General features: G+C 35.5%; 1 protein-coding gene across 1 annotated transcript; it reads right to left on the bottom strand.

Annotated features, from left to right (window-relative positions):
* Positions 1-33,958: 33,958 nt before the first annotated feature.
* Positions 33,959-55,105, bottom strand: LOC149570675 (uncharacterized). Its single transcript, XM_089817242.1, has 2 exons — positions 54,742-55,105; positions 33,959-34,032 (listed from the first exon to the last, which is right to left on the bottom strand). Exons 1-2 carry the CDS (start codon positions 55,103-55,105, stop codon positions 33,959-33,961), a joined length of 438 nt encoding a protein of 145 aa, XP_089673368.1.
* Positions 55,106-72,089: the final 16,984 nt, after the last annotated feature.

Raw genomic sequence — 72,089 nt, 5'->3', positions numbered from 1 at the left:
ATGCATCCAATCAAAAAAAAGGAAAGGATCAAGCAACAATATGGTGAATCACTACCATTGATTCATACCTAATCCTAAGTCACCTAGGTCTTCTGAAGGAGGACAAACCCTAAACTTTATAAGAATGCTTAAGGAGAATTGAAGAGAGTATGCATGCGTAAACAAAAAATTCATGGTGATTAAGGTGTTATAATTTGAGTTACATTACATAATCAGTTTAAGGAGAACAGAGGAAAGGAATTAGAAGACAACAGAGATACATCTGATCATAAAGGATCAAGTACACATCAATATAGAGGTGATCTGACATAGCACAATAGAGTGCTAATCGAAGGATCATTGTTGAGACATTCTAATAGGTGAATCAATTAAATCTCTTAACATAGTAGTCTTTGCAGGCTGTTGTAAATCCTTTAACAAGGTGCTTACTTCATTATAATTTAAAGTCCTTTTACCAAGCACACTTCTAATAGGGTGTTGAAATCTTTTAACAGGGTAAGATCTAACAATCTTGTAAGCCTTTAACAGGGAAAACCTTTCATAGGGTAGATCATGTATGATGAAGGGTGTTCCCCTTAATACCATAGACTCATAATAGAAACAAAGAAACAAAAACAAATGCGAGAACAAAATAAGGACTTCTTATTTGCATTGCAAATGCAATATTAGAGAATTCACAAGTACAATAAATAAAGACTTCTTATTTGCATTGCAAATGCAATATTAGAGAATTCACAAGTACAATATGCTAACCCACATGGGCACCATCATTACAATATTCTACAAGACAAGCTATGAACTATCACCCAAATTTTTCCTAGCTAATGTTTGGACCTTTCTTAAATAGACAATTTTATGCTGCCCGAAAAGGTTCTAGATGCTCAAACCTAATACCTAGGGCTGACAAACCCTAACAATACATATAGATTCAGCTAAATACATCTTTGACAAATTATTTTAGAAATTTTGGTAGCCCAAGTTTGGAAGGCCATAACTCTCAAACCGTTGCTCCAATTGGCTATTATAACCACTTTTCAAAAATTCTAGCTCTTGATATATAGACTCAAAATAGTGCTAGTCCCTTTTGTTGAGTTTTTAGACCTCATCTGGGCAATCTAAGGCTTCCAACAGTTAGCCTAAAGATTTTTATGCAATTTTTTCCATCGAAAATCTACAATAACTTCTCTAATACTTAAGCTGGAGCAATGGGATTTTTATGGTCGACTTATAAATCCAAAATGAACCTTCATGTATAAAATGAGAACATTCTGAGTTCGTATGAAAAACTTACTAAAATAGCAAGTTCCCATAAAAAGTAACCACCCTGTCTACTAGACCTTACTAAAATAGAAATGACTAAAATGAAAATATTTTTGGTGATGCAAGATTGCTCTTACACCTAAGATGCTCCTAAATCAGACACCCAGGGTAATTTGAGAAGTGACTCTGTCACCTCTCTGGTGTTCAGAGGAAAACCAAGATGGTTAACCTCCTCCCTTGCTAACCATGATGGATCCTCTACTGGTCTCTATTTCCATTTGAGCTGGTATTCCTCATAAGTTCTGTTCCTTGTGTAGACACCTAAAAATCCTTTAGAAAATAAAGTATTTTTATTTTCTGAAAAATTGCCGATGACATCATCATTAATTAATTAATTAATTAATTAATTAATTAATTAATTAATTTTTATGCCATTAAATCCTTTTATCTTAATTAAAAATATTTAATTAAGGAATCCCTCCCAAAAATGTTTAAATCTTATTTAAACATTATTTCCTTATTTATTAATTATTTAATTAATAAATTGACCAAAAATCCTAAAATAAATAAAAAATTTATTTTTTGCCCAAAACTTGGCCAATTTCCTTATGACCAATAACCTCTTCCAAAATCTTCTAATCCTTCTTTAATTTTGATTAAAGGCTAATCCCATCATTTCCTACCCCTAATCCCAACTCAAAATATTTAATTAAAATTAAATATTAATCCTCATGTTTATTAAAAAAGTTTTAATAAATATCTCCTCAACCCAAACCCTTGAAATAAATAAAACTTTATTTATTTCCTAAAAATCTAATTTATCCTCATCCTAAGAAGTTCTAGACTCTTCTAGAAAGTCTTCATCCTCATCCTAGGAAATTCTAGACTATTCTAGAAAGTCTTTATCCTCATCCAAAATCTAGACTCTTCTAGAAGATGTCTTTAAACCTAATCCTAATCCCCTCCTAACCTTGTCACATTCCCTAAACATGGGTTAAAACTTACTAACCCAAGCCAAAGTTAACAAATATCTCTTCCTTCACCCACCCTCATTAAATGCCATCCACTTGCCTATCCTTAAGCTAATCCTAAACCATCCTAATCCATCCTCTAATCATTTGCACAAGCCTAAACAAGCTTAAAACATTTCTAATCAAGTCCAAGTCGAATTTGCTCTCATCACCCTCAAAATATCTCAACCATAAAACTTTATGAAGTCCACTAGGTCATAAATGACTCTTACAAGCCCTTTTATTGCTCTTACAAGTCATTATGAGGGTCTTTATGAAGATTTTATCTCTTGAGCCTCCTTTGTTGACTCATCCTTGCCCTTTCCTCCATCCTCTCACCATGTGACATGTGTCACTCCTTGATTGGCTATAAGGAAGCACAATCCATGTGCTCTCCTCTCATGCAATCTGAGCCTTCCATAAGCTTTTTCCCATCCTTGCATCCTAGCCCTTGATCCCTCAAGCCTCTTGCCTATAAATTGGATCCTTCCCCTTTGCAAAATAACACAATCCATGAAGTAAAGTTATAATGCTATTTTGAGAGCCAAATCCCTACTAAAGCCATCTATCCACACCAAAAATCTACAATCATCCATTGAAGCCCTTTTTGAAGCATAAAGCTTGAGCATACATCCTATCTATTTAAACAAAGCTACTCAACAAGAGAGCTTCTTATTGAGAGAGCCCATTAATGGTTCATATTCTCAATTAAGAGCTCATCTTAGTCTATCTTGAATTTTATGAATTTTGTTTAGTTTGTAGAAGCTTTATTTAAATTTGGTTTCTATTAGCATACTAACATTGCTCATATACACCTTGTACTTTGTCTAACACAACTATCCAGTATCTCCTTAATCTCCTTTATAGTCCAACTAGCTACTGGAATACTCCACTGCGCTTCTACAACTTCATCTCCATCACCTCCTTCATAATACTCTATCATATCTAAAATGATAAATACTAATAAAATATTCAATTCAGTAGGCAACTCCACTTCATACACATTTCTATATGCCTTTTCACTATCTTGCATAGTCCAAACTTCTTCATCTTCAACTTATTATATGTACCCATTGAAAATTGCTCCTTTCTCAAATAAACCATGACTTCATCTCCAATACGAAATTCCTTATACCTCCTTTTCACATCTCCCTTAGCCTTATACTATGTATTCATCTTTATGATGGGCCTCCTCACCTCCTCATGGATGTTCTTCAAATGTTCAACAAAATCTTCTGCTTCAGCACTACTTCTCTCCTTTATCCAACTGTCTCAATTCAGAAGCATTTCTAGGACTGCTCTGATATACAATTTGGAATGGTGATTTACTAGTACTCCTATTGATAGAATTATTATATGAAAAATCTGCCAGTGGTAAAATTATATCCCATCCTTTTGGTTTATCTCCAACCAAGCATCTCAACAAGTTTCCCAAACTATGATTCACAACTTCTTTCTGTCCATCAGTCTTTGGATGATGTAATGAACATTCCCCCAAGCATCCCCCAAAATCCAAGAGTTATTCCAAACTATCTAGTCATGCCATCTGATATTCCAGCTTCCCCTCCATCACCCAATCAACCAAGCTTCCAATCTTCCACCCCCATCACACTAGCTATTCCTGTCAATCCACCTCCACCTTCGACACATGAGTCTCCAAGGAATCTCCTAGAGGAAATACAAGAAAAGTTTCCTCCAACAGTCGATAATCCATGTCATCTAATCCAACCATGTGAAGTAGTCAGTGATGAAGCTTCCCCATCTATAATATCACCTCCATCTCCCATAGCTATCATCCCCATACCATCCGTCAAATTGCTTAAAATCCTTCCACTTCCCGCAAGCATCAAAATCCCACCACCTGTCAAATCCCTCCAAATCTTATCCACATCGCCTCCATGCATTTCCCAAATCTATCGTAATGACCCTTATGCATCCATCTTCTACTCACCCATCTCCACTACTGAATCTCCCATCTATCCATCCGCTGCCTTTGAAGAATCCATCCCTTCACCTCCTATCACACCATCCACTCCAAACCAATCCTATCAAGATCTTGCCCAAAAGCATGTTGACATCCCCCAAAGCATAAATGAAGATATCATCGTACCATGTCTTCCATCCATAGTGCAGTCACCATCTCCTCCATCTCCAAAACCTCGAGCCATATCTCCTCCACTACAAAATATCTTGTCATCCCACCAGCTACATCAAGATCCTATCCTTCCATATCCCCCGCTCCATGCTTCCATCTTACCACCTATCCAAGATATTCCACCATCTATAATCTACCCTCTTGGTTCACTTACATTCATCCATGGTGGCCCTCTCTCAGCAGAAGAATTAAGAACAGTATCTCCCCATTGCAATACACCTAATAAATCACTTCTACCATTTTCTGCAAGCAAAAAGTTTCCTCAGCTTGTTCAAATGCTGAATCGATGGCATTATCAAGGTCAAGGTTTAGGACCACAAGAGCAAGGAATCAGAGAGCCTATTATTGCACAAAAAAATCTAGGATTTCATGGTCTTGGATATGTATCCAAAGGCTCACCATCTAAAGGTGTTGGTACACCACACCCCCAAACCAAGCCTATCTCCAAGCCCACCATGCCAGCCTCTCATCACCGCTTCAAGAAATCTTATGTCAACCCCCCTCCACCATCTTTGCAACCCAAAACAACCTACCATATCCCCCCTTCATCCGCTAAATCCATTTTGGGTCCCTATGTCCCAAAATCTACCATCCTCCATCCTCCTATTAGCCATCATAAAAATCCTATTCCATCCATTTCTATGCAAGATCAACAAAGGCACATATCAGGGCACATCATCCATCATCATCCCCCTACATGCTCTTTCATATCCTCTCCATCTCACAAAGCTTCTCCTAACCATCTTCCCAAAGCTTACCACAACAATGTAAATGCCAACTTCAAAATGCATAAAGCTAAAAATCCACATCCTAGGCAATCATATGTCTATTCTAAAAGACATACTCCAAAAATGCAAAATCCAATCAAAGAATGCAAAACAATGCAAAAGCCTATGAAAAGAAAATCCAAAACCATGTGGATCCCCAAGAAAAAAGTTGAAACCCAATGCATAATGGCATCCACCATTGCTAATCCCCCATCTAGTGACTCATGTCCCCCATCTCCTAACTCCATCTTGGGTGCCTATATCCCCAAGCACGCTTCCAAAAATCCTCCATCACGCCCGCATCTACCATATATCCCCCATATGCTCTTTTCACACCCGTCCCAACATGTGCCAATGTTGCTCTTGCAAGCATCCCCATATCATGCTCCTTTCCAACCTTTTCATCCCTCCATCTCCTACCATCAATCCCATCTAATCCAATCTATTGCATAAATCACACATCCGGTGTACCAACAACTAGCAACAAAATTGAACATTCCAACAGCCAATGAAAAATCCCAAAAAAGCCAAAATAGCTGAAGAAAGCCAAAATCATTCCAGCTAAGTCCAAAGTCAAAAAGTCAAAAAAGAAAAGAAAAATAAAGCGTCCACTGGTGAAAACTTGGCAATTCAAGCGCCTTGGACAAGTACCATGATGAAAACTTGGCAAACAAGCATCATGCGTAATCCCACCATCCCCAGCTTAGCCTATCACCCTCATGCTTTTGGTCATCTCTTGACATCCAACTCCATCTTCCAATCTATCCACCTATCCTCCATCCTCCGGCTTCCATCTCACACCATCCACTAATCTTATGTAGCTTCAGCCAATCATCTCAGCTATCATCCATCTCCCTAGCCCCTTCAGCTTTTTCCATCCTAGCTTCAATCCTATCACATCCATCATAAGACCTCCTTCTGCATGTTATCTTCTGATTGGGGGCACTATATTCCTTGGAGATCTTGTCTTTTCCATCCTCCCTTGTCATTGGTATCTAGCTCTAGGCTATCCTCATGCAAACCCAATGTCATCTCTTTATATCCATCATAATCCTAGCTATCTACCATCCTATCCAGCCATCTCATCTTGCTCCTCTAGCTATCCTTGGTCATGAAATCTCTCATCATCATTGGATGCATCCTTCCAAATCCATATCTTTTGCTATCACCCCACCCTTAGCTTTCGCATCTTGCACAACATCGAACCATCCCGCTATCCTCTCATCCTGAGCTTTTTATCCATCTATATCATACCTATCATTAGTTTTTTAGCTTGTACCATATCTTGGTTAGCTCACTTGTATATATCTTGGTTAGTCAGCTTGTACATCCTCTTTAGCTTAGTACCATTGTATCTATCCAGTGTTCGTGTCAGTTTCTCCTTGATCAGCATCTTGCACCCATCACACATCTTGGTTAGCTATTCCAATGCATCCTTTAGCTAGATTTCCTATCACCAAAGTGTTATCTTTCTTAGTTCAGCTTGCTAGACGCATCACTCATCCAAATCCACCAGCTTAGGTGCTCTCCGATAGGTCCTTGCAGGATATAGCTTTCCTCATGTCTGATCTTGGTCCGTTAGTACCTCGTCCTACTCATCTCGTTGGCAAACGGTTCTCTTTTGGATTTTCGCTTTCTTTTGATTTGGGATCTTCCCTTTTGGGTCTTGAAGTATCTTTTCCAAGCAATCTCCTTGTTCCCTCCTCAAGGTTGCCACGATCTTCCATATCATGGTATGCTGCGAATGGGGAAATTAGAGCGTAAGGTCTTGATCAGGTCCTTCGTTTGTTTTTCTTTTCTGCTTGTGGGTTCTCCAGTGTCGTTTCCACGCTGCTTCCTCTAGGATTCATGTGTGATGCTGGGGCAATCCTTGTGTGTTTGTTTTGAGTTAGTTTGTCAGTCCTTTGGACGGTTGGTGAAAAGGCCTTGATGTTCTTGGTAACCTTGGCAATTAACCAATAGTCCTATAGCAAATCTAGTGCTCAACTACATGGTGGTACTTCTCTTTGAAGTATCCCCCCGCTCAAAAAGCTTCAATGGTTTTCCTTCATCTCCATTATCCCCCATCCATATCCAACATCCGTCTCTCCTACCCTAGCTGATGCATCAGTATCTCTTTGAATCACTCATCACTCTTAGCTTTATTGATCCACAATCCTAGTCTTAGGGATCCACCAATCCAAATCAACCCACCAAGCCTCATCTTTCGAGATCCACAATCCTAGTCCTAGGGATCTCCGAAACCCATCTTCCGCCAATCTAACTCTTTGAAATCCTGTTGCATCATCCTTATAATCCCCTCATCCATCTCCCTATCCTAGATTCTTTTTTATAGCGCTCCGCTCCTTCATCCTCTGCAATCCCTGAGATCTTAAGCTTGCTTCCTCTTGTGCCTCTGATTCTCCCTTTATCATTCTCCCATAGTAAGAGTTTGAGCTAACTAAACCTCTTCTCTTAATCCAATTTGAGTCTCCTTGCTCATCCCAGATTCTTGTATTTTTCAAGAAGCCACCAAGCCTCGCTTTCTCTCCCCACTACCTTCTTGAGGGGGCATCTCATAGTCCATTCTCTCCTCTTCTGCTCTAGCCTTGGGCATCTTATTTTCTTATCTTTGATGTCATGCCACTTGCGGCATCACATCAAAGAGGGGCAAAATGTAGACACCTAAAAATCCTTTAGAAAATAAAGTATTTTTATTTTCTGAAAAATTGCCGATGACATCATCATTTATTAATTAATTAATTAATTAATTAATTAATTAATTAATTTTTATGCCATTAAATCCTTTTATCTTAATTAAAAATATTTAATTAAGAAATCCCTCCCAAAAATGTTTAAATCTTATTTAAACATTATTTCCTTATTTATTAATTATTTAATTAATAAATTGACCAAAAATCCTAAAATAAATAAAAAATTTATTTTTTGCCCAAAACTTGGCCAATTTCCTTATGACCAATAACCTCTTCCAAAATCTTCTAATCCTTCTTTAATTTTGATTAAAGGCTAATCCCATCATTTCCTACCCCTAATCCCAACTCAAAATATTTAATTAAAATTAAATATTAATCCTCATGTTTATTAAAAAAGTTTTAATAAATATCTCCTCAACCCAAACCCTTGAAATAAATAAAACTTTATTTATTTTCTAAAAATCTAATTTATCCTCATCCTAAGAAGTTCTAGACTCTTCTAGAAAGTCTTCATCCTCATCCTAGGAAATTCTAGACTATTCTAGAAAGTCTTTATCCTCATCCAAAATCTAGACTCTTCTAGAAGATGTCTTTAAACCTAATCCTAATCCCCTCCTAACCTTGTCACATTCCCTAAACATGGGTTAAAACTTACTAACCCAAGCCAAAGTTAACAAATATCTCTTCCTTCACCCACCCTCATTAAATGCCATCCACTTGCCTATCCTTAAGCTAATCCTAAACCATCCTAATCCATCCTCTAATCATTTGCACAAGCCTAAACAAGCTTAAAACATTTCTAATCAAGTCCAAGTCGAATTTTCTCTCATCACCCTCAAAATATCTCAACCATAAAACTTTATGAAGTCCACTAGGTCATAAATGACTCTTACAAGCCCTTTTATTGCTCTTACAAGTCATTATGAGGGTCTTTATGAAGATTTTATCTCTTGAGCCTCCTTTGTTGACTCATCCTTGCCCTTTCCTCCATCCTCTCACCATGTGACATGTGTCACTCCTTGATTGGCTATAAGGAAGCACAATCCATGTGCTCTCCTCTCATGCAATCTGAGCCTTCCATAAGCTTTTTCCCATCCTTGCATCCTAGCCCTTGATCCCTCAAGCCTCTTGCCTATAAATTGGATCCTTCCCCTTTGCAAAATAACACAATCCATGAAGTAAAGTTATAATGCTATTTTGAGAGCCAAATCCCTACTAAAGCCATCTATCCACACCAAAAATCTACAATCATCCATTGAAGCCCTTTTTGAAGCATAAAGCTTGAGCATACATCCTATCTATTTAGACAAAGCTACTCAACAAGAGAGCTTCTTATTGAGAGAGCCCATTAATGGTTCATATTCTCAATTAAGAGCTCATCTTAGTCTATCTTGAATTTTATGAATTTTGTTTAGTTTGTAGAAGCTTTATTTAAATTTGGTTTCTATTAGCATACTAACATTGCTCATATACACCTTGTACTTTGTCTAACACAACTATCCAGTATCTCCTTAATCTCCTTTATAGTCCAACTAGCTACTGGAATACTCCACTGCGCTTCTACAACTTCATCTCCATCACCTCCTTCATAATACTCTATCATATCTAAAATGATAAATACTAATAAAATATTCAATTCAGTAGGCAACTCCACTTCATACACATTTCTATATGCCTTTTCACTATCTTGCATAGTCCAAACTTCTTCATCTTCAACTTATTATATGTACCCATTGAAAATTGCTCCTTTCTCAAATAAACCATGACTTCATCTCCAATACGAAATTCCTTATACCTCCTTTTCACATCTCCCTTAGCCTTATACTATGTATTCATCTTTATGATGGGCCTCCTCACCTCCTCATGGATGTTCTTCAAATGTTCAACAAAATCTTCTGCTTCAGCACTACTTCTCTCCTTTATCCAACTGTCTCAATTCAGAAGCATTTCTAGGACTGCTCCGATATACAATTTGGAATGGTGATTTACTAGTACTCCTATTGATAGAATTATTATATGAAAAATCTGCCAGTGGTAAAATTATATCCCATCCTTTTGGTTTATCTCCAACCAAGCATCTCAACAAGTTTCCCAAACTATGATTCACAACTTCTTTCTGTCCATCAGTCTTTGGATGATGTAATGAACTGAACTTCAAATCTATCTTTAACTTCTTCCACAATGTACACCAAAAATACCCAACAAATTTGGTATCTTGATCTGAAACTATACTCTTGGGCAGACCATGTAGTCTCACCACTTCTCTAAAAAATAACTCTACCACATGAACAAAATCACTAGTCTTCTTGTAAGTAATAAAATGTGCCATCTTTGAAAACTTTTCAACCACCACAAAAATAGAATCATGCCCATGTTGTGTCCTCAGTAATCCAAGAGCAAAATTCATGTTGACATCCTCCTATGGCTTCTCTGGTACATGTAATGGTTGATAGAACCTTGTATACTACTTCACTCCTTTCGCCATCTGAAAAACTCTGGAATTTTGTACAAACTTCTTCACATCTTGATACAACTGTGGCCAATAATAATACTTAACAACCAAAGATATGGTTTTATCTTTGCCAAAATGTCCAGCCAATCCTCCACTATGCTTCTCTTTGATGAGATTGTCTCTCATTGAACTTCGGGGAATGCACAACTAACTTTCTTTGAACAACATATTATCTTGGATCATGAAATTTAACCACTTTGTCCTGTCAAGTGTAATAGGTTCTGTACAAGCCTTCCATGCTTCACCAAAATCAGGATCATCTGGATACAAAGTACTAAGTTCCTTGAACCCAACCACATCTATCTACATTTTTGTTAGCAAAATTTTTCTTCTACTAAGAGCATCTACAACTTTGTTAGACTTTTCACTCCTGTGTTTCAAAATGAATGTACAACTCTGCAAAAACTCAACCCACTTTAAATGACTTTGGTTTAATTTTCCTTTACTATTCAGATATTTCAAATCTTGATGATCAGTATACAAAACAAACTCATTAGGAAGAAGATAGTGTCTCCACTTCTTTAATGCTTGAACTATAGCATAAAATTTTTGACCATAAACAAAATATTTTCTTTTTGCATCATTCAACTTCTCACTAAAATAAGCAATAGGTCTACCTTCTTGGCTCAAAATAGCTCCTATTGCAGTAACACTATCATCATAGTCTACTTGAAACACCTTGTTAAAATCAGGAAGTGCTAAAATAGGCTACTTAGTAACTTTCTATTTCAACAGATTAAAACTTTTATCTACTCTTACAATCCACTTAAATTCCTTGCTATCCCCTCTCATTGTTTTAGTCAAGGGTCTACAAATGCTATTAAAACCTCTTATGAAATTTCTATAAAAAATAGCTAGTCCATGAAAAGATCTTACCTCTATCACACTCCTTGGAGTAGGCCATTCAAGGATAGCCTTCACTTTCTCTGGATCCATTTTTAGACCTTCTGTTGAGACTACAAATCCCAAGTACACCAACTCCTTTACAAAACTGCACTTCTTTGGGTTTATCAACAACTTTTCTTCCCTCAACTTAGCAAACACCTTGCGAATATGAATCAAATTCTCCTCCAATGTCTTACTAAAGATTAATATATCATCTAGGAAAATGATGACAAACTTACCCAGAAACTCCTTCAGTACCTCATTCATGAGATGCATGAAAGCGTTCTATGCATTAGTTAGCCCAAAAGGCATGACTAACCACTCATGTAGTCCTTCTTTGGTCTTGAAAGTAGTCTTCCACTCATCAACTTCTCTAATATGTATCTGATGGTACCCACTTTTTAGATCTATCTTTGTGAAATACTCAGCTCCACTTAAACAGTCCATAGTATCATCCATCCTTGGCAATGGAAATCTGTACTTGATTGTGATCTTGTTGATAATGTGAGAATCTGTGCACATCCTCCATTCTCTATTCTTCTTTGGTGCTAACACTATTGGTACAACACATGGACTTAGACTCTCTTGAATCAACCCCTTCTGCAACAACTCATGAAATTGTCTGTTCAACTCTTCACTTTCTATTGGTGTCATTTTGTGTACTACCTTGTTTGTAAAATTGGCTCAAGGAACCAAATCCATCTGGCGATTGATCTTCCTCACTGGGGGCAATCAATCAAGTACAATATATGATACAATATCATAAAACTCTCCCAACATATCTGCAACTTCTAGAGACACCTCCTCGACTTCTTCTTTACTATCTTTTGGAATTATAGCAAAACACATATGCTCATGCATCAAACCTTTGAGAAACTCTTTTCTATCAATAAAACATATTCTTGCAACACTACATACCTTTTCTTCTTTCTCCTTCAATAGCTTCAACTTATGTTTCACTCCATCCTTGGTCAGAGTGTAGGTATTTTCTTGCCTATCATGTAAAACATGCCTATCAAACTACCATGGCCTACCCAAGAACATATGATATATGTCCATAGGTATGATATCAAAAAGTACCTCATCCTGGTAGCTTCCACTCTTGAACTTCACTGAGCACTGCTCATCGACCATGACATCGACCATGACCTTGTGGTCATCTTGCACCCAAGAAATATGGTATGAACGTGAGTGTTTCTACCTCTTCAGCTTCAACTTGGTGACCATCATTTCTGAAACTAAATTTTTAGTACATCCACCATCAATGATCACATCACAACACTTATCTTCACATCTGCACCTTGTGCGAGACAAGCTCCTTCTTTGTCATTCTCATCATTCAATAGGACTCTTCTGTTAACTAGGACTTCTCCTCTCTCCACATCTTCATAATGTGATGATCTGACATCTTCATCAAAATGTGCAACTCTGACCCGGCCTTCTATTCTTTGATCTATCCTTCGTTGGCATTGGGTATATTCAAATTCTCTATGCACTTCTTCTCCACAGTGAAAACATTTCCCACAGAAGCCTCCTCTTCCAGATCCTTCTCCTCTGCCTCTTCCTCTCTGATCTCTATTGTTATGATCATGGAAATAATTGGAATTGTTTCCCCTCTAATTCTGACTACTACTACTAGCCTCATCCTTGTTCTTTTGATCATCATTACAACCTCCATACGATCTTCTGCCAGATCTTTCACCAAGATCTCTTCCACTATTCTTGTTACCAAACTTCTTGCTTAGTTTCTCCTCAACCCTTAGAGAAACCTGGTATGCCTTCTCAGTATTGGTCACTCGAATAAGACTCATGTCATCCTGTATGCTTGGTCATAACCCATTAAGATAATGAATGACTTTCTCCTTATCAGCTTTTGCATGGCCAATTCTAATGAGAACTCGGTAGAACTCTTCAGTATAATCTTGAAAATTTTTTTCCACTTGCTTCAACCCTTGCATTTTATTCAATAGATCAAGCTCATAATCCATGAGAATAAATTGTCACTTCAGTTTAGCTATCATCTGATCCCATCTGGTGATTTTGTCCTTTCCCTTTCTAATTCACTCCAACTGAACCTCCTGCCACCAGATCTTTGCATATCCCTTCAGTTTTAACTTCACAAACTTGACCCTATCAAGATCATCAATACCTTCATACTCAAAGTACTCCTCCAATTCATTGATCCAATCAATTAGCTCCTCTGGGTTAAGATTTCTCAAAATTGTGGAAACTTCAAACTTAGGTCATTTTTCAATCTTGGAGAATCCTCTAGATTTAGAATTGCCCCTACTTCAGCATTTTTGTCTACTTTTTCCTCATCCTCACTTTCATCTCTTATAGGAAGATTTATTCCTCTATGCATTTGTTCTTCCAATGCTTGCATTTGTCTATAGAGGGCTCAGAAACCCTCAGGTGTAACATGCACAACTCTTTCGCCATGCTCTCTTCGTGGAGGCATTTTTACGTTTCCATTGAAATTCTAGTGCAAACTACCTCACAATCGATGATATGTCTACACACTTAGCCCAAACCATAATCTTGGTGCAAACTGCCTTACAATCGGTGATCTCTCCACACACACAAGAACTCTATCTTTGATACCACTTGATGAAGGGTGTTCCCTTTAATACCAGAAACTCATAACAAAAATAAAGAAACAACAACAAATGCGAGTACAAAATATGGACTTCTTATTTGTGCCACAAATGTGCTATTATAGAATTCATAAGTACAATATGCTAACCCACATGGGTGCCTTCATTACAATATTTTGCAAGAGAACCTGTGTACTCTCACCTAGAGTTGTCCTAGATAATGTTTAGGCCTTTCTTAAATAGGTAATTTTATGCCACCCAGGAAGGTTCTAGATGCTCAAACTTAATACCTAGGGCCGACAGACTCTAACAATACTTTTCAGAAATGCTAGCTCCTAATATATAGTCTTGAAATTATGCTAGCACCCTTTCATTGAGTTTTTGGACCTGATTCGGGCACTCTAAAACCTCCAACAGTGAGCCTGGAGATTTTTCTACAATTTTTTCCACCGAAATCTATAATAACTACTTAGATACTTAAGCTGAAGCAATGACATTTTTATGGTAGGCTTATAATTCCAAAAGGAACCTTCATGTAGAAAATGAGAACATTTCAATCTTGAATATGAAAAACTTACTAAAAATAGAAAGTTCCCATAAATAGTAACTACCTTGTATAGTAGACCTTATTAGAATAGAAGAGATTGAAATGAAAATATTTTTGGGTGATGTAAGATTGCTCTTACACCCAGGATGCTCTTGCATCAATGTATCATGATCAAAACATTGTGACCTTCATTGGATACACTTTATTACTATAGTAGTGAAGACTTGTGGGTGTCATCCCCACTCTAGTTTTACTTTCTCTTTGGAGGGTTTTTGGGTAACCAAATATCTTGTGTTATACATATGTTGAATATGTTACTTTCATGCTATGGATGTATATGTTTAATTTGGTATTTAAGTTTATATTGATAGATTGTGAGATGGATGTGTGGTGAATGATTTTAAGGTTGAAAGTTTTAAGTGTTGATTCACCCACCAGCCACTCTCCTCCCCCCCCCCTTCTCAAAGTTTACTTCCCTATTGTATTTGCAACAAAAACCTCTTCAACTAGATCAACATGCCCCTACTTCTCCTCCCTAAAGTGTTCAATATTAGCAATGGGTAAACAATTTAGTATCTTGGTGTAAGAATTTGGCTTAGGCCAGAATTCACCCAAGAACTAAAGAACTCAACACAAGCACACAGTAGACCAAAATAGACAGAGTATGATCAGAATGATGATATTCATTCAATAACTAGATGAGAGTGCACTAGGAGTGCCTGAATATAAAGGCCTTAGGAGAGCTTCTAGAATGTATAGAAGTTAGCATCATGATATGTCATACAACCAGGCACATGTCCACCAGATATGGGTTATCCTCCATTGAGCACGAGATTAAGTGCGATGATGTGAGGATAAGCCTACAATGGTGTAGCACATGAATCAGTGGTGTAGACAACATATGCTAAATGAAGAGTGTGGATAACTATGTTGTCAACATGACAACTCAGTGAATGATGCATACTCTTGTGTTGTAGACACCATGTGAATAAATAGAGTTGCATAACTCAATGAGAGTTCACAAACTCCTAAGTGTCTCACCTAAAATAATAATAAAATAATGCAAAATAATTAAATAATGCATTAACCTAAGTAAAAATTAAGTAAGTGTAATAAGTAAATACTTATTTACACCAACACCCCCCCCTTAAGTGCAACTTAGGGGAATGCCCTTAAGCTTACGAAATCCAGGATGAAATGCAGTATGGGTCCTGCCTACTAGGCCATGTTAGGTACCCATGTACATAATGATATGCAATCTCCCATAAAGCGAGGAAAGAGGGAAAACCTCATGGGAAAAACCCTCCCCCAAAAAGAGAGATACATAGGGATTCATGGATGGATGGAGTAATCAAAACCCCCCCATTATGACATACATCCAATATATACATAAGAGAATGATGAGAAGAGGTAGAGAGATAGGATGGGGTCCCCCCCCAAAGAAGAATACTAAATAGTGAATGCTCCAATTAAGAATTTGATCCAAGACTACAGAATGGTGTTCCTCCCCTTAGGAAGAAATAATGCCAAGGGTACAAATAAGACACTTCCGCTATGTGTGGAAGGAATCCCATGGATAAGTAATGTCTCTGAAACTTGCTCAACTGGGTGAAGAACCTGTCCCAAAGAATTATCTGTCTCTGCAACTGATGAAGAACCCTGCTACAACTGCTGATCATAAGTATCCACAATCACTTCAACCTGTGAGGATCGATCATGTAGAGAATGAACAAGAGAGTCTGATGGAACCCTCATAACAACTAAAGAAGGTAATTCTGCATCAAGAAGAGGCAGATCATGAATATTTTCCCCCAAATTTGTCACTGAACCTATATCTGGAAGACCGTAAGTACCCTGCTGTTTTGGACCTATCACTATGGCTATGTATGCATGCAGACTAAACTAATGAAGTGACCTCTCATTGCAACTATCGATAGAACCCCACATGTCTAAATCTATTGAAGCACTATCGCTTGAATCACTATCAGTATCCACACTATATGATGTGCGAAGAGGAGTAGAGGACAAGCTGGGTGAACCTTCCTCAAAATGTACATCCTTCTCCACAAATATCTAATGTGTCTTAGGATCTAGAAGTCTATATGCCTTTACATTGTCTTCATAACCAATGGAGGTATAAGGCTGATGTGTCTGTGCCTGACATCCACTGGAAGATCTACTTGCCCATGCAGGACAACCGAAGACTCTAAAGTGTTTCACAATAGGTTTTCTGCCGCACCATGCCTCAAAAGGAGTTTTTCCATCTAAGGCTGCATGAGGAGAACGATTAAGAATGTGAGTGGCACTTGAGATTGCTTCGAATTCTAATGATGGATCGAGACACTTGGCATGAATCATGCAACTTGCCATAGATTTGAGAGTCCTAATCCTCAGTGCTGCAATATCTATCTTATGTGAACTAAGTGCTGAAGGAGTCTGAAGATCAATTCCCTCATGTCTGTAAAAGTCCTTAAGTCTTCTGTTCACATCCATGTTTCCATTGTCCATTCAGAGTACTTTGATGGCTTTCCTGGATTCTTTTTCTACATGAGCCTTGAAGTCTAGAAGCTTGTCCAACACTTCATTCTTATTATGCAAAAAATAGACCCAAGTGAACCTTGAAAAGTCATCAACAAAGGTAAGTATGTAGCGACCCTAGTTGAATGCAAAAGGACCTACTAATACCATGTGAACCAGCTGTAGAACACCTGTTGCTCTAGAAGACTTCCCTCTCTATAACTTCCCCTCTGGATGCATATCCACTGAATCTATTGAACATTCACCCTTAGAAAAGTTGATTTGACGTAGACCTTTCACCATGTGGTATGTGCAAAGTTGCTGAAGATAGCGGTAGTCAAGATGACCATATCACTCATGCCATAATTGCATGTTTGAATTAGATTGTGATAACAAGGCCTTTGAAGGAGACTTGGGTACAAAATGAGAGAAAGAGTACAACCTCTTGTGATCATTCACTTTCCCCATTGCAACCAAGGAATCATCTCTAAGACTGTGCACTTGAACTGAGTCTGGAAGGAATTCAACTTTATGTCCATCTCCAAGGTGAGTGATTTGGTAGATTGATAGGAGATTTGAACTTAGGTTTGGAACATAGAGAACCTCTTGAAACTCTCCATTTTCCATTTTCACGTTGCCTTTCCCTTTGACTTGCATTTTTCTATCATTCCCCATGAAGATGAGTGGTACCTTTGAGTGTTTCAATGAAGAAAAATCCTCTCTTGAAGAACCCATGTGATATGAGGCACCTGAGTCAAATATCCATTCCTTTGAAGAGTTTGCAGTTTCCATGAGTGCTTTCCCTTTGCCCTTTGAATCCGAAGATGATCCTTTATCCTTGTAAGCATTAGGCAATGGAACATTATGTTTCTTCATGATGTTGGTTAATTCATCAATCTTTTTAAGATAACACTCATGCTCTTCATGACCCGATTTCTTGCAATAAGCGCACTTCTTCTTCTCCTTATTATTGTTGTCCCCTTTCTTGTTGGAATTCAAGGACTTTCCTTGTTGATTGGATTGAGGTGTTGTCTTTTTTGCATCCTCAGATTTGTCTTTCTTCCATTTCTTTTTACCCTTCCCTTTATTTGAAGATTGTGCAGCTGAATTTTGAGAACCCTCATTGGCCACCAATGCTTTGGACTGAGGTGATTTGAGAATCCCCATTGATTTCAACTTCTTTTCTTCATCATCCAATAGTTTATCATATTCATCAAAAGTGACTTTCTTGTAGGCAGACCCTAAGGTTGTCTTTGAGGTGTTAAAAGAAGAGACAAATGTGGAATATTTTGATGGCAGCTTGTTATGGATGAGATAGATCAGTCTGTCATCTTTTATAGAACTCCCACAATCAGTAAGCTTTGCCTTTAATTCATTCACCTTAATGATGAAGTCCTGTATTGAGTCATACGACTTAGGATCTAAGGATGCAAGCTCATCTTTGATTTTGAACACATCCTCTTCAGACACTTTACCATATAGGCTTTTGAGGGTATCCCAAGCTTCCTTGGATGTAGTACATTTCTTGATTTGATACATGATCTTATCATCTACCCCCAAACATATATCACCTAGGGCTTTCCTATCCATTGCTACCCAATTAGAAATTTCACATGCTGATATATTATCACTTGTTGGTTTAGGAAGAGTACCATCTACATATTGTGAAACTCCATTATGCATTAAGTGATACAACATTTTGATTGACCATGAAGCATAGTTATGAGGAGTTAATTTAGGAAACTTAAAGTTGCCCATAATGTAGAAAATGAAAGAAAAGTATAGAAAAGAGAGAACACAACACCAAGAACACCCCCCCTTTTCAATAAATTAAGAAAACCCTCCAAAATAGATGCTTTGGGCACTTTATCAGTAGTGTGATTACAATGGGCTACTTGCCAATTTTGGCCTTTGTGGACTTCTAATTTTTCCTATTACAACCTCTTAATGGAGTACAAATTTGAAACTTTACAAAGTGCTACAATTCTGAAGTATTACAAGGAAAAGAAAGGCCCTATGCTGAAAGTGAAAATTTTGTCCACACAACCCTACAATCTAATGCCAGATCTGGAAAGTAGACAAAAAAAATGCACTTTCAAAAAAAATGGAACTTGTTTTTGACTCTAGATGTGCCCATATTGAGCATTTGAAGTTGCAAAATGCAGGATTATCCAAGTACAGTCACCAAAAAACTCAATTTTTGAACAATTCGTACACCAAAACCAAAAAATAGTTGCAACACTAAAAGGTTTAGAAAATTTTACCCAATTTCAAAAAAAATTGCACGTGATTTGGAGTCAGGATGTGCTAGTTATGGCTTCTTGAAGTCAGACTACAAAAACCAAAATAAATTTGGAGAGGGTTGCATCAGCGAATCATAGGGTTAAATTTGACGGTCATACGATCATCTCAATAGTTCAATTTTTCCCTAAAATGACATCCAAATGGGCATCAAATTTAAGGTATGGTAGTGGATGACGTTAGCACAAAATTTTCCCTCAGTTGACGTGGCAACTGACGTGTCATCGTACTGTACGGATAGTATGGATGGCACAGAAAAATCCACATGGTGACTGGCTCAACAGATGAGTGGGTTAGTGATGTGGGCTGATGTAGCGACTTATAGTCAATGCTGATTGGGATGATAGGTCACTGCTGATTGAGCTGTTGACAGGGTTGTTGACTGTTCAGACAATGTGTGTTGCTTGCTGGGTACTCCGTGGCGATCTACATGGCAGGGGTTAGATCGCGCTGCATGTCGAGGGGATAGGTGAGGTGAGCATGAGAATTTTGAGTCATGTCGAAAACTCACAACGCTGGAATCTTCCTGCGATACTACGAAATATGCCTTGAGCATATTTTTTGCAAACTGTCGGAGCCTATGTTTGCGATGCCGAAAATGCCGTCAAAAATGTTGTTTAACGTCACTGAAACTGTGGATGTCGATCCCAAAATTGGGAATGATCCCACATGTGTGGGAAGTGTGCGTAATGCACTTTTAAAATTGTAATTGCCGCATAATTTTAAACAAGGAGTCTGCGGCTATTGGAGGTGCCTACCAGACTATTGGTTGGTTTTGCTAAAAACTTGGTGAAGCTGCCACTGTTATTAGTGGATTCACCGGTTCTCGCAGAGACTTTAATGGTACAACCATGGGTTATATGCTCGAAAATTAAATAAAGAACCCTGTAAAAATAATCCACCAAATATATATAGAGCCGAGCTGGGTTGTCACTGCCCAGTTTAGCCAAATTTTTTTTCTCTGCCTGGAAATAATTCCAAAAAATAATTTCAAAAATGCCAAATTCAGAAAATATAGAGAAACAGATCTGAAAATAAAATTAAATAATCAGATCAAATTAGATCATACCTGAATTGCAAATCGGGGCCTCCGGGTTCTGATTTGCAAATTTTTTTTGCCTCATGATCAACTTTCACCCAATATAGGAAAATTTATAGTCGACCTTCATCGAATCGATGCTTCAGATGCAATGGTGAGGTCAGATCTGGCTCTAGACACTCCCAATTTTTGCAGATCCTTCAGATTTGTGTCGAGGTGTTGAAGCATAAATGGTCTCGAATGGCTACATGACGAGAATCCCCCTTAGCTCTAATACCATGTAAGAATTTGGCTTAGGCCAGAATTCACCCAAGAACTAAAGAACTCAACACAAGCACACAGTAGACCAAAATAGACAGAGTATGATCAGAATGATGATATTCATTCAATAACTAGATGAGAGTACACTAGGAGTGCCTGAATATAAAGGCCTCAGGAGAGCTTCTAGAATGCATAGAATTTAGCATCATGACATGTCATACAACCAAGCACATGTCCACCAAATATGGGAGATTAAGTGCGATGATGTGAGGATAAGCCTACAATGGTGTAGCACGCAAATCAGTGGTGTAGAAAACATGTGCTAAATGAGGAGTGCAGATAATTATGTTGTCAACATGACAACTCAGTGAATGATGCATACTCCTGTGTTGTAGACACCATGTGCATAATTAGAGTTGCGTAACTCAATGAGAGTTCACAAACTCCTAAGTGTCTCACCTAAAATAATAATAAAATAATGCAAAATAATTAAATAATGCATTAACCTAAGTAAAACTTAAGTAAGTGTAATAAGTAAATACTTATTTACACCAACACTTGGTAATAAACTTGATTTCATCTCTTTCCACATCCTTGACAACCAAAATATTTTCCTTGGAAAAATAATGCAACAAAAGATCAGTGATGACATCTCGTGGAATATTCTTCTAGATCAATAATACGTTGCATCCAGTGGATTTGATCTTCTTTATCATACCCAAAATCTAATTCCTCTCATCCTTCAAAATCCTATCCATCATTTTATAATCAGAGACCACAATGTTTTTCTTAATGTCCATCTTGGGAGGCAAAATATGGAACTGTATTATGCCAATCTTCACATTCTCAATCCTAGTGGGGCCTCTAGCTTTATGGCTTATCTTCTTATTAAACACCAAACCCTTAACCATCTTTGTATCATTAATAGTCCCACCTAATTTTTGCAAAAGTTTGATGTCCCTCAAATCCACAATGTCAAGCTTTGCAGGGTTGACGACATACAAGATGGTGTCAACAACAAGCGAGGCCAATAAGGTAGAGTACTATCTAACAACCTTATTATTTAAAGAAGTGTTCACACTTTTCACCAAATAGTCACAGTCTTTCAATTTGATAGGAATAGCCATGGCATTTAAAACCTTGATGACCTTCTTAGAGGCCCTGTGAAAGGCCTTTGACATAATGGTAGGATGAACACCCTTAGAAAAAAAATTCATGCATTGTTTAAGAATCACACTAGTGATGACAACAATGGTAGTCGTGCCATCACCAACAACAATATCCTAAGATTTTAAAATCTCTACAATAATTTTAGCTCGCCAGTGCTACCCATGGGTGCTGCACTGTGGTCACCATTTTCAACTTCTTCTAAAACTTCTCAGTGTCGTCTACTTTGCCTCTCAAAACCCTAGTAGAAAATTAGGAGATCGAATACCCTCTAATGAAACTTTGAGTGCCAAATCGAATCCCACTCACTCAAACAAGTTCGTTCTTGCTTCTCACTGTAGTCATTGGCGAATCCAAAGACTATATGATGAGCTCAATACGTTGAAGGTGTATTATGACCCAATCATTACATTGAAGGATTCAATATGCATTGAAGGTGTATTGTGACCCAATCATTTTTTTTGAAAATTGTATTTATTGTCTCAATTTTAATGCAAAATATTGTCAACGGTATAAGAAACTTGTCGAATAATCTTTTGTTGGTGTTAATAGTTTGACAGGGTTTGTCATCGATGGTATAACATACCCATCGAATAATCTTTGGTTAGCGTCAATAGTTTGACATTTTGAATTAGTTTTCTGGCACTGACATGTGACATAGATGGGGATGATTTTCAATGAAACTTCTTGTCGATACATCAAAGCCTATGGAATGCATCAAAATTTAGATGAAATTATAGCTACGATGACTTTCAATGTTTAACTATTAAAATTTTGACTAGAACCATGTTGAAAAATAGGTCCAAATTTTGCTAGTGTGACAATATTGGCCATTAATTGTAAGAGCCCATAATGCAATGGTAATTTGTGAGCCTCTTATCAGAGAGGTCTTGGGTTCAAATCCACTCAAATTAATATATAATAATAATTAATCTCAACAAATAATATTATTTAATCTAGGCTTCGGTCGATTACCTACCAAAAAAAATATTGGTCATTAATTGTAATTAAGATAATTTACATATTTAGTTGAATTATAATATTTTTATCAACAGATAAAAATTAAAAATTAATAACTAAGAATTAAAAGTTATTAACTATAGGATAATAAATTTAGTTGATTTATAATATTAAATATAATTAGGTATAGTAAGATTCTTTTTTAGATCGGTAAGAGGTTGAAGCCAAGAATAATTATTGTGTCATGATTAATTATTATTATTATTTATTTAACACGAGTAGATTCAAACCCAAGACCTCTTCAATAAGAGGCTCACAATTTACCCTTGCATTGTAGGCTCTTGCCTGGTATAGAAAGATTGTTACAAAGGTAAAAATAAATAAATAATAATTAAAAAATTAAAAAATTTCAATGCATTATAAGAATTCAACACATCCATTAAATTAAAAAAAAGCTACTACTAAATAAAGTAGAGAATATACATTTGTTTTAATTTAATTACAATAAATTTATTTGTGATGAATAAGGTTTACAGTTCCAATATAGAGAGGATGAACATACATGATATGGATTTCTTAGTCTAGGCGTACTATACATAATTTTTTATTATCGATAGCTAATTGATTATATTGATATCCAAAAAAAATTTAGTACATGAGAGTCCATTATGGATAGTATTCATATTGCCCATCCCAAAAAACTATCAAACCATCTACCCATCATCGACTAAACAAGACATCGAGGATGGTTTTGGTATGATGGGAAATCTAGCTCATGGGGCAAAAGATTAGGAAAATCCTCAAGAAGTGCCACCTTGGCATAATGTGATCCAACCTTTGATAGTGTATCAACCACATCATTGGCCTTTCTTAAAACATGAGACACCCTAAAGTCATCGAACTCCTCTAACAGTCCTCAAAATTTCTTGATGTATTTATCCAAATTTCATGCTTCCAATTCCCTTTCACAATCCCTTGAACTATCAATTGGAAATCTCCTTTTAAGTGAATTTTGAGCACCCCAATATTCAAACTGTTGGTGTAAATAGATATTTACAATTTACATTTTACTTAAGTTTACTTAGGTTAGTGCATTTTTTTTTTTAAATTTTTTTATGAGACGTTTAGGAGTTTGCACACCTTTTTGAGTTGTCATGTTGACAACACAGAAGTACACAACTCTAATTATGCACATGGTGTCTACAACACTAGAGTTTGCATCATTCACTGAGTTGTCATGTAGACAACACAGTTATTCACATTCCTAATTTAGCACATGTTGTCTACAACACTAATTTGCATGTCACACCATTGTAGGTTTATCCTCTCATCATTGCACTTACTTTCGTGCTTAATGGAGAATAACCCATATCTAGTGGACATGTGCTTGGTTGTATGACTTATCATGATGCTAATTCTAAGGCATTCTAGATGACTATTAGAGACCTTTATATTTAGGCACTCCTAGTGTACTTGTATATAGAATTGAATACTATACAATTATTTTGATCATACTCTAGTCTAATTTGTGCTCCTGTTTTGAGTTCCTTGGTCTTGGGTGAATTCTGCCCTAAGGCAGATTCTTACATGGTATCAAAGCTGAGGGAGACACTCGTCACATAGCCATTGGAAATCTTGTTGCTTCATCTCTCTAAGGAACCCAATTCAGATCTGGAGCATCAACAACAATTGGGAGCGTCTAGAGCCGAAGTAGACCTCGCCATTACATCCGAAGTGACAATTCGATGTAGATCGACTATAAATTTTCCTATTTTAGGCCATAGTCGACCGGGAGGAAAATTTTTTTTTTTGCAAATTAGAACCCGAAGGCCTGATTTGCAAAGCTGGGTATGGTCTTTTATTGATCTGTTAAATTCATTTTTTGATCTGTAATTCCTGTTATTTTTTTGTATTTTTGGAATTATTTTTTCAAATTTTTAGCCCAAGTGGGCATCCAGGCAGAGAATTTTTTTTTAGCATAGGCACTGGGTAGTCACACCCTAGCCTTGCGTTGAGAATATTTCGTAGAATATTCTTTATTTATTCACAGGCTTAATCAATTTGTCAGCGATAGACATATTCAAATTTTTGGCAGATCAAATTTAACAACCTGCGGCCTTATCTCCATTTCTGGCACCGATTCTAACGAGTTCAAGTGCGACAACATCCTTACAAAATTTGGCCACCGACTTCTCTACCCCGACAGATGACTTTTTTTAATTCACGGTAGGCTATTCTTTGTTTACAACCTTTAGTGTTTATTGTTTTAAGCACTACTCTTCACCAACACATCGACAATGTGGGACTAAAAGTCCTGCTGAACTTTCATGAATCTGCAACTATTTTGAAAACTGGCATCTTGCGACAATAGAATTCGGCGGATGTCTTTCGGCCATTGTCACATACACAACAACAAATCAGCCCCTACACAAAGTGCCAGAGGTGCCATTTAAGAGGACCCCCTCAGAAAGCTGCCATGTCTACTATACACGCAAGACATGTCAACGAAAAGGACACATCAGTCAAAAAGTCCACATAAGACTGCTAGTTGTACCTGTCATACCATACATTCAATTGTACCACGTACGCTAGCTGAGTTAGTAGATCGTACACCAAATCAACCCTACACATCATTTTTTTCATACAATTTTGTACAGTGTCGTATATCTAATGTCACCAGCTGTACAGGGTGACATCATCACAGGCCTGCATTTTGTTGATGTTAGCAATTTGCAAGCCTAAATTTGACAACTGTCTAACCATCATTCCAGGGCATTTTTTAATTGCTATGACAATCATTTGATCATCAAATTTAACATAGTGTTTCCCTCTCCAAACCCCTCTTCAGATGTAGGTTTGATTTGGTAGCCCAACTTCAAATGACCATAACTTGGTCATCCAGACTCCAAATCATGTGTGATTTTTTTGATTTTGGGTAAAATTTTTTGAACTTTTCAATGGTGAAGCTATTTTCTAGTTTTGGTGCACGAATTTGTCAGAATAAGCATTTTTTGGCAACTGTACTTGTCTAATCTTGCTTTTTGCAACTTCAAACACATTTTACAGGCTCATCTAGACTTTTTTTCAAGTTTCATTTTCTTTGAAAGTGTATATTTTTTCATCTACTTTTTAAATTTGTCGTCAGATTGTAGTCTTGTGTGGACAAAAATACCACTTTTAGAGATAGGTCCTATTTTGCATTGTATTACTTCACAATTATTGTATTTTTGAGCTACATTGTAAAAGTCTAGATTTGTACTCTATAAAGAGGTTGTAATCAACAAAATTAGAAAGCCCACTTTGTCCATTTTGACAAGTAGCCCATTGTAAACACACTATATATAAAGTGTCAAAATCATTCATTTGGGGGGGGGGGGGGGGGGGGGGTAGATTTTTTGATTGAGTGACAAGGGGGGGTGTGTACTATGTACTATGTCTCCTTGATCTTGTGTTCTTGCATTATGGGTTCTTTTTCAAAGTTAACTCCACATAATTATGCTACTTGGAAATAAAACATTAAGGAACCATTGATAGAAAAAGGTTTATTGCGTTATGTAACTAGTGCAACAAAGAAACCTCTTGTTGATCCTGATGAAGCTCAAAAAGAAGACTGGGAATCCAAACAAGAGATGGCCTTAGGAACCTTTTTGAAAAACATCTACGATTCTATCAAATTTCACATAAGGAAGCTTACAGATCTAATGGAGGTTTGGGCTAAACTTGAAGCTTTGTATGGGATAGTAGATGAAGACATGGCTTACACTATAGAGGATAAACTTCTTAAGTTGGATTCTAGAAATTTTGACACCATCAAAGACTATCTTACCCAAGTAGAAATGTATAGGGCACAACTTAAGGATTGTGGTGAACTCATTAAGGATGGAAAGATGATCAAACACATCATGACACATCTTCCACCTGAATATGCTCCTTTTGTTTCTAGCTTTAATACACACAAATTAACAATGGCTAGTGCCTATGTTAAGCCTTCATTCAAGAAATTCTCAAAAATGTTGATCTTAGAACATGACAATCTAGTGGGTATGGGAATTCTCAAGTATTCCAAGACCAAAGCCTTGGTAGCAAATGAAGGTAATTCAAGTGGAAAAAACTCAAACAAGAAGTAGAAGCAATTGAAGGCTAAGCCACAAGATGACATGCAACAGTCCTCCTCAAAACAAAAATCTTCCTCAAATCAATCTTCTTCCACTCAACAATCTTCTTCACAACAAGGAAAGTCTTCTTCCAAAAATAATCAAAAGGGAAACAATTCCAACAAAAGGGAGAAGAAAACTTGTTCCGATTGTAAGAGGAATGGTCATGATGAACATGAGTGCAAGGATAAGCAGATTAATGAATTGGTCAACATAATGAGGAAATACAAAATTGATGTATCAAATGCATATAAGGATAAGTGATCTTCATCCACTTCAAAGGGTAAGGTACAAGCTTTGGTAGCTAGTACAAATAATGCTGAGGAATGGGTTTTTGATTTAGGAGCAACACATCATATGGATGCTTCAAGGGAGAAATTTTCCTCTTTGAAACCATCAAATGCACCTTACATCTATTTGGGAAATTATACTCAAGTGGAAGTAGAAGGTAAAGGAAATGTTGAGTTGGAAAATGGTGTCTTCAAGGATGTACTTCATGTTCCTAACCTTAGCACCAACCTTCTCTCCATCTATCAAATTACTCACTATGGATGTGGCAACAAAGTAGAGTTCCTCCCTGATACAGTTGTGGTGAAAAATCTCAAAGATGATTCTATGGTGGCAGTTGGAAAGGCAAATGATGAGACAAGACTTTATTCTTTCTCACATTTTGTGCCTAAGTCCACTTCTCTTGCCTTGTTGACTCATTCAAATACTCAAAGTAAACTATGGCATGAGAGATTTACACATCTTAATTATCACTACCTTCAACAACTCAACAACAAGGAAATGGTCATTGGTCTACCTCAAGTCAAGTTTTTGGAGGGTGTATGTCTAGGTTGTGAAGCAGGTAAACATCTTGAAGAGAAATATGACAAGGGGAAGTCTTGGAAGGCAACTGCAGTTCTAGAATTGGTTCATAGTGATGTAGCTAGCCCTTTTCCAGTACCATCTTTTGTTAAGGCCTGCTATGTTCTCACATTTATTGATGACTTTTCAAGGTACACTTGGGTTTTTTTCCTAGCTCATACGAGTGAAGTATTTGATAACTTTATCATCTTCAAAGCTCAAGTTGAGAAAAATTTAGGGAAAGCCATCAAGATCCTAAGAATAAATAATGGTAGAGAATATGTCAACTCCAGGCTTATAGACTTTTGCACACATGAGGGTATAGATATTCAACATTCAGTTGCATACACACCACAACAGAATGGTGTAGCTAAAAGAAAGAATAGAACCCTTAAGGAAATGACCACTTGTATGCTTCAAGATAAGTCTCTAGATCAAGTTTTTTGGGTAGAAGCCATGTGTTGTGCCAACTACATCCAAAATAGAAGTCCTCATAAGACCTTAGATGGAATAACACCTTTTGAGGCATGGTGTGGTAGAAAACCAAGTGTAAAACACTTCAAAGTTTTTGGTTGTCTAGCATGGGCAAGGATAGCTCCACAAAAGCGAAAGGCATTAGAACCACAAAGAAAACCATGCATATTTTTTGGATATCCTGACCATCTCAAGGCATACAAACTAATGGATTGAGAGACGCATGAAATCTTTTATGAGAGGAGTGTTCAATTTGAAGAAACATGTCCAAGTTTGGCTTCTTCAACTCTTCCTTCTTCCTCCTTCGTGGAAAGTGACCATAGTGATGATAGTGACTCGAAAGATGAGATTCCTCCAACTTTGAATCACAAGACACCACCTTTGCAGGGTCAACAGATCGTTGAGGACATTCCTTCTTCTTCTTCCACTAAACCTTGTTGGGCACAACAAACACTTAATGCAATAGGTTCATTGGTGGGAAATCCTTTAGACACTCGGAGGACTAGGTTGTAGTACAAGTCATTTCCACATGCATATATAGCCATTGCTTTAGATCCAAAATCTTTTAAGGAAGCATTAGGAATTTCAGAATGGGATTTATGAAAAATAACACTTGGGATCTAGTTTCCCTTCCTAAGGGAAGAAAAGTGGTTCGATGTAAGTGGATCTGTCGAACCAAATTTGCAGCGGATGGAAGTGTGGATAAACATAAGGCTAGACTAGTTGCCAAACGTTTCTCATAGGTTCTAGGCATTGACTATACAGAGACTTTTGCACCAGTTGTCAAGATGAACTCCATTTGCCTGACACTAGCAATTGCTGTACCTCATGGTTGGGTTGTACATCAGATGGATGTTAAAAGTGCTTTTTTGAATGGTGATCTTCATGATAAAATTTATATGGAGTAGCCACAAGGGTTCGTATAGGATTCTACTATGGTTTGCAGATTGAAGATGTCTATTTATGGTCTTAAGTAGGCTCCTCGGGCTTGGTATGCCAAAATGGATTCCTTCCTCCTCACAGTTGGTTTCACCAGATGTCATTCTGATTTGAATGTATACATTCTTCAAAAAGATGACTCACACTTGATATTACTGCTTTATGTCAATGACTTGATTATTATAGGGAGCACTTCATCCATCATAGATAGTGTCAAGACCTCTTTATGAGATAGATTTTCCATGATAGACTTGGGTTTGCTACATTAATTCCTTGGCATTGAGATCACGCAATCTTTAGTAGGGATATCACTTTCACAACCCAAGTATGCTCTTGAATTTCTTTCTTGGTTTCACATGAGTGACTACAAGCTTGCTCCTACTCCCTTTTTATTAGGTGTCAAGCTAGAGGCTAAGTGTACCACTCCACTTGTTGATGCTACATTATATAGATAGTTAGTTGGGAGCCTTATCTACTTGACACATACACGCCTTGATATTGCTTTTGCAGTTGGCATGGTTTCACACTTTATGCAACAACCTCATGAGCTTCATTAGAAGGCTACCAAGCGCATTTTGCACTACATAAAGGGTACATATACACATGGGATACATTATGTAGTAGGTACAGGACTTCAGTTGGTTGGATACATAGACTCAGACTATGCAGGGGACTTAGATTCTTGCAAGTCCACTTCAGGGTACATATTTCACCTTGGTTCCAACCTCGTTTGTTGGCAAAGTAAGAAGCAAAATAATGTTGCTATTTCTTCCACAGAGGCTAAGTATCGAGGAGTTGTCAATGCAGCTACAAAGGCTCTTTGGTTACAACACATCCTAGAGGAGTTTGGATTTGATCTACCTAAGCCTACAATTATTCATTGTGACAATCAGAGTGCCATTGAGATCTCTAAGCATCCAGTTCAACATCAGCGGACAAAGCACATTGAGGTTCATATGCACTACATTAGAGAGCTTATACATGAGCAGACCATTGCTCTACAGTATTGTCCTACAATAGAGCAAGTCATCGATATCTTCACCAAACCCTTCACTAAGGTCAAGTATGCTCATTTACGAGATCTCTTGGGGGTACGGGATGTTGCAGAAAGGGGAGTCCCTTGACTTCTCTCTTCTTCTTCTTCTGGGAGGGATTTTTTCCTCTTATGAGGTCTTTTTCTCTCTCATCTTCTTTATTGTACTTATCTCTCTTTTTGGAGGAGGGTTTTTCCCATGAGGTTTTCTCTCTTTCTCTGCTTTATGAGATATTGCATTGCATCATTCTATAGCATTGCTTTTGTACATGGGTACCTAACATGGCCTAGTAGCTAGGACCCATCATGGATTTGTGAGCTTAAGTGCATTCCCCTAAGTTGCACTAAGGGGGGGTGTTGGTGTAAATAGATATTTTACTATTTACACTTTACTTAAGTTTACTTAGGTTAGTGCATTATTTTATTATTTATTTTTATGAGACACTTAGGAGTTTGCACACCTTTTTGAGTTGTCACGTTGAGAACACAGAAGTACACAACTCTGACTATGCACATGGTATCTACAACACTGGAGTTTGCATCATTCATTGAGGTGTCATGTAAAAAATATAGTTATTCACACTCCTAATTTAGCACATGTTGTCTACAACACTAATTTGCATGTCACACCATTGTAGGCTTATCCTCTCATCATCACACTTACTTCCATGCTTAATGGAGGATAACCCATATCTGGTGGACATGTGCCTGGTTGTATGACTTATCATGATGCTAATTTCGAGGCATTCTAGATGCATCTCAAAGGCCTTTATATTCAGGCACTCCTAGTGTACTTGTACATAGAATTGAATACTATACAATTATTTTGATCACACTTTGGTCAAATTTGTGCTTATGTTTTGAGTTCCTTAGTCTTGGGTGAATTCTACCCTAAGGCAGAATTTTACACAAACCAAGTAAGGTTGCCTCTAGAGCTTCCATGCTTTCAACTTGATTGTGTGTGCCTTCCACAATAGTTTTTGCTATCATTGCCACTATATTGCCTTTTTCATCTCTGGCTAGTACCCATTTGCCTGAAGGTCCGGGGTTTCCTTTTGAAACCCCATTAAAATTAATCTTCATCCATACGGTTTCTGACGATTTCCATTTGACACTTTCTTCTCTCCCTAGGCCCATTATCAGGCCATACTATACATAATTGTAGTGGTTTCTTTTTTATAGCAGGTTTGAGAATTATTTGTATAAAATAATCAACAATTCTTAGTGAAGGAATTTGTTATCCTAAAAAATTGGGCCTAGTGTAATAAGATCTTAAACATATCAACCAATCACCATAAAAAAAATAAAATTATGGTTAAAATTAGAAAAATTAATCACCAATTAAACAAAATTTATTACAATAGTATATAGCCTACCACAAGAATTGCATTTATCATCATTATCTATCCATGTATTTAATTATTTATTTCACTTATTTCATTTACTGCTCACATTTCACAATTATCATTGTCATTTGGATGGATGAAAGTCCATAAGCATCATTTAATTAGATTTTTTTTCTATTTGTTATGTAAGTGAATTTAAAATTTAATTTTAAATATTTAGCAAGATCATGAGTATGATTAAAGATGCATCTTATATAAGAAATTGTCACTAATATTATTTGTCTATTCATTAAAGAGAATAAACTTACATCTAGAAGGAACTTGAAATTTATACATTTGAATATTATATTCAAATTTGCATAATAAATTTGAATTAGTTCTATAATTTATAAACTTGATCTTATTGAAAAATAACTTTGAGAAATAAAATATAAGTCTTAGAAATATATGTAGAAAGAACAAAATAGTCCTAAACATATTTAGCTATTTTTATGTTAACATTTTATAACATATATACAAGAATTTTTTAATGGAAGTCCTCCAAGAAATATTTGTAATGATTTTTGTTACTAAACTAAATGAATAGTTGTTAAAAGCTTTTCATCCTTGAGTTCACTAATTAAGTAATCTTTGCATTTCTTGAATATTTTAATTAATAAAAAATAAACTATTTATCAAAAAATTATTTTAAAAAATAATATAATATTTCCTATATAACTCAAACACCAAAATATTTTGAACTCCAAACGATTAATTAATAAAATGAAATCAAAACATGAAAGATATTTTAACTTGAAAATTATAGATTAAAATAGACAGTTAGAGGATACAGCCTATATCATCTTGTACCAAAACATTTGAAACTCTAAACTATTAATTAATATAACGAAATCAAAATCAAAATGTTAAACACATTTTAACCTGAAAATTTAATATTAAAATAGAAATTAAATCATTTAAATAATCGAATCCAGAAACTGAACAGTAATTATAATGGATCGTGGAAATGTGATAGCTCTAATTAAAATAGAAAGTTAGAGGATACATGAAAAATTATTAAAAGAATGATGGGGAAGAGGGAAAACAAAGACACATGAACAAGGCCAAATATTTTATGTGACTGGTGCGTTGCAGTGCGTGGCAACTTGGCCTCTTCTTCAATTTTAAATACATTCCAAACCCCGCCCCCAATTATTCCACCTCAATTACGAATGGAAATCTGAGCTACTTGCCCCATTAAATACAAATATGCCTCGTATAAAAAATACAAGGAAATGCCGAGGATCCAGGGTACGAATGGGGAAAGCCAAGTTTAGAAAAAATTAACTATGATTGATGGTTACCAAATTTTCAGATTTTCTTCCGCTTTCCGATGGCCAGATTTGAACTTCTCTCATCTGCAGGCGTTTCTGAGATCTGTCTGTAAACAATGTCTGGTCTGCGTAGAAACCCCAGCGCAACACTGCCCATCAATACAACGAGACTAAAATCAGAAAAACCCAAATCAGAAGGTGTTCAGAGAAAAACCAAAATTCAGAAATCGAAAGTTGTTTAGGGAAATAAGAAAATGGGAAAGAAGAAGGTTACAATGGCTCGGAAGTAAAGAAAGATGAAATTTTGAGCTTCATAGAAATCTGCACTTTGTATGTCGAGATGTTGAGCTTCTATTGATTGATAAATCTTCGACACACAACTTGGCATTTCAGAGCTGGTGATTGTTATGATCACGTCCTCGCCGAAAAGCTCCACGCCCACATTAACATCTGTGGAAGGAGAATTTATTTCATGGCTGTCTAATTTCTTGGCCAATAACCGCTCTTTCTTTTTCTTGAGCTCCCCGACTTGTTCATGGAGTTGCTCAATGTATTTGCTGGTTTCATCGATCAAACAGTCCCTTTTGACCTAAAACCAAAACCGCCAACAAATTTTATTACAAGTTCTGATTGAAGTCACCACATTTCGAACTAATAGAGAGAGATGTAACTAAAAGATCTGATTCACCAGTATGCATAAAATTTATGATACAGATCTGATTTACCAAAAATACTAAAAATTTATGCAAAGAAGGAATACCTTGCTTGTGGGAGGCTGTGGGAGTATGTTGGTGAGTGTTGCAAAGCATTCCCTCATTCGTTTTCTTCTTAACTTTTCGGAGAAGACAATGGATTGAATTCTTTTCTTCCTCTTTGCAGCCTCAGTGGTACCTTCCATGATCTCATCATCCTGTGTGAATAGGTTGTCCAAATCGACCTCAGGCAAAGTGTGGAGTAGCTGGTTATGAATGGAAATAGGATAAATGTAATCCGTGGGTGTCATTTTGTCTGCAATTTCTGCTTTAATGGAAGATGAAGAGCAAGGAAGATGAGAATGAAGGCAAAGAGGGGGACATGATGATTATAAATAAGCACAATGCCTCGGCGGATTACCTCTCGATCATAGCAATATTGCGCTTTTCTAGAAGTAGCACGTGAAGTGGAAGTTTTATGTTATATATTTTACGAGGGACGCTTGGTCTTTGCTTGTGAGTTATGCCCATGGATATCAAAATTCTGGTCAACTTTAGCCTGTTCTGCTTGAGAAAAACAAAAACAATTATTATATGATCTTTCCTCTGAGTACTTTTGAATGGCTGTTGATCAGGTAAAGATAAAGGATAGGACAGCAGGTTAGCTGAGAATTTTAACTAAATATTTGTAAGTATACTCAGCAAGACTTGTTTTCTAGTTGGTTCTTTAAGAACCTTTCAACTTCCTAGATAGACCACTAACCCATTGACATTTCTATAATTTTATAAAATCATTTCAAATAAATAATAAAATAGAAATTTATTGATATTTCTATAATTTTATAAAATTATTTCAAATAAATAATAAAATAGAAATTTGATAGCTGAAGTAAATAATTGGTCTTCTGGATTTGATTGTGTGCGCTTTTTTTACCATCAACGTTTCGGATCATACTACATGATCCATCATCAGGATGAGAAAGTGCAAGAGTAGAGATATTGCACTTTCTCATCCTGATGATGGATCATGTAGTATGATCCGAAACGTTGATGGTAAAAAAAGCGCACACAATCAAATCCAGAAGACCAATTATTTACAAATGGATTGTGGAAATCTGATAATATTAGCTGAAGTAAAGTTTGTTTTGCATCGTGTTTTATATTTTTAATTGTACTATATTTTTATAAATCTATTTAACTTTTCAAATTGACTAAGAAAATAATAGTATAGAATTAAAAAAAAGTGTGCCGAGAAAATTTATATTCTCAAAGATTTAATTAGATCAAATCTCACCTATAAATAGAGTTCAAAGAGGAAAGAATGAGCATAACAATAAAAGACTAAAAATAATGCAACACTAACAAAAGGAGGCACTCATTACCAAGTTTTCATCCAACATCACCGCGAGGAAGAGTATCATGAAATAATAATAAGAGGATCCTCTTTCATTTGGACTGTTTTGTATAGGTCGTTGAACACAAATCGAAGAGATACCTCTCTCCAATAGAGGAGTGTAGCCACCTATGCGCACCATGCCCCATTAGAAGAGGTGAAAGGGAGTGTTGAGGGATGAGAAGAAATGCATATAAATTATCTTTGTTTCTTGGAACCAAGAGCTATGGGACAAATAATCACCATATCAAGTGAAAGACAATAATAAATAAATAATGGGCTTAAAAAAATCGACATGGAAATCATAAATCTTCAGAAATAAATCCAAACAAATAGGGTTTTCATTGGATGTCACAAATTCTTGATTTCATGTTTGAAAATAGCAAAAAAAAAATTAATAAATGACAAGCTAGTGGTCATATTTGAAAATAGCTTCAACCTCAAACAAATACAAAATAAAGAAACCTTAGAAAGGTTGTACGTAGCTTCACCTATTGGACTCATCTAAATAAACATATATGAGAAGTATTTAATCTTCCATCATTTGCATTAAGATCTATGAATATTGGTACAAATTTATGTATATGGACACACTTAGATTCTACAATATAACATTAGCATCCTTTGGATGAAAAACTTAATAATATAATTTTGCTTGGATTTTTCAAAAAGTATTAGATGAAGGCTTGAATTTATATATTTTTAAAAATAATAATGGATACATGGAATTCGCTACGCCCTTAGTAATGGTGTATATAGGGTTACAAATAGTCAATTTGTAGCTATCTTAATCCTTAATTAAGTCATGTTATCATTATTATATTATTATTTAGGTAGGTAGGTCAACCTAGGTGTTATGTAGGGTTGTGTCTATTCAACCTAAGAATAATTAGGTATATATAGGAGGTCGTGAGTCTTATTTCGACATTATTGAGAATTGGAGATATTTGGAGGTTGCCCCCTCGAAGTGGCCTATTACGCTTAGTTAATATCAAGTATTTAGATAATATTTCATATTATTTTTTCTATTGTGCAAGTTATTTCATTACAAGTGGTATCAGAGCATGATTTTGGCACCATAGAGGCAAGATTGTTTTTCAACATTGGGGCAATTTTGGGAAGAGCATAACTTTCATATTTTAGCAAATTTTTCAAATATTTTTAAAGGATTTTTGAAGACCATATTAAAGAAGCTATAGTTCAAAATTTAGAGAAATTGGAGAAAATTTGAGGAAATTATTGCAGAATTACTATTTCTACACAATTTATTGAGATCTTCATATCTCTCATCCTGCCGAATTGGAGTATAACTTGTATTAGGTTTTTGAATACATAGTAGAGGAACCTAAATTTCAAATCATGGATAAATTTTTTTTTAAAAGCAAGATATTGCAAAATTAGGAAAATTCTCTTTCAAGGCAACAAATTTGCTATTTTTTTGGGGATTTTTTCCGAGTAAGGGTATCTTGACCCTAGTAAGTTACAATAAAAATTAAACAAATAGATCAAAGGATTTAAATTTCATTTGTGTGATTTATTTCAAAAATATTGGTTTCCATCATGACAAAGCCTTCAATAAGAGGCAAAAAGAATGCTACCACACCGGGGAAATCCTCTGATCAAGATTGGGAAGCAATAGAGGATAGTAATCCCAATGAGGAACTTAGTAAGTTCAAGGAAGAGGTTAAGAGGGATATGTGTGACCTAAGAGGAGATATATCATATATATAAAGCATGTTAAGCACCTATATGAATGAAACAAGGAAGGATCTCTCAAGCAATCAAGGTGAAACCTTCAAGTCAACTAATAATGACACAAAATTTATTAATCCTATGGGATCTAGGATTTTTTTTCCAAAGGTGGATATGCACAAATTTGATGGCAAGGATCCTTTAACATGGATAAATCAAATGGAGATTTTTTTTTAAGTACATCATATCCTATATGGACAAAAGGTCACAATGGCTTCCTTATATTTAGAACCAGATCAATTCATTTGGTATTGTTGGCTTTGTACCAATAGGAGGAAAAAGGGTCTCACCTTAAGAGTGGATTCAAAAATTCCAAAATCTATCCTTAAGAGTGGATACAATTACAAAGGAGAACTCGAATGATTTATTCTTGGGTGGTCTCAAGGATCATATTCAACATGAGGTATGCATGTTTTGTCCCAGCTTGGTAAATGAGTCTTATATTGGCATGCAGGGTAGAGGAGAAGTTCTTGATTCCTAGAAAGCAAGGGGCTAATATGACAAGAGAAAAAGGATATTCAACACCTTCTCTTCCTCAACCTACTAGGTTGACTCCACAACAACTTGAGGAGAAAAGAGAAAAAGGGTTGTGTTTCAATTGTGATAGAAAATATCGTCGAGGACATAAATGTAGTGAAAAGAAATTGTTCTTTATTGAAGGTCTAAGTGAGGAAGAAGAGGATGAACCCATATCAGAGGAGGATAGGGAGTCTAGTGAGGAATCAAATGATTCTCAACCAATCATTTCTTGTCATTCACTTTGAGGTTTTAGTGCACCACAACCTCTCAAGGTAGTGGGTTTCTTAAAGAAGCAATTTGTGACAATGTTGATCGACTTAGGTAGTACTCATAATTTTATCAACAAAAATTTGGCAACTCTTCTAAATTGTTTTATATATCTAGCCCTAGAGTTTTAGGTTTTGATTGCAGATGAGAGCACAGTTAGTTGTTTAGGGAAGTGTCATAGCATCAAATTATCCATGGGAGATTATTAACTTTATACCCCAATGTATTCGATGTTAGGATTAACCTCAGATAGAAATAACAGTTACATGCAAATATAACCAATATCAAAAAATAATAGATTGCACATAAGAGAACATAAGACACCAAGATTTAACATGGTTTACCCAATCCCCTGGGCTACATCCACCAACAACAAGTTTAATATTATTATTATCTAGTGATTACAACCTAATTATAATCCGTAATCCCTTACAACTCAATACTGCTGCAAGAACCAATTTTCACATCACACATTATGAAAATCCCTAACCCTAAGCCCATTTTATACAAGCTTTTTACCACTTGCAAAATTAGGGCTAGAATAATAGAAAAATAGTACCCAACGCCTTTTACAATATAAGGGTATTTTTGGCTTCGACCCCACCCTATACTGCGACAAGGAGCACACCTGTGGTCTTGCCCTAGGACCCCGTAGGGGTATTGCCCCTTGATCTTGTCTTGGGGGTTTTGCCCCTAAACCCCTGTAGAAATAATCTAGAGGAAAATCATGCTGAATAAACCTCTAAGTCTGATTAGGCTCCACATCACAACAATCTCCCACTTGGAGACTGATTAGACTCCACAACAATAAACTCCCACTTGGAGACTGATCATAGCACTACTAAACCTATAGCTCCAACTGGAATATCAAACCACCGTAGACTCTATTGTTCTTTTATTCTATTTAGTCTAGAAGACCAATCGAAGTTGAAGAGGAATTTAGCTTCTCCCTTGTCATAACCTTTGTAAATAGATTTGTTGGAGTATCATTTGTATGTATCTTCTCTAGCTTTAACTTTCCATCATCCAAAACTAATCGAATGAAATGGTACCACAACTGTATGTGTTTTATCTTTGAATGCAAAGCTGAATCATTTGCAAGATGAATGGTACTTTAACTATCTATAAACAAATAATTATCCCTCTATGGGTGTCCCAATTCTTTCATGAAGAAATGAAGCCATATCATCTCCTTGGCTACCGTTGTAATAGAAACATACTAAATACCTCTGTATTGGATAAAGCATTAACCTTCTATAATCAAGAAACCCAACTCACTTCTACCCCACCAACAGTAAATACATAACTTGTAGTACTCTGCCTGGTATCAATATCCCCTACCAAATTTGAGTCAACATAGCCTTGTAAATTAGTAGTAGAGCTCTCAAAGTGTAAACACTTACTAGATGTTCCTCTCAAATATCTGAGAATCCATTTAACTACATTCCAATGCTTAATTCCTAGATGACTCATATAGCTGCTAACAACTCCCACTACATGTGCAATATCTGGCCTAGTACATATCATAGCCTACATCAAGCTTCCTACAACTGAAGCATAAGGTACCTTGGACATCTTATCCTCCTCTTATTGTGTCTTGGAACACATCTCCTTAGTCAACTTCAAATGACTAGGTAAAGGTGTACCAACAACTTTAGCATTCTCCATAGAGAAATGTTGCAACATCTTCGTAATATAATCAGCTTGAGATAATGTCAATTTCCTGTTCTTCCTATCTCTACAAATCTTCATACCAAGGATTTTTTTTGCTGCCCCTAAATCCTTCATAGCAAATGAATGTGCTAACTATTCTTTTAACCCCTTACAAGCATATCATCAACATACAAACATAAAATAATGTAGTTGTCATCATCCAACCTCTTAAAGTAAGCACAATGATCTGAATGACACCTACTATATCCATGCTCATGCATACAACTATCAAATTTCAGATACTATTGCCGAGGTGCTTGCTTCAAGCCATATAAACTTTCCTTCAATCTACACACTAAGTTCTCCTTACCTTTGGCCTCAAATCTTTGTGGCTATGACATATATATATATCTCTTAATCCAAATCACCATGAAGAAAGGTTGTTTTAACATCAAGCTGCTCCAAATAAAAATCTTTAGTAGCCACAATACTTAAAACAATGCGAATAGAAGTCATTTTAATAATAGGAGAGAATATCTCAACAAAATCAATGCCTTTTTTCTGTGCAAATCTTTTTACCACTAACCTAGATTTAAATCTTTTCTTACCTCCATCCTCTTCTTTCAACCTATTAACCCACTTATTTTGTAAGACCCTTTTACCTATAGACAACTTGCACAAATCCCATGTCTTATTTTTCAACAAAGAGTCCATTTCTTCTTTCATTGCAGTCTCTCATCGAATCTTTACATCCACCTACACAACTTCATCATAACATTCAAGTTCACCAACATCAGTAAGTAAAATAGAATACAAGTAAGGGGAAAATATTTCTAGAGGTCTACTTAGCCTTGTTGACCATCTAACATTCACTAGGGTGTGTGGTATTTATTATTGCAGTTGTTACACATCATGGGGAATTGTTGGAACATCAACTTTTGGATTATCATTCACCACTACATAATCATCTTCTTTCTTCTCATGTTGCTGCAACAGATCTTTGTAGAACACTTTCTCAGTAAATATGACATCCTTGCTTCTTACAATTTTATAATTTTTAAAATCCCAAAGCCTATAACCAAATTCATTAATGCCATATCCAACAAAGGCACATTTCTTTGAGTTAGCTTTCAGCAGGGTTCTATTTTCAAAATTTATATGAGCAAATGATTGATGACCAAAGGTTTTGAGAAAAGAATAACTCACCTTCTTACCAATCCATGCTTCCTCTAGAATACCACAACCCAAAGGGGTAGAGGGGCCTCTATTATTCAAATATACAATACTATTTATAGCCTCTACCCACATGTTTAAGGGAAACCCTACATGCAACCTCATGCTTCTTGCATGCTCCATTATTATCTTGTTCATGCGTCCAGCCACTCCATTTTCCTATGGAGTCCTTGGAACAATTTTTTATCTATGAATACAATTAGTGGAGCAATAATCTTTAAATTCATGACTGCAATACTCATCACCATTATTAGATTTGAGACATTTTAATTTCTTACCAGTCTCATTTTCAACCAAGCATTTCCATTAGATTTATGTCTAAGGTAATAAACCCATACTTTTCTAGTTGCATCATTAATAAATGTAATATAATAATGAGAGCCACCAATGGAAGATACCTGAGTTGGTCCCCATACATCTGTATGCTCAAGCTCTAATTTCTCACTTTTATTTTCCATCCCAGTCTTCATAGAATTTACTCTCTTTTGTTTTCCATAACACAACTTTCACAAAAATCCATATTAACACATTTCAGACCTGGTAAAAATTTCTTTGAATGAAGTAATTTCATACCTTTCTCACTCATGTGCCCAAGTCTGTTGCGCCACAATGCTATATCAAAATCTATAGCAGCTATTGGTTCTCCTTGCTCAACTATTCATGAATATTCATTTTTCTTTGAAACAATCAAAGTAGAAGGAACAATATAACTTGTACATACCTACTTTCACACCTTTTTCTAATACAAGGGAACCTTTTGAAACCTTCCATTTTTTATCATTAACAGTAACTACACAACCCTCATCATCGAGTTGCCCTACTGAAATTAAATTCCTACTCATCCCTGGAACATGTCTTACCTCATGTAGTAGCCAATGATTCTCATTCTGCAACTTAATCTTAATTTTTCCCTTTCCAAAAATTTGATAGGGTTCATTATCCCCCAAATAAACAAGCTCAAAATCCCCTTGGACATAATCAATAAAATAACCTCTATGAGGTGTAGCATGAAATGAAGCACCAGAATCTAGAACCCATGAATCATCAATACTTTTTAAAGAAAGAAGCAAAGCATCCTCTTCGGATTTGTTACTTACCATATTTGCCCCCTTGTTCCCTTCTGGTTTATCTCCTTAATTGTTCTTTTGAGTCCAATAATCTTTCTTCTAATGCTATGTTTTACCACAATACTAGCAATCTCTTGGTCCTCTAGATTGACAACTCTTCCCCTTTGAATTTCCTCTTGATTCTCACGATTTTTGAGATTATTTCTTCTCTCAAAGGTGTGTTCAAATAACTTCCTAATGTAGATCCACCTAAGGTTTTCATACGATTTTTCTCACTCAAAATAACACTAATCACATCATCATATTTTAGGGTATTAGATCCAAAAATAGAATTACTCACAACCATTATCAAGCCATTCTAGCTTTTAGGCAAAGAACACAAAATCAAGAGAACCCTATTTTTTTCATCAAAATTAATACCCAAAGAAGATAACTAACTAGTACCAATATTAAACTCATTTAAATGATCTACAACTGATCCACCTTCTACCATTTTCATATTAAATAAATGCTTCATGAGAAATACCTTATTTGAAGTGGAGGGCTTTTCATACAATTTTGCTAGGGTTTCCATTAACTCTTCTATCATCTTTGCTTTTGTAATATTAAATGTCACTAATGGTGCCAAGCATAATCAAATGTTTCCAAGTGCCTTCCTTTCTAAAATCTCCCAGTCCTCATTTGTCATAATTCCCTGATTCTTGGTTTTTCAATCCAACGACTTTCATAAATCCTTTTGATAAAGATAGTCCTCCATTTGCATCTTCCATAACTGAAAGTTCTACCCATTAAACTTGTCAACCCTTAGCTTACCCTCGTATGCCATCGCTCCCACTCAATTGTGAGACCTTTCTGCAGAAGATCGCTAAAAATGATGACGGTCTAGCTAAAAAAAAATGACAACTTGGCTCTAATACCACTTGTTAGGACTAACCTCAGATAGAAATAACAGTTACATGCAAATATAACCAATATCATAAAATAATAGATCACACATAAGAGAACACAAGACACCAAGATTTAATGTGGTTCACCCAATCCCCTAAATTATGTCCACCAACATCAAGTCCAATATTAGTATTATCTAGTGATTAAAACCTGATTACAATTTGTAATCCCTTATAGCTCAATACCACCACAAGAACCAATTTTTGCATCACACATTTTGAAAATCCCTAACCCTAAGCCCTTTTTATACAAGCTTTTTTCCACTTAAAAAATTAGGGCTAGAATAATATAAAAATAGTAGCCGACACCTTTTACAATCTAGTAGCCCTAGGACCCTGCAGGGGCGCTACCCCTAAACCCTCGTAGAAATAGTCTGGAGGAAAAAAATGCTGAATAAACCTCTAAGTCTGATTAGGCTCCACATCACAACATGTGATATCCATGGGTGCAGCAAATATTGTTTTGGGAGTACAATGGCTTACTACATTGGGAACAATTGAGATGAACTTCTAAAAACTATTCATGTGATTTCAATCAAAAGGAAAGGTAGTGGAGCTAAGGGGATTGAAGGCAAAATCCCCACAGATGGTAAGCTCTCATCAAATGCAAAAGTTTCTTAAGAAAAGTGTAGATTGATTTGTGGCCCAATTATGTTCATTAGGAGTCTCTCAATCTAATTCTCTTACTCATCCAGATTTACAAGCAATAATTGATCATCACTCAGTGATTCTTGGAGATATGTCTAAAGGACTTCCTCCTAGAAGGGATAATGATGATGCCATACAACTAGTTCTAGGGAGCCAACCACTAAACATCAGGCCTTATAGGTACCCACACATACAAAAAAGTGAGATAGAAAAAATTGTTGAGGAAATGCTAGAGGCAAGAATTATCAAGCATAGCCAAAGTGCTTACTCATCACCTGTTGTGATGGTGCGTAAGAAGGATGAAACTTGGCACATGTGTCTAGATTATAGAGTGCTCAAAAAGTAAATCATTAAAGATAAGTTTCTTATTCCAGTCATCAATGATCTTCTAGATGAATTAAATGGAGCTATGCATTTTACCAAGTTAGATCTTAGATTGGGTTATCACCAAAATTGGATTAAGGAGGAAGATATTTGGAAGATGGAATTTCAAACTCATGAGGGTCATTATGATTTTTTGGTGATGCCATTCGATCTTACCAATGCACCATCTACATTCCAAAGTTTGATGAATTTCATTTTTAATAAGTTCTTGAGAAAGTTAGTGTTATTGTTTTTTGATGTTATATTAATTTATAGAAAGACTTGAGAAGAACATTTGCAGCATGTAGATCAAGCATTACAATTACTTGAAAATCATCAACTATATGCTACGCCATTTAAGTGTGCTTTTGGTCTTAAGGAGGTGGAGTATTTGGGACACATAGTTTCACATGAAGGAGTCAAGGTGGACCCTAACAAAATTAAGGCTATCATGAAATGACCTATTCTAAAAACTATTAAGAAGTTGAGGGGTTTCTTGGGATTGACAGGATACTATAGAAGATTTTTGAAAAATTATGGTTGTATAGCAGCACCCCTTACCACTCTATTGAAGAAGGATTATTTTCATTGGAATAAATATGCTAATGTATCATTTGAGCAATTGAAGAAGGCTGTGTACAAATCCAGTGCTTGCTACTCCAGACTTCTACTCCAGACTTCACCAAGGAATTCATTGTGGAATGTGATGCTTCTGGAAAAGGGATAGGAGTAATTCTCATGCAAGAAGGTCAAGCAATTACTTTTGAGAGTCATCAATTAAAAGGTAAAAATCAACTCAAACCTATTTATGAGAAGGAAATGCTAGCAATCCTTCATGCTATTATAAAATGGAGGCCTTATTTAATGGGTTGACACTTGAAGGTTAAGATAGATCATGATAGCCTTAGATATTTTTTGGAACAAAGACTATCATCAAAAGAGCAACAAAAATGGGTCACTAAGATGTTGGGATATGACTTTGAAATTGTATACAAGAAAGGGAAGGAAAATCTTGTGGCCGATGCACTTTACATGAAGGATGAAAAAGACGAAGCCTTATTGTGTGCACTTTCAATATTACATGAAAATTGGGTGGTAGAAGCCAAAGAAGAGTAGCAAAATGATGATGTAACAAGTAATCTCATCCAACAGATAAAAACTAACCCTAGTAATTCAGATAAGTTTTGTTTAAAGGGGGATATTCTTTGGTATAAAGAGCTCTTGTATCTTAGCAATAATTCCATTCTTAAAAAAAAGATTCTCAAAGAACTACATGAGTCCCTAATTGGTGGTCATTTAGGATTTTTGAACACATATCATTGGGTCAAGCAAGATTTTTTTTTGGGAAGAGCTAAAAGGTGATGTCCAAAAATTTGTGGCTAAATGTTTGGTTTGTCAAATAAATAAGGGGGAAACAATTAAGACACTAGGTCTCTTGCAGCCTTTATCTATTCCTAGCCAATGTTGGGAAGAGGTTTCCATGGAATTCATCATAGTGATTCCCAAATCTAAAGGTCATAATGTCATCATGGTAGTAGTTGATCGCCTCACTAAATATGCACATTTCATTGCATTATCATATCCTTGCTATGTATAATGGCAAAAGTTTTCTTGAAGAATATCCAAAAGATACATGGTACACCTAAGGTTATTGTTAGTGATTGTGATCCTATCTTTACTAGTCACTTTTGGAAAGATTTATTCTCATGTTTGGCTACTCAATTGGCTCATAGTTCTTCATACCATCCTTAATCAGATGGGCAAACTAAGGTTGTTACTAAATGTTTGGAAGGATATTTGCGTTGTTTCACTATAGAAAAAAAATCTCAATGGGTAGATTCGCCACCTCTTGCAAAATGGTGGTATAATACTTCTTTTCATAGCTCATCAAAAATATCTCCATTTTTGGCACTTTATGGATATCATCCTCCCATCACATCATCACTAAAGGTGTCATCAAGAGTTCAGGTAGTAAAGGACCACTTACTTCATCACAACAAGTACTTTTAGGACTCAAGGAGAATTGACCTATGGCACAAAATCATATGAAACAAAAAGTAGACCAACATTGTAGTGAAAGAAATTTTGAAGTTGGGGATTGGGTGTTCTTGAGATTGCATCCTTATAAACAAATCTCAATGAAGCAACAAAAAAAGAATAATAAGTTGTCTCCAAGATATTATGGACCATACCAAATCATGCAAAATATTAGTAGTGTTTCCTACAAGCTTGAGTTGCCACCAAAAACAAAGATACATCCAATTTTTCATATTTCTTGTTTAAAGAATGTCATGTCCCCTTTTCAAATAAAAAAAAATAATTACTTTTGCTAAGGCAGGTAGGCTCAAAAAAGTGAAGTTTCGGCAAAAGGGGCTAATCTTTGGAAACTAATGGATTAATAAATAAAAATTATTATTAAAATATGTATTATTGACCCCTCTTGGTTGTGATTCAGGGTTATGCCCTCTTTTAAAGGGATTTGGAGGTATTTCGGGCTCATTCTAGAACTTGATTTTTGCTCATTGCTTTGTTGTTCTTCAGAGGCTACCGAACTTGTGGAGGAGACAAAAGGATGAGAGTTTGAAAGTTTCTAGGGAGGCTCAAGATGGGTGTTTGAGGCCATTCCATGTGCAAGCTCATGCAGAGGTTACCTTTGTGCTGAATAGTGCAAATTTGTGAGTTTTAGGGTGTGTTTATTGTAAGAGTTTGGTGTTTCCAGTTGAGTATTTCATATCAGTTTGATTTGCTTCTATATTTCAGACATTTAGATTTTAAAATAGATCCAAATATAGATATTGGATCCTATTTATACTTTTGTAATAGATTATTAGTGTTTTGTGGTGTTTTCGAGCTATTTTGTGTTGTTTTCGAGAGCCCGATGAGCATTGTTTTTGTCCTCCATTTGGGAGCTATTGTGTAAAATCTATATAGATCTAGAAATGCCATTTTTTTGGCTGTTATTCTGGAAAAAATTCTATAAAAATGTCTACTTTCAAATTTATTAATAATATGTGAAGCTATGAAGTTTTTGGCACTATTTCGAGCATACCCGATTTGGGTTTTATTGAGAAATTGGTTGATCTTTTGAAATATTGGTTGTTTGATTTTAAAATCTGATTAGAGGCTTTAAATATCATATAAAATTAGAAAGGGAACATTTTAGTGGTATCATAGGTATGATCTTGCTAGCCTGAGGGTTTGTAGAAGTTTGCATGTAACTAAGTGAAAGAGAAAAGAGATATTTGCAGTGAGAAAAGAATAAAGAAATTTTGATCAAACCTATAGTTAAAAGTAAAAGTAAAAAATTCAAGGAAGGAAAAAGTATGGCTGACCTAGATGAGATGGAAAAGAAATTCTTTTAGGACATCAAGAATACTTAGAAGCAAATAGTGGATAGTTTGGCAGAAACTAGAGAGGCTTTGCAGATATTGATAGAAAAACTGCAAGGAGTTGCATCTACTAATGAGAAAGTGAGCACTTCAGAGGAGCCAAGAAATCTGAAACCAACACCGTCTAAATAAAAAAAATTTATTTTCCTACCTGTAGATGAGCCACCAGTACCAAATCCAACCTTAGTCCTGTGGAAGAGGTTACAGGTAACTTGATTGCATCAAGAGCTACTTACAATGGCTTAGATGATGACTTTCATAGTTTAGCTCATTTTAGAGAATATGTGGATATGATGAACACTTTGATGCCTAAGAAAGAGTACATGAGGGAGCATGACATAAGTGGAAGAGAGCTCAAAAATAAAATAAGAAATTTTACAAAACCTATATTTGATGGAACAAATACAATTTCAGCGAGAACATGGCTACAAAAATTACTGACCTTCTTCACACTTAACCCCATGAAGGAGAGTGATGCTGTTCAATTCGAAAGTCTACAATTGGAAGATGCAGCCTATGATTGGTGATATCATGGAATGACTACTCAAGGTCATGATTAGGTAACTACATATGATAATTTCAGTCAAAGAGTGATAGGTAGATTTGACCTCAAGGATGATGAAGAGTATTTTAAAGAATTGTCAAAGTTGAAGCAAACCAAACAAGTTAATGAGTATATAAAAGAGTTTCAAAAAGTGGTTGTTATGGTACCTAATATGAGTGAAAAGAGGAATGCTTATCTTTTTCTTGATGTTTTGGAAGATTCTGTTAAGGGTCTGGTTAAGGCTTTCTCACCCTCAACCTTATAGGAAGTTATCAAAAGAAGCTTGCAACTTGAAACTTGTGTCCCTATGAAACCAGTCACTAATCAAAAAGCCCCAAATCTTTGGCAACATAAGGGGAATTTTTAGAAAAAGACTTTTCCAGTACTACCACCAAAGAATGTGATAAATGTAGCAAAAAAGAAGGTAGATGAAGAGACTATGAGTGAATTATGAAGGAAAAATATTTGTTTCACTTGTAGAGAACCATGGGTTCCAGGACACAAATGTTTGGGGAAAGGTCAAGTGCACTATATTGAAGTTGTTTCAGAATTGGACTCAGATGAGCATGAGGAATTTCATGAAACTAAGGAGGAGGAAGAAGAAGAGAAGAAAAAATAAATCAGCAAGGATGGCACTTTAGTAGCATTATTAGGAGTCCCAAGATACCATCCCTTTCGAATTCGAGGGGTACTAGCAGGGAAAAGGTTGACAGTTCTTCTTGATAGTGGGGCAACTTACAATTTTATTGATGAGGGATTTGTCATGAAAAGAGGCTTAAAGTAGAAGATTTTGAGGGATTCAATCTTACTATAGCTAATGGATTCACTATGCCTTGCACACAGGTGGTGAAACAACTCAAGATGACCTTAGGAGATTATGAGTTATGTGATGACTTCTATGTTGTTGGCATTGGGGAGACAAATCTTGTATTAGGTGTTCAGTGGTTGCACTCGATTGGAGGCTATTACATGAACCATCAAACTATGGAGTTTAAATTTTATTCCAATGGGAAAGAAGTCTTATTGAGAGGCTTATCGAATGGAGCACCTAAGGTGGTCACTGCAAAGAGGATGGAGGGGACTTTTCAAAGAGGACAAATAGCATGGGAAACAGGAGTCATAATCCATCCAATAAGCTCTCCAAAGAATCAAGGTAATTTCCATTTTGAAATTCAAAATATTCTTGATAAGCATAGTATAATTTTCAATGATTTGCCTCCAGGATTACCACGAGATAGAGGTTTTGAGCATGTTACAGAGTTATAATAGGGTGCCAAACCAGTTATAACAACTCCATACCACCATCCAAGAGGTTATAAGGAAGAAATAGAAAAAAATATTAAGGAACTCCTGGACATGGGATTCATAAGGCCTAACTCTAGTCCATTTGCATCATTTGTGGTACTTGTCAAGAAAAAGGATGGTACAATGAGAATGTGTATAGACTATAGGGCTCTAAACAAGAAGACCATAAAAAATAGGTATCCCATACCATGCATAGATGAACTCATTGATTAGTTAGATGGTGTTGTGTACTTCTCAAAAATTGACTTAAGATCAAGGTACCATCAAATCTGAATGAGGAGGGAAGATGTGGAACAGACCACTTTCATATGTCACTATGGGCACTTTGAATTTCTTATTATACCATTTGGCCTCACAAATACATCATCAAGCATCTTCAAAAGTTTGTTTTGGTATTTTTTGATGATATCTTGATATACAGTAAAACATGGGAAGAGCATCTAAAGCACATAAACACTATTTTGGGAATTTTGGAGCAGCAACCCTTCTATGCTAAGCTATCTAAATGTGAGTTTGGTTTGATAGAGATACTATATTTGGGACACATTATAAGTTCTAAAGGAGTATAGGTTGATCAACAAAAAATCCAAGCAATTTTGGATTGGCCTCCACCCACTAATCTTGCACAGTTGAGAGGTTTCTTAGGGTTGTGTAGCTACTATAGGAGATTTGCTAAAAAATTTTCTTAGCTTGCTGCCCCCTTGACTGATTTGACAAAGAAAGGAGCTTTTTTTTAGATAGAAGAGGCACAAAAAACATTTGATAAGCTTAAGGAGGTAATGAGTTCATGCCCTGTGCAACTATGCTTGCAATTCTAGCTTTCTCTTTTCCTTTTTGTTGTTGAATGTGATGCTTCTGGAGAAGGTATAGGGGTTGTCCTAACTCAAAGGGGACATCCAATAGCATTTGAGAGTAGAAAATTAAATCAATTAGAGAAAGGTTACTCCATCTATGATAAGGCAATGTTGGCAATCATGCATGCACTTCATAAGTTTAGACAATATTTAGTATGTGGAAGATTCATTGTAAAGACAGACCATAATAGCCTCAGGTTCTTCTTGAACCAAAGGGATTTGAATGATCATAAAAAAAATTGGTAAGAAAATTGCAAGCTTATGATTTTGATATTGAATACATGAAAGGAAAGAATAATGTGGTTGTTGATGCTCTCTCAAGAAAGCCCACTTTGTGTTCCTTAACATCTATCTCTGCTGATTGGAAAGTCTCCATAATTTTAGAGTATGCTAAAGATTCCTTTGCAACCAAGATTTTGGATAAGTTAGTGGATGATAATAGGTACAAGGTTGTTGATGAATTGATTTATTACAAGAACAAGATCTTCTTAGTGCCAAGATCAAAAATTAAGGAGAGGATATTGAGGGCCTTTCATGACACACCTTTGGCTGGTCATCAAGGATACTTCAAGACATACATGCAACATCAAGAGAGGTTTACATGGAAGGGTATGAAGGAGGATGTCCTTAAACACATTAAGGAATGTATGGTATGCCAAGAAAACAGAGTGAGCAAATTTTTCCTGTAGGGTTGTTGTAGCCACTTCCTATTCCTGGACAAAAATGGGAAAGTACTTCCATGGACTTCATCACTGAGTTGCCCAAGGTTCAAGGTAAGGATTGCATATATGTGGTGGTAGATAGAATAAATAAGTATGCACATTTCTTTCCCATCACATCTGATTTCAAGGCATCAAAAGTGGCTGAATTGTTCTTCAAGAAAATTTTTAGATTACATGGCTTGCCTAGAAACATTGTTAGTGACTGAGATAGTAGATTCCTTAGCTCTTTTTGGAAGGAGCTCTTTCATTTAGCAGGAACTAAACTCACTCTCAATATTAGCTATCACCCTCAAACATATGGACAAATAGAGATAGTTAATAAATGGATAGAGGGATATTTGAGGAACTATGTTTCAAATTAACAACATGCTTAGGTGAAATGGTTGCACATAGGGGAGTATTGTTATAATACATCTCATCACATGTCTATTGGTATGTCTCCTTTTTGTGCTCTTTATGGTTATGATGCCCTTTCCTTTATTGATCTAGTACTTTTAGATAGTAGTGTACCTATAGCAAGTGATTTCGTCAAGCAAAGCCAAGACATTATAAGGTCCCTCAAGGATAATCTACAACATGCACAGAACCAACATAAGTTGTATGCTGATAGGAAAAGGACTAAAAGATCTTTTGAGGTGAGAGATTTGGTATTAGTTAGGTTGCATCCATATAAGAAAAGAACCTTGAAGAGGAGTGGGGCAGAAAAGCTCAAGCCAAGGTTCTATGGGCCTTATAAGATCATCAGGAAGGTAGGAGAGGTAGCTTATGAATTGGAGCTCCCACCAAATAGAAAAATACATAATGTTTTCAATGTATCTTGCCTAAAGAAGGTTCTAGGCCAAAAAACCATAGTATCTACAAAATTACCACCTCTTGATGATGAAGGTAAATTAGTTGTGATACCAGAAGAGGTTTTGGATACAAGAGAGAAAAGATTGAGAAATAGGAGCATCATAAAGCATTTGGTCAAATGGAAAGGATTACCATTGGAGGATGCAACTTGGGAAGGAGAACATATTTTTGAGTGTCCCAACCTTCATTTCTTGATGACAAGCAATATTTAGGAGGGGAGGACTTTTCATGTCCCCTTTTCAAAAACAAAAAAAAAAAACTTTTGCTAAGGTAGGCAGGCTCAAAAAAGTGAAGTTTCAGAAAAAGGGGCTAATTTTTTGAAAACCAATGGATTAATAAATGAGAATTATTATTAAAATATGTATTATTAACCCCTCTTGTTCATGATTTAGGGTTATGCCCTCTTTTAAAGAGATTTGGATACATTTCGGGCTCATTTTAGAACTTGATTTTTGCTCAATGCTTTGTTTTTCTTCAGAGGCTGCCAAACTTGTGGAGAAGGAGACCCAAGGATGAGAGTTTTTAGGTTTAAAATGAGGCTATGGATAGGAATTTGAGGCCATTCCATGTGCAAGCTCATGCAAAGTTTGCGCTTGTACTGAACAATGCAAATTTGTGAGTTTTCGTGTGTGTTTATTGTAAGAGTTTGGTGTTTCCAATTGAGTATTTCATATCAGTATGGTTTGATGTTGTATTGTAGAAATTTAGATGTTAAAATAGATCCAAATACATGTATTTTTTCATGGTTATACTTCTGTAATAGATTATTAGTGTTTTGTTTTGTTTCTAGGCTATTTTGTGTTGTTTTTGGGAGCTTGATGAGCATTGTTTTTGTCCTCAATTTGGGAGCTGTTGTGTAAAATCTATATAGATCTATAAATGTCATTTTGTGGGCTGTTATTTTGAAATTTTTTTTAATAAAAATTTCTACTTTCATATTTATTAATAATATGTGAAGCTGTGAAGTTTTTGGCACTATTTTGGGCATACCCGATTTGGGTTTTATCGAGAAATTGGTTGATCTTTTGAAATATTGGTTGTTTGATTTTAAAATCTGATTAGAGGCTTTAAATATCATATAAAATCAGAAAGGGGACATTTCAAAGAAGGTAATTGGGTAGAATATTCCTACTCAAACAGTACTACCCGAAATTGATGAAGGAAGAATAATTTTGGAACCAGAGTGCATTCTTCAAACACGCATGAAGAAGATGAGGAATAGAACCCTGACTCAATATCTCATCCAATGGAAGAACTTACTAGTTGAAGAGGCCACATGGGAGGATGAGGAGTTCATTCAAAAGAATCCACTTGGTTAGCATTGAGGACAATGCTTCTTTCAAGAGAGGGGGTATGCTATGCCCTTAATAATTGTGTATATAGGGTTATGAATAGTCAACTTGTGGCTATTTTAATATTTAATTAGGTCATGTTATCATTATTATATTATTATTTAGGTAGGTAGGTTGGCCTAGGTGTTATGTAGGGTTGTGTCTATTCAACATAAGCATAATTAGGTATATATAGGAGGTTGTGAGTCTTATTTCAACATCATATTGTGAAGTGTGTTCTCACTAGAGATATTTGCAGGTTGCCCCCTTGAAGTGGCCTATTACTCTCAATTATTATAAAGTATTTATATAATATTTTTTATTATTTCTTCTACTATGCAAGTTATTCAATTATAGAATTTGATCCTAGAATTGATGATTTATGAAGTAAAAGTGGACAAGTGATAGTTATAAAGTGTTTAGAATTATTTTAATTTTAATTAAAATTAAGATGCTTTCTTTACAATATTTTATGAATTATAATATCTTAACTAGTTGTATTAAACAATCAATTAAGTGTATTGAAGTGTTAAGTATGTGCATGGAGACATTGATTAATTACAAAGGATGCACATGAATTATTTGCATGGAAGGATATGTTGAATAGGTTGATGAGTTTGTTTTGATTAGATAAATCAAGATAGAGCCCAAACCCTTAAACAAAAACAAACATCAAGTTTAGTTGATAGAAAGATAGGGGTTCACAAGAAGTGAGACCACCAAAACAGAACCAAAAAATTTAAACAACTAAGACCAACAACCAAAAATAAAAAGAACCAGTGGAAACTAAACCAACACAAATAGAAAAAACCAGCACCAAATACCAATATGAACCACCTACACAATAACCACAACAAAGGACTACTACTTTCTCAACTCCTTGAGCTGATCCAAGAAGGAGAGCATCTTAAATGGCCTAGAAGAAGGTGCATCCCCAAATAAAACCTCCTTCAGAGCAACAAGTTGAAAACCCTAATATTTAACATGACTTTCATCTTGCCTTTTCCTTTTCTATTTCTTCCTCTAGCTTACTTTGGAACCCACCTATATCCTTTTCCACTTTATCCTAGGATTTCCTATATTGAGTAGCCAAGTCCTTAGTTTGGTCACCTAGTTGATCATGGGACTCCTTAATGGATGTGTAATGGGAACCTTTAAATGCCAAACAACTAAAACAACTACTGATAGGAATTGTGTTAAACAGTTTGCATCCAACTCCTTATTCCTCCATTTACTAACTCAACCTCTTATGACTTCATAAATGGGATTTTTATATTTTTTTCTTGCATGGAATTGAAAATCACACAACATCATAAAAAATAAAGTACACTAATATGTAGATTGGAAATTGTATTAGTGCTGATAAGATGTTATTTTCAAAATTTAATAAAATCAAATACATGGTATATTATCAACTCATTAATTCATCCATTATTATTGACATAATGCTCTAGCAAATGTTATTTAAACTAGCTGTTACAGTGACATGAATAGTGTTGGATTAATAGTAACTATGTGAATAATGTCGCATGAATGGTACCTGCGTGAACAATGCTATTATAGTATTTCTATCTTCAAATAGTTCAATATCTTCATAAAATAATTCCCTCAAAGTAGCATAAGCATTGGATGAGTAATGAAGAAGATATGAGAAAAACATCAAATCTACCTATAGCTAGAAACATGCCCAATCTATCAGGTAATGAAGCAGATGATAATGGATTCCAAAGGCCAAACGCCAAGGGAATGATGTCTAGAATGTCACAAGAGAGAATAGATGCCCTCTAATGCCAAGAATAGATCTACAACTCACACATCAATTTTCTTCTCATATTTAACCAACCCTGAACAATGGCCACCAACTCTCCTTTTATTCCCACTTCATAAGGTTGACCCACTTTTCACATACAATGTGGGATAAAGTATTTCAAAATAAAATAATTTAAAATAGCATCTTATTTATCCCTTGAGCATCCCCTCTCAAACACACAACCCAACATAAATAATATTAAAGTAACACTCTATCATTTTAACATTTAATTTAAATGCTACTTTAATAAACTTCAAGCTTTAAAATAATATATCAATCAGACTTGAATTGAAGCAAGTGATATCTTTTTAGAAAACTCTTGATGTGAAGCTTCAAGTCCAATCATTAGAAATATGCCAACTCTGATGCTTAATCAACTTACTGTAAATAGTAATTCCATCCAAAGACCCCATAAACAAACTCCAATTGGCCTTGAACTAGGAATGACTAGGCCAAATCACTCCAAGATCCCTTTGAACTCCTCGCTAGCCCTTGAGACCATGAAAAATTAGGCTAGCAGCAACATAGTTGATAATTGCTAAAGAAGGGACATTACAGTCTCCTCCCCTTGAAATTGCTTGTCCTCAAGGAATCTCAGTCTCATCTGCTGTAACACCTACATACCTTCCCATGTAACATCCTCATTTGGAAGGTCTTTCCATTTTACCATGTATTCCTTAACTACCCTATTCCTAAGAGTCTTCTCCCTCATATCCAAAATAGCTTCAAGGACCAACACAAGCTTCCCCTCCTCATCCAACAATGAAAGATCTGTAGAAGGCACAATTCTTTGACCAATGGCTTTCGTAAGCCTTGACACATAAAACACATTATGTACTCTACTTCCCTTTAGAAGCTCAATCTCATAGGCAACCTCACCCACTCTGTGAATCACTTTGTAGAGACCATAAAACCTAGGCTTCATCTTCTCGGCTTTGCTCTTCTTAAGCAATGATTTTTTGTATGGATGTAGCCTCAAGTAAACCATATCGACTACCTAAAAATTTCACTCTACCTTGTGTTGATCAGCATACAACTTATTTTGATTTTGAGCCTATTGTATATTCTCTCGAAGCACTATTAGGATATCCTGACTATCCTACAATAAGTCTTTGTCTTGGGCACTTTATTGTACCCCAAAACTAAATTGATTAATCTAGGTTCTTCCTAACCTTACTATGCCATGAAAGGAGTCATCTTGATTGACATATGATAAGTGGTGTTATAACAGCACTCTCCCATATGCAACCATCTAGCACAAGCTCTTTTTTGTGCACTCACATAGTTCCTCAAATATCCCTCCACCCATTTATTCACAATCTCTACCTTCCCATCTTTCTATGGATGATAACTAGTGTTGGGTGTAAGATATATACCACACAACCTAAAAAATCCCTACCAAAAAAAATCATAAATTTACTATCCCAGTCACTAACTATCAATCCAAGCAGCCCATGTAACCTAGATATCTCTTTGAAGAAAAGATCTGTCACCTATGTTGTTGTGTAAGTGGATGGAATAGAAAAGAAGTGAGTGAACTTAATCAAGGGGTCTACCACCACATATATGCAATCTCTCCCCTACACTCATGGTAAACTAGTGACGAAGTCGATTGGAATACTTTCACATTTCCTATCAGGAATGGGCAAAGGTTGAAGCAACCCCATGGGAAAAGTGTGCTCTCCCTTATTCTGTGGACACACCACACACCCTCTCACATATCTCTGTACATTATCCTTGAGTCCCCTCCAAGTGAATCTCTCATAGATCTTCTTATAAGTTTTGAAGACCCCAGGATGTCTAGCTGTAGGTGCGTTATGAAATTCCCTCAACATCTCCTCTCTAAATTGTGATGTAGGAATCAAATAAATCATGTCCTAAAATCTAATCAAACCTTCCAAGACCACATACATATCATCTTGATGGTGCTGAAAACTATCCCAGAAGCCCAATTATCTCCTACATACTCCACTGCAATCCAATCTCTCCAATCTCTTGAAATTTCTACCAGAGCACATAAGTGAGGTCTTTGAGATAAAGCATCAGCCACCACATTTTTCTTACCTTTGAATAACTCTATGTCAAAATCATAAGCTTGCAATTTGGTAACCCATATCCACTTTTGGTTATTAAGATCACGTTGGCCTATGAAGTATTTAATACTATTGTGATTAGTCTTGATCACAAAACACCCACCTACCAAATAAGATCAAAATTTGGCCAATGCATGCATTATGGCCAACATTTCCCCATCATAAATATAATAGCTCCTCTTAATTCCTTAGAGCTTCCTACTCTTGAATGTAATAGGGTGTCTCTCCTACATCAATACTGCCCCTATCCCATCTCCTGAAGCATCACCTTTGAAGCTCAAATGGTTTTGTGAAATCAAGTAGAACTAGAACTAGACAAGATGACATCACTTGTTTGAAGTGGTCAAAACATCTCTATGTTTCCTTTATCCATGTGAAGTCCCCCTTCTTGCATATTCGTCAAGGGTGCAAAAATCTATGAGAGTCCCCTAAAAAACCTCTTATAAAAACCACATAAACCAAAGAACCCCTTAAGCTGTGTGAGGTTTGTGGGAGTAGGCTAATCTACTATAGCTCTAGTATTTTTGGGATCAATCCGAACACCATTTGCACTAATGATATGCCCAAGGTAAAGGAGCTCGGTCAAGCCAAACGCACATTTATATTCCTTAGCATACAATAACTCTCTCTCTCTAGAATAGATAACACCTCCTCCAGATGTTGTAGATAACACCTCCTCTTTAGAGTGCATAATAATTTGTCACTGTTAGCCACGGTGACTCTAAACCCATCATTCTCCTTAATTTGTAAACCTCTATTGGTTACCAATTGTTCATCTATGAAATTATGTGTATCTCCAATGTCAATGAGTGATATCACTTTCTACCCCTAGATAGTACCACTAACCTTAATTGTGATTGCCTTTTGAACCCCCACTAAATGTGCCAATGATGTCTCATCCTTAGGAATGTTGCTCTCCTCTATAGTGCTATCCTCAGCTGAATTAGATTGTTGATCCTCCCTCTTTAACTATGACTCCTCTGCTAATAAATAATCCATTTTATTTTCCTTATCCTTGAGAGGTCACTTATGACATAATTCCCAAGGCTCTCTGTAATGAAAACATAGCTTCTTTCTCCTCAACTCACTCAGGGTGTCATTATCCAAATTATTATCCCTTTTTGGCTAAGCATCCTTGTGATTTTTTTTTTGTCCTTATCCTTATCCTTCTTCATCTGTGAATCTATAGGCTAAAATATGCTCCTAAAATAAGAAGGTGCTAAGTCATGAGCCTTCTTACTGGCCTCTTGTAATGTAGTTGGTCCATGCCCCTTGACCCAACCCCTCAAGGGATCTAAGAGTCCATCCATAAACAACACTACTAATATCCTCTCTAAAATATATGTGACTAACATAGCTAACCTCTAAAATTCACTAATATACATCTCAACTCATCCCCATTGCTTGAGTTGTGCCAACTCCTTCAACTGTAACTTGGGATCTTTGGTATCAAATCTCTATATGAGCCTCTTAGTGAACTCCTTGTAAGATGTGATCTAATTATACCCTAAGGTTACCATGCCATAGTGCCACCATTCATGTGTTGGGCAATCCAAATAAATAACCACATACTGAATAGCCTCCTCCTCATACATAGGATTCAGTTGCAAGTATGTATCTACCTTATGCACCCAAGCTCATGCAGTCATCTTCCCTGAATCATCATAATAAGCTAAAGAAAGTTTTCCCACTTTCTTTCTCAGCTCAAATTTTTTATTCCTCCCTTCTTCTCTATGAATGCGTCTCATCCTCAAGTCCATATAATCTTTGAGGGAAATATCCTCCTGATACTCCGATCCACTAGCCTCCTAGTCCTTCGTAAACTGATCCTATAACTTGGTAATCTGTAGTTCATTTATTAGTTGAACTAGATCTCTAGGTGGGAAGGTGGGTAGAAGAGGTCTCAAGCTTGTTTTCTAAGTTGGGTGTGCAACGTGTCTAAAGTTATCAGCCTCATTCCTAATGTTTCCATGTTCATTATTATTACCATTAATATTATTCTCAGGATCATTGTTGTTACCTTGGGCTCCATTATTATCATTTCTCCCATTATTATCATTTCCATTGTAGGCATCACCTAGATTAACGTTGAGGCCCATTTGTCTAACCATAAGCTGCAACATCATATCCATTCACCTATTTTTTCTTGTGCATAAACTACCCCTTCTCTAATGTATCGAGTAATTTTTTGAGTATTACCTCCCCCTAATCTTGATCGATATTCTTGCCTCTGCCTAGTCCTGCATTCTTGTTGTCTTGGTCACCCATATTGTTTTCCCGATCAAAGAATATCTTCTCTATGTGTATTAATTGATTATATATCCACCCATATGGATGAACTAGATTATTTTCTCTACAAATCCGAAATCATATTTTGTCTTACTTTGGTATTGTGAAAATTATAAGGCCCCTCTCGCATTCTGAAACATACTTTCTTAACCTATTTTATTCCTAATTTTAGAGTTTTGACATTTTGTCTAACACTTTTCCATCTCCCTTGCTATTCTAAATTTTATGTAATGCCTCCATAGGATGGAAGGACAACTAGGCTATGATACCACTATAATGGGAACCCTTAAATGTCCAAAAACTAAAATAACTAATAATAAGAATTTTGTTAAACAATTTGCATCCAACTCCTTATTCCTCCATTTACTAATTTAACCTCTTATGACTTCCGAAATGGGATGTTTATATTGTTTTCTTGCATGGAATTGAAAATCACACAACATGAACAAAAAGAAAGTACAATGATATGTAGATTGGAAATTGTATTATTGCTAATAAAATGTTATTTTTAGAATTTAATAAAATAAGACACATGGCAGATTATCAAATCACTAATTGCTTCATTATTATTGACATAATGCTCCAGAAAATGTTATTTAAACTTGATGTTGCAGTGACATGAATAGTGTCAAATGAATAGTAACCATGTGAATAGTGCCACATCAATAGTGCCACATGAAAAGTACCTATGTGAATAGTGCTACTACAATATTTTTGTCTTCAAATAGTCCAATATCTTCATAAAACCATTCCCTCAAATTGACATAAGCGTGGGATGAGTAATGAAGAAGATATAAGCAAAACATCAAATTTTCCCCTAGCTAGAAACACACCAAATCTACCTGGTAATGAAGCTAATAACAATGGATTCCAAATGCCAAACCCCAAGGGAATGATGTCTAGAATTTCACAAGAGAGGATAGTCATCCTCTAATGCCAAGAATGAATCTAAAACTCACATCAGTTTTCTTCTCATATTCAACCAACCTTGAACAATGGCCACCAACTCTCCTTTAATTCCCACTTCATAGGGTTGACCCAGTTTTCACAAGCAATGTGGGATAAAGTGACTTAAAGTAAAATAATATAAAATAACATCTTGTGTCTCCCTTGAGTGACCCCTCTCAAACACATAACCCAACTTGAATAATACTAAAGTAATACTTTATCATTTTAACATTTAATTTAAATGCTACTTTAATAAACTTCAGGCATTAAAATAATAAATCAATTAGAATCGAAATGAAGCAAGTGAAATCTTGTCAAATTTATCTCAATGCGAAGCTTCAAGTCTAATCATTAGAAATTTTCCAACTCTGATGCCCATTCAACTTACTATAAATAGTAATTCTATCCAAAGACCCCATAAACAAACTCCAATTGGCCTCAGACTAGGAATGACAAGGCCAAATCACTCTAGGAACCCTTTGAACTCCTCGCTATCCCTTGAGACCATGCAAAACTAGGCTAGTGGAAACATAGTTGCGAATTGCTAAAGAGGGAACATTACAAGATGCTTGGGAAATAATAATCTCATTCTTCGCATCCTCTAAAGGAACAAGGGATCTAAGCTCTAAAATTTGTTCCTTCATCATTTCCTAGTTGTGTAACTTCTCTACAAAATTCCTCCCCACTTCCCACAAGACCTCATCTCTCTTTCTTTTGGTCCAGTTCTCAGCCTTCTACTTAGTTCTAGTAAGGGATTCTAGTTCATTTATCTTTCTTCTCACAATCTATTATTGGAAAAGGAGCCACAAGGTAACTATTTAAAACCTATTATGGTAGATACAAAATTCACTAGAATTAAGAGCTAGATTCTATAGATCAATGCTTCCATCTACAACCTTAGGAGGAAGGGTAGGGGAAGAAGACCAACAGATATGGGGGTCATTAAGGTAACTAAGATCAGTTTTATGGGAGGGTGAGAAGAAGATGGTAGAAGGCATGTTGGGGAAAAAATGTTAGAAATAAGGATTACTGAGGGAGGGGGGGCGGGAGGTTAATCAGTAATCCAAAAAATTTAGTAGCTAATTGGATATTATTTCTTACTTTAAACCATACATAAAAAAGTAATAAAGAAATGTTGAACAGTAACATTAACCATGCATAAAGATAACTCATAACACCATATTTTGTTAACTAGGGAAACTTTGGCTAAGGGAAAACCCTTGTGGGGATGATACCCCTAGATAATATACTAATATATAAGTTCCTTGTTAGAGGATGGACATTGTTAGGAGACTTTGAATCACCATTAGGAGATTCCAACCCTATTAGGAGTTGTGGTATAGTAGATGCAAGATGGGCCCACTGCCCAAACATGCACTTTCAATTATAAGAAGAGCTCACTGTCCAAACATGTATTTTCAATTACAAGAAGAGCTCACTACCCAAAAAAGTAATCAGACTTTTGGAATGTAGGTACTATAACTTCTTTCTTGACTGATCTCTGATCTTTAGCTCGATCTCAGATCACAAAATATATATCACTTTCATAGAAGTTTGCATACAATCGCTCAACATAATAACTACCACAATTACACTTCTCATCACAAGATATCCTTTGCATAAATACCATGTCTTTACACAAATTTTTGCTAGGTCAGCTAAGGCCACAATAAAATTTTCCAACTTAGAGTAAACATCTAGGATGCTAGCCCTAATTGGACAAGTAGTTATTTTGTAAACAAAATAATTCCTTCTCTTTAATTCTGCTATCTTGTTTCATTGAAACACAAATATCTCTTTTTTGTATAGTCCATACTAACTATTGAGGTTATACATGTCATCATCAACATGTATACTATCTCCATCTAACTTTGCTAGTCATAATATGACATCAACAACAAGTTACAAACAAAATAAAACACTGTTGTATACCAAATTCATACTTATATAACTTTTTGAGTACCAAAAGCTAAGTATCTTTATTTTTTAGGTTTCCTGTAAGCATGTACATCATGTTTTTCCATTAATGACAACAATTACATAACTCCATTATCCAATTGTCAACAATCTCCCCCTTTGGCATTGATGGCAACAAAATAGAGAAATTTGGCTAAGTGACAAAAACTTAACAAAAATAATACACTAACATTACTTGTTCATTTTACATATGCTCCCCCTTACAATATGATTTCATACTTTACAATATTGTACTTACAATTTTCTATAGTATCTTCTCCCCATTTGACATCAATGACAAAGGTTAAGATGTAAAAAATTATCAAAAACTATCCATCTACTATCAAAATTTTGCCCTAAATTGATAGTATCTTCATGCAATCATCAAAATTTTCTTTCAGACTGTCCATACCTTTAGTCCATGTTTCCTTGGTGATTTACCAAGGCTGAGAATCACACATAAGGCATATGATGCAATCTCAATTGCATTAAGGTCAGAGTATAAAAGGTTAGAATAAGTGTTCTTGGCCTTGACACATTCCTCCAATTGTGTCTCGACAAAAGATATTTTCAAAGAAATAGACTCTCTGAAATCTGATACTCTCTTCAAAATTTATTCCTTCCAAAGTCCTAGTTTCCTAATATAACTCTGAATACTAGCCACTTGTCCTTTAAGATCATCAATCTTACTAGTTGGATGTTGTATCTATCTAGATAGAGCTTCTAGCTCACTCATCATTACTCCAATTTGACTATCAATATAGTTAGTCAGCTTGTGAGATAGAGTAAACTTAATGTACAATATCTTTCCATCTCGTTGACACTTCTAAAGTTCCTTGATACAAGTATCAAGACTTATCAAGTCATTCTTAATATTTTGACAAACGGTGCTAAACAAGTTAGCATCATGTGAGATTTGTGCCTTATTTTTTTGCAACACTCAAAAACTTAGTGAATTCTTCATCAAATGACTTTAGCACTACCTATGCTCTCTGTTCTAGATTTGCTTCTATGTGCTCCACTGCCAAAGTACTATGTAATCTATTAGTAACCTCCATCAAGATTTTCTGCAAGTTCTTCACTATCCTGTTCTTTTGAATAAGCTTTGATAAAGATGAGATCAAGTCCATTTGGTCATCATCATCAGTTTCCAAGCTAGCAAGTGACAGTGGATTATATGAACTAGAAGGTTTAGTGTCATCCTCCCTTTGCTTCTTCTTAGTTGCTTCTTTGGCTCTTCTTTCTTCTTCCTCTTTCTCTTCTCTTTCCTTCCTTTCTTTTTCTTTCTTTTCTTCCTCTTCTAATCTCTTCTTATCATCTTCTTGTATTTTCTTTTTCATTTCTTCTTCAACCACTCTTTTCTTTTCTTCCTCTACTTTTCTTTTCATTTCATCCTCAAGCAATTTCTGCTTGGCCTCCTCTACTTTCCTCTTCTCTTCCTCTAACCCTTGGAACAATTTTCTGTCTACAAATACCATTAGTGGAGCAATAACCTTCAAATTCATGACTGCAATACTCACCACCATTATCAAATCTGAGACATTTTAATTTCTTACCAGTCTCATTTTCAACTAAGCATTTCCATTTCTTAAAAGTTTGAAATATATCAGATTTTTGTCTAAGGAAATAAACCCATACTTTTCTAGTTGCATCATCAATAAATGTAACACAATAATTGAGCCACCAAGGGAATATACCTTGTCATGACCCCTCCTAAAAGGGAATCCTACAATTATAACTAAATAAAATTATATAATAATAGTTCATTATATGATTAAAATATATACTATCATCGATTATTCACAAAAGAAATATTATTGACAACAATATAGATAAATATTTATTCTACTTAATTATTTATATTATTCATAGTAATATAAATTTATATAATAATAATAATTATAAACAATGATAGTAATAACTGATTACATTAATAGATAAACCTAAACAACCAATATTTATAATCAATATATATAATTAATAAACTATATATAAATAAAATCAATAAAACACAACAATACACTAACTTAAATTATTAAACAAACATGTCATTACATAAATCTATAACCTACCAATGTCCACTCAAGTTAATGCAACGATATTTATGGGGAATTGAAAGGTACAAGGGAGGACATTAATGGAAAGGAACAAAAAGATATAATCAAACACAGGAAAGGACGTGGTAATTAGTTCCAACATCAATGTTATTGGAAAGGAATGGGGGAAGTATGAAGAATGACAACACTGAATATCCCACTCATAATAAAAGTTGTGTGGAATGAGCATCCAACTCAGATTAAACAAAACAACGTACAAAGAGCATAATTGCAAGCAATCCTTAAATTGAAACTATGGATCGATGTATGAAGCATAGCCCTTGCTAAGAGCATGCAAATGGGTGTCAAGTAAACATTAATAGTAAAAGGATAATGTAAAACGAAGGGCTCATAGGAAAAGAGAGAATTGATAGTTAGTTTATTGATTTACCAATAAAGTAAAAAGGGGTATACAAGCCGTAAATAAGAGGGGACTATGAGTCAATACATTTTTAGGAGAGATTTCTAATTTCAAATATTTTTTATCTTATATATAAATTCATCATTTCATATATATATATATATAGTTCAAGAATTTGGATATCCTTGAAAATAAATACAAATTTTATATATTTCCAAGTATAGAACAAATACTCGGAGTGATTCATAGGATTTTAAATTGGAAACTAAGAGTGATTTAAAAGACATGCAAAATGGGACATTACATACCTGAGTGAGTCCCCATACATCTGTATGCACAAGCTCTAATTTCTCACTTTTATTTTCCTTCCTAGTCTTCACAAAACTCACTGTCTTTTGTTTTCCATACACACAACTTTCATAGAAATCCATATTAACACATTTAAGACCTGGTAAAACTTTCTTTGAATGAAGTACTTTCATGCCTTTCTCATGCCCAAGTATGTTGTGCCATAGCAATGTATTAGAATCTGTGGAAACAATTTGTTCTCCCTGCTCAACTACAACTATTCTTGAACATTCATTTTTTCTCTAAAACAATCAAAGTAGAAGGAACAATATGACCTGTATAAAGATATAACATGCTTACTTTCACACCTTTTTCTAGTACAAGGGAACCTTTTGAAACCTTCTAATTTTTATTATTAAAAGTAACTACACAACCCTCTGTTGGAGTTTTAAAACTACTGAGCAACAAAATGCTCAATACCAGAATGAAAGTGCTCAAATAATCTAAAGATTAGCTAATTCTCAAAATCAATTACACAAGTAGATCATCTAGATCCAACTTTAACAAAACTAAGGATGGTTTCTTACTCTTTAGGCTCTTCTAAACCAAGGTGGGTATAACTAGGGATGATTCTAAAGCAAACTGTTGAATGAAATTATCTTAGTTTCATTCTGATTCTCATCTTCTATCCTTAGGCACATGCAAAGTTTATCAATTTCTCTAAAACTCTCAAATCTATATGCATCCTCTATAAGTAGATTTGGTCCTAATTCTCTTGGAATTTACAAGTATTTTTGGGAATATTAGCTACCTATGACTTAGAAAACTAGATGTAAGTGAGTGGTGACCAGAATTACAACCTTGAACAAAATAATATATGAATGATTTTGAATTTATAATAGTTTTAACATGTAGAGGCAGAATTTACTCTTGATCATTTCTGATTTATAAGACCAATACTTTATCCAATGGGCAACAAAGTCGATTATTGGCAAGAGACCTCATTCAATCAGCTTGTAATTGAATCTATCAACTATAATCACGTATTTCCATTCTTACATGATATCCTCTTCATAAACTCATGAATTCTACCAATTTATTAAAGCATTTACATAACTCATTGAATTGAAAGCAACAATGTAATCAATACACACCCTATCCAAATTGCATTCAATCAGATGAACATTATTCAAATGATCTCAAAATTGATAAACTCATGAAAAGGAGATAGAAAAATAGTAACACAAATTTTGGTGTAAATATCCCTTTGTATTATCCTTCTTGCTGACTAATACAATAACCAATAGGAACTTAGTAAGGAACCTAGAGAATCATACTGACTCTGCATTTCTGTTCATTATCAGAAAAAATGTCTCTGAAAACAAACTCAGAATAACTACATATGATTGGACCAAATATAATTTCTTGGAATAACTGAAGACATATAAGATTTTCAGACCATCATAATACCCTAAAAAATCACTTATATAGGCACGATTTGCAACAAGCAATAGGCAAATGTGATTTATAGGTGTCCTTTACAACAAATCCAAAACACCTAATAGGAAAGACAAAACTACAAATAACAGAAAGACATGTAGATCAAATATTCCTTTACAGGTCCCTTTCTGTTACATCTCATTATTCTGATTTGGCTACAACTCTGATTCCTTCGTGTATGCAACTGCTAAGCCTACCAAGGATGAAATCTATTATGAAGATTGCAAACTAACCTCAACCCATGGGTTTCATCATCATTATACTATACTGTGAGAGTCACTCTTACCTGTCACTTATTCCTTGGTTATACTAGTATCCTAGGGTAATGGGATTGTCACTTAATATGAAGCATCAGAGCTTTAGAGGAAATGTGGCTGTCAAATATAACAAAATGAGCATTTTCTACTTTCTCAGCCTTATCTACATTCAAAACCATTCCTCTACCAAAATATGTCCCTCTTTTGAAAAGAAAGACATGCCTTAACAAAAAGTAAGATTAATTATATGCATGAAACCCATGAGTATAAAATCTTCTTCACCCTCTCCAAAAACTTTGCATAGGGCTCTATATATCTCTACTACCCTGGTATTGAAGTATACTTTCTTGAAAAATTCTTTAGAGAATGATGTTATTGCTGACAGGATTCTAATTTTGCTAAGTTCACCCTTTGCTCTTTTCACTACCTTAGTGGCTCAATCATAGCTCTTTACCGTGGTCTCAAGGAGATCATAATCGAAAAAGACACTCGAGATTACTAGTCTTCCTCAGTCAAAATTCCATATACTAGCTAGTGGAATAAACAACTTCCTCTCTACAAACCATCTTTTGAGAAAATTTAAACTAGCTTGTGAGGTATTAGCATCCTAGACCAAATTGCCTTCATTAAGCAATCCTCCTGCTATCCAAAACCTAATATTTGATGAGTTGATTGGAAGCATTTGTTGACTATACTTGTAGGACTGGAGCACAACAGAAATTATGGTATAGTTACTTAATTGAAGTTCTTTCTTATTCCTTTCTGCAATTCTGCAACCTTTTCACAAACAAATTACTTCACACACTTACCAAATACAATCTTCTCATTAATTTCTTTTGCTCATAAAAGGCTTGAAATCTTTATTCGCATAAGGTGGGATTGCAAAAATCTTCTGTGTTATACTCATTTTCTTTTTTACACATGCGAAACTTTCATATCAAATAAATACACAGTGAAGCACCACCTTTTGTTTTTAAAATCTACGCCGTCAATCTTAACAAATCCTGTGATCAAGGGATGTGGAAAAAGGTGACAAGTATTCCACTTGACAAGTTGGTTAGTCAATCCAATGAGAATGGACCATGTATATAGCTCCCTTCCTAGTGGCATCTCCTTTTGGACCCACTGGCAACTGAGTACACATGTCAACAAGTCGCTATCTCGCTATACATAATAGAATGAGCACCTTGCCATAGCGATGTAATGATAGCCATTGATTTGATCTTGATCATGTGGATGACACACAACTGCGTTGCTCAAAAGAATAGTGGTGGGCCCCATATTCACTATCTTGTTGCACATATCCTGTAGGCAACTTTTTATAGCGAGATAGCAAAGGCCATTAATCTGAGATCAATCCAAGTGTAAAGAAACTGCATGAACTTCTTAAGATGAGGTGGGTCCCATATTCGCTATCTTGCATGGAGTAAACCACACACATCTTTTTTATGGCAAGATAGTGAGAATCATTGATCTTAGCTTAATCTGATGATCAAAATCCTCCTACGTTTTATGAATGGGGCGAGTCTAGAAGACTGATGATGTGATGAATTCTACACAACTGGCGAAAGAAAAAACAATATTCTAATTCCAATCATCTTTCCACGTTACTTAGGCTCCACCACATGCTCATTTCATGACAACTCGCTATATCGCTAATGGTGAGAGGCCTAGATTTTCCAATTAGCAAGGTAGTGAGTTTCGATGACTTAACAAAACTTGGCACCAAAAAATAAAATCATTTCACATCACATTTAACCACTTAGTAGGTCTGACACGACAATGATATCATCATTTATTATGCCACTTGGGATTCTTAATGACCACCAGGAAGTTTGACGACTACCGTGACATAGGTTTCCAGGTTGATCGCTACCTTGCTATTGGCAAGAAACTTAAACTTTCGACGATGAAGACATGAGTACCAGAGCCTAAAATAATCCTGAGATTGCTGGTTACTTTTCTAGCTCAAGGAGCAAAGCAAAGTTCATGTGATTAAAAACCAATGTGAAACATTCCCAGTTACTGCCTCCATTTATCTAGGCACTACAGTTTAGTTTGACAATGGTCACTATGTCACGATGGTCACTTAACTCACATCTTATCATAATGACAAAGCGATAGCCCTTGATCTTGCCACGATCGAGTGGTGCTCCTTAAAAGGAAAAGAGATGCAAGGTGCAAAATCTAAAGAGCATAAGGGAATATTTAAAAACTTTTAAAAAAGTTCACTCCACAGTTTTAAAAGAAAACACAGGAGACCTAGGGTTCACTTAAGGTATTATACTGGTTGTGTTGAGAGACAAACCTTGAGAATTTAATAGATTTTGATGACACATGGATCAAGGCATGACTAGGGTAACCTAAGATTATGAAAATTATGAGGAATAAAAACCCTAGTCTACAAAATGTAAAGACCTAAACTAATTTTTCACCAAAATTTTAGACCTTTTCTATACTATAAAAAATCAGACCAACACCCTCATCACTAAGTTACCCTACTGAAATTAAATTCCTACTCAGCCTTGGAACATGTCTTACCTCATGTAGTATCTAGTGATTCCCATTCTGCAACTTAATCTTAAATTTTGCCTTTCCAACAATTTAACAAGGTTCATTATCCCCCAAATAAACAAGCCCAAAATCTCCTTGGACATAATCAATGAAATAACCTCTATGAGGCATATCATGAAATGAAGCACTAGAATCTAAAACCCATGAATCATCAACACTTTTTAAAGATAGAAGCAAAGCATCCTCTTCAGATTTGTTACTTACCAGATTTTCCTCCTTGTTCCCTTCTAAGTTATCTCCTTCAATTTTCTTTTGAGTCTAGCAATATTTCTTCTTATGCCTTGGTTTCCCACAGTACCAATAGTCATTTGGTCCTGTCAATTGAGACCTCTTCCCCTTTGACTTTCCTCTTGATTTCCCACAATTTCTAGAATTATTTCTTCTCTCAATCATTCTTCCTCTGCTTTGTGCATTCAAAGAACTTCCTAATGTAGATCCACTTGAGGATCTCCTCTGAGTTTCCTCACTCAAAATAACACCAATCACATCATCATATTTTAGGATATTAGATTTAGAAATAGAGTTACTCGCAACCATTACTAAGTCATTCCAACTTTTAGGAAAATAACACAAAATCAAGAGAACCCTAATTTTTTCATAAAAAATATTAACCACAGAAGATAACTGACTAGTAATAGTATTAAACTCATTTAAATGATTTTTAATAGATCCACCTTTTCCCATCTTCTTATTAAATACATGCTTCATGAGAAATACCTTGTTTGAAGTGAAGGGCTTTTCATACAATTTTGTTAGGGTTTCCATCAACTCTTCTATCATCTTCACTTTTTTTATATTAAATTCCACCAATGGTGCTAGGCATAATCAAATGCTTCCAAGTGCCTTTCTATCTAAAAGTTCCTAGTCGTCATTTGTCATAGATCCCTGTTTCTTGGTTTTTCCTTCCAACGACTTCCATAAATCCTTTTGATAAACATAGTCTTCCATTTGAATCTTCCATAACTAAAAGTTTTTCCCATTAAACTTGTCAACCCTCATCTTACCCTTGTCTACCATAGGTCCCACTCAATTGTGAGACTCCCACTCAATCATGAGACTTTCCTGCAGAGGATAACTAAAAAAACAACTAGGCTCTGATACCACTTGTTAGGATAAAACTATAGAAAAAAATAAAAATTACATGCAAATATAAACAATGACAGAAAATAATAGATCACACAGAAGAGAACACAAGACACCAAGATTTAATGTGGTTCATCCAATCCTCCGGCTATGTCCATCAAACAATAAGTCCAATATTATTACAATCTAATGACTACAACCTGATTACAATCTATAATCCCTTACAACTCAATATCATTGCAAGAAGAAATTTTACATCACACACTATGAAAAAAACCTAACCCTAAGCTCTTTTTATACAAGTATTTTTACTACTTTATGGTTATAATTAATAATTACATGTCAGCCCAAAATCCTAATAAAATAGGGCCCAATTTTTTTTTTGAAGTATGTATAGTACTCCTCTGATCAGTCACCACAAACTAACAACTATTTCTTCTATCATTATTATACTTAGGTTTCCTACAATCAATTTCTTTATGACTTAGAGCATGACAATTATGATAATAAAAGTCCTTAACATGATTAAATGACTTATTTGTACAATCTCTTTTCATATAACCTATCACATTACATGAAAAACACTTACCTCTAAATTCATACATGGTTTTCTTAGAAAATTTCACTTGCTTTGGTTCATCCAATATTTCAACTTCCTTGTCTTGTCCAACTGCTTTAGGTTTATTAGAAGATTGACTAGATTCAATCTTATCATCAAATTTATCTTTTTCTTTCGAATCTGATCTAATCTTAGGTTTCTTTGCAGACATGTTAATTAGATAACCAAGACTGGTCTTATCATAAGTATGTTTTTGTATTGACATTGAATCATTAATCTTTTCTTTGCTAGACTAAAGCTTCTCAAGTTGTTTCTTGCATTGAGTTAATTCATCTTTCACAATAGAATTGTATTTATGAAGTTCTTCATGATCTTCTTTTAATGTTTCAAATTTAGATGTCTTCTTTGCTAGACTTTCTCTAAGATATGTATTCTTACTTTTCAATTCAAATTCAACTTTGCTAGGATCATTCATCAAAGTCAACTTCAGATTCATAATCTTCAATTCATGCTTCAAGATCTTGTACTCTATCTTCATCTTTGAATAATCATCATCACTAGTTTCATATTTAGTAGATTCAGGCTTGAATTTGAGATGTCCAATATTTTCCTTCAATTGTCCAATGTATACTTTGGAGTCTTCATATCTGTCCTTTAGTTTATCTCTTTCTTTAGTAAGGAGATCAATTTGTTCAAGTGCGTCTTCAAGGTTCTTCATCAACTATTCCATATCCATAGGGATCTTACTCAAGTTTTTAAGCCTCTTTTGAGTAACTGTGCTCTAATACCAATTGTTAGAAATAGGGATTATTGAGAGGGGGGGGGGTGAATCAGTAATCTACAAATTTTAGTCACCAACTGGATATTATTTCTTACTTTAAACCATAAATAAAAAAGTAATAAAGTAATGTTGAATAGTAACAATAAATAAAAAAGTAATAAAGTTAAGTTCATTTACCCAAAGAACGATGGAAGTGCTAGAATTGTGCAGCAAAACTTTGATCTGGATAAGCTTCAAAAGGCATTTGGAGGAAATAGCAACTCTCAATATGACCATGAAGAATTCTCAAAGCTTGTGAGACAAGATGAGATAAAAATTGTCCAGCATTAGATGTCAGATAGCAAGCCCAACGACTTGAATGGTAATCAAACTTCACACGTAGATATCAAAGCTGATGGGAATGTCCAAGGATGATGATCTAGTTTTGATTGACATTACAATGTTCAAAGGTGCAAAAGTAGGAATGTTGGCAGTGACAATGCTTCTTTGTTGACTCCATTATGCAATTGTCATTCAATATACCAACATCAAGTCGATTGATGGAGTCTTTTCATTTCATATTCTTGGAGGCAGATCAAAGGATGAGACAGAGTCTTTTGGGCTTCTCCTTATGTGTAATTTCAAAAATATTATTCAAAGTCTTTCCAAGTCTCTTAATTCGAAGAACTTCATATTCTCATGAAGGCTTACACTGGTGTTTTCTATATAAGCTATTGTAAAAGATGTAACAGGGGGTCAAAAAATTGTTGGTATGAAGGGAGATTGTAGAGACAATCACGCTTGGTGTCAATTCTTTACTGTCTAGGTGGTTCTTCTTTTTCTACATACAGTCAGAGAGTTGGAGTAGGGAGAGGAGCACATTTAATTTCTATAATTTTTGTTTCCCACATTTGGGGGGGGGGGGGGGCGGTGTGGTTTCTATTCCATTTTTGTAATAGATTCGATACTGAGTTGTAAGTAATAATGATTAGAGCATCATTATTTGCTATGTTCATAATAAAGAGAGATCTTTTGTTAAATCAGAGAGTTTAAAAGGGGTTTTCTTGATTATTCGCAATCAGAGAGTTGCATTAATTGATTTTGGGCATTATCTTACACCTTAGAATTGGATAACAAATGTGTTGTGGATAAGAAGTGTTTGCATCCATTTCTATTACAGGAACCAAAATAGATGACCTTCTGTTCTA

The sequence above is a fragment of the Cupressus sempervirens genome, chromosome 3 (genome assembly GCF_028749045.1).
Source record: "Cupressus sempervirens isolate cs-2001-9-10 chromosome 3, ASM2874904v1, whole genome shotgun sequence".
In the NCBI taxonomy this organism is placed as follows: Eukaryota; Viridiplantae; Streptophyta; class Pinopsida; order Cupressales; family Cupressaceae; genus Cupressus; species Cupressus sempervirens.
This window is presented reverse-complemented; position numbering and strand designations above follow the sequence as displayed.

Bases quoted from the DNA above. Each gene is read 5' to 3' on its own strand.
- LOC149570675 (XM_089817242.1), bottom strand. From the start codon at position 55,105: ATGGTTTACTTGAGGCTACATCCATACAAAAAATCATTGCTTAAGAAG. The intron at 34,033-54,741 runs GTATGTAGGTGT...TTTCTCAAGCAG, and splicing joins TGAGGATGTTACATGGGAAG to AACAGGCTAAAGTTGACCAG.